The sequence below is a fragment of the Dermacentor albipictus genome, chromosome 1 (genome assembly GCF_038994185.2).
Source record: "Dermacentor albipictus isolate Rhodes 1998 colony chromosome 1, USDA_Dalb.pri_finalv2, whole genome shotgun sequence".
In the NCBI taxonomy this organism is placed as follows: domain Eukaryota; kingdom Metazoa; phylum Arthropoda; class Arachnida; order Ixodida; family Ixodidae; genus Dermacentor; species Dermacentor albipictus.
The window spans coordinates 201106425-201167372 of NC_091821.1; the positions used below are offsets into that span (position 1 = coordinate 201106425).

The following is a 60948-nucleotide window of genomic DNA, read 5'->3' on the forward strand; positions in this document are numbered from 1 at the left end:
TAAGTAGGGCGTTTGTGTCCAAAAGGAGACCACTGATTGTGTTAATAATTTGTAAACGTTATGGGAAAATGCCGAAATTTGGGCTACCAGACATAAAAACTTTCGATTTCTCCCCGGTTTTCTTCTTTAAAACTAACACCCGATTTTTACCTCTCGACTTTCAAAAATATAGAAAGCCCGACAACGAAGGACTCTAGGTATACCATGTCCCTGTTTTTAATAACAGTGTAGCATGTAGACTGCGGTAACAGGTGTAACATGACGATGTGTGAGGACAGGTTTGAATGAACACGATGTCCAGTGGATAAGCACGATGCTCACGCTGTGCATATCTGGCGGTTCGCCGGAGTCCTTTACCTGTGGGTGTCGTGGATCTGTCCGGACTTATACGGGCATGTACCAACGCCTTTAGCAGTGACCTTTTATCCACCTGTCGCATGCTTCTGCACTCGTTCGAAGTCCTGTCTTTCTCGCAGTGGGCAGAAAGACGGCGCTCCCTCACTTCTCAAGCGCACCCAGAAAGTTGGGGTCGCTCCACTGAGACCACTCATACGAGGCCGCCTCATCAATGAATTCGAATGAATAGCTTTCTATTGCGCCAACGTGAATAAAATTTTGCCAGCAGAACCTTGAACAGCTATGGACCTCGAAACTACATATGAAAATGCAATTTCTTTAAGAAAATCGCGATTTCTTGGCGCGTGTCTCCTCTTCAGAGGATCTGTAGCATCTCACTGGAACACTTTGCGGACTTCCGTCTCCTGTATGTCATTTCAAGCACGGTGTCATGTGGTGTAGCGTAATTTTCCGCCGTGTCCCGGTGACCAAAACGTTTTCGACGTACGTCTAACCTCTGTGGAAACATATTGCTGCAAGGGGCGGGGAGGGGGGGAACTCGTGTATCATGGGACTTGTTCATGGCCAATTTGTACATGGCCGATTATTTCTGTCTCCCATATTTATCTGCGCCCTGTCTTATAATGACGCACCGCATGTGTTATCTATTATCATAAGTATTAGGCCCGACTTTCAGGTGAAACCAGAGACAATGAGACGTAAGATCACATAAATCGGCGATGTCATGATTCTTACCGCGGAAGCTTGGGTCCTTAACCAGCGTGACCTATCTTTCCATATCCTTTTTTTGTATATTGTTTATTTCACTCTGAGTGATGCAACTAGGAGTGCAATTACAGTGGTTGATAATGTTTGTGATAGATGTACTTCCTCCCCGTTGTTATATCTTCATTTGAACGAAGACGATGTGCACAGTGGTAGCACTGTAATCTTTCCCCACTGTAGGGTATTAAACCAGAAACTTATCTTCCGGTTAACTTCCTTACTTCGTTTCTGTCTCTGTCTGTGCAAGTCAGTCTCTGCTTGATTTTGATTGGACCGTACACTTCATATTTTAACGTTCAGCTCTTGACGCTGGCGGAAACAATTCAAACGACTACTAATCAATGGAGAACTTTATTCGAATCATGATGAAGTGCTGCGAGTTAAGATATTCCTCATGACACTGCATCAGGCAAACAAAAAGAGGAAAACAAGGAGGAAATAAAGAAGGAAAGAGAACTCTGGTTGTGTAAATGTCTGTTGATATCATGGGCGCACACTGCAACCTGAGAGATTAAGATACACTGGCAAGAAGCAATCCCAATGCACGCCCCTGTGTTCACAAATGCACTGCTCTGGAATTGCCGTGATCCCGTTTCCGCAGCCGCCCGCGTGAGGCACTGGGGTCATCGACCGTGACATCAGATGTAGCCTTCCCCATCTCCCTCCGTTTCTGTCACCGCGCCGCCCAAATGGCACACATAGATGTGTGCCTTCAATGCATGGGCCCGTCGAACGCGCCCTAGAAGTGCGCGTAGAATGTAACTACCGAGCGCGGTCCCTCCGCGGGCCGCACCATATGCGCGCGCGCGCCCGTCTCTCCATTCACTAAAAACCAGTTTCCTCCACGCGTTCCCGTTTCAGCCTTTGTCCTTCGCCCTCGGACACCGCCTCTCTCATGACGTCACGCGTGACGTTGCGCGCCGCTCGCCTTCGCCTCCGCAAGTGCCGGCGAGCGGCGTCCACGGCGGGCGAGAAAGGAGCTGCGCCCGCCGCCAGACGCACACCGCCGGCTCCCGAGACAGAGCAGCGTCCAAGCCGCGCGCCGAGAAAAAAGCAGCCGTCTAGCCGAAGGACGAGGGAGTTGCGCGGACACCGCCACTGACCGAGGGTCGCCTGCAGAGAAGGGGAGACAGCGGTGAGTGACTCCTCGGGAAAGCCGGGCGAAAGAGAGAGCGCTCCCAACCAACCGCCTGAACAGGTGGCTGCTTGGGCAGCGCTCCGAGTTCTAGCCCGTTCACGGGACGCTGGAGCGAAATCACGGCGAGAATGCCGCGGGTGGCAGGGAGGTGGGAGGGGGGTTACCAAGCGCTTCCCTCGATCCTCTTTGGGGGCCCACATGACGGGTCTTTTGGCTGCAGCGTAAACAAGTCTCCAGCGCGCGTCCGGTCACTCAAAGCGCGCGCGCGTGAATGTTTGAAAACTTTGCTCGGAACCGGTGGCTGCGTGTTTATCATTGGAAGGTAAATCCCTCTCTCCTAACAAAGCAGCACTATTGAAATGAAAAGGTTTGCCGCCACCGCACACTTATTCACACCGATGTTGAGGATATGACTGTCACTGCGTATATTCATTCTATCGGGAGCAAAGTGGAAGAACTGACAGAAACAGATTGACAAGTGAGCTAGGTTGAGCTAAATGTTTCTTCGAGTAGGGGCGTACGTCGCCGGGCTATATGGGCCATATATACAATGGCGGCATTCCCCAATTACCGCCCTCTTTCTCACTCTCCTTGCGGTGTATGTACTAAGAGTTCACGTTCCAGTGGCGAATACCTAACAAATCTCGAAGGGCATCAAGGAATGGTTGGTATCGAAGGAACGCGGTAGAGGGAAAGCACTGTAGCTGAGCGGCGTCGAGAAGGCGCCAAACTGAAAGGACACTTGTTGCTGAGAAACACTGTTTTGTACTCGCGCCGTTATCGGTCGCAAATCGCTTACAAGGCGCTCAGTGTTGCCTCAACCACGCGCGGCACGTGCGCGCGACCGCTCGCACGCGGAATGGCTGCGGTCACGCAAACGGTCCGAGAACGCAGGCGGTGCGCGGCCTGTTGGATGCGGGCCGCGTACGGCGATCTCGGCGTCTTACGAGCAGCAATGCCGGAGAACATGCGCGCAAAATTACTCGCCAACGACCGGGGAGGAGCGCCGCAGCGCGAGCACGCTCGTGAAGTCAACGGACGGCGACGTTGCACGCGAGGGGGGCCTGATCGAAGGGTGCCGCCGGCGCATGCATGCGTTCTTCCATCAGCTAAGCCCCCCTCCCCCCTCTTTCCAGCCCTCTTTACCCTCCTATGCCAAGGTGCGCTCTTAAAAATGCCGTAGCGACCAACGCAGGGGTGTCAGTGCCGCTTCCCTTCGCATCGAGAAACGGTCACGCTTTTGACGTGTTTGCACTGCGCTCCTTTATCGCGCGGGGACCTGGACTGCGCGGCACGACTCCTGCCTGCACGTGTGGGACTGCCTTGCTTCGACAGAGACCGTGCGACCGGTTAAGTGGCAGAGCGCTAACTTCCCGAGTACACAAATCCTAGATGTGTTGTTAGTTCGAACTGGTTCTGCGGCGTCGTGTAGCAGCAGTAGAGACACTTGGCGAAGACGTGCTTTCATGCTATAGGCGTGTTTCTCGAGTCGCCCTCTTCGATTCTTGGTTAACCACAGCACGTCGTCACTTTCGCTGCGAAGATTCGTGTTCCCAGAGTTGGAAAGACTAAAAGTTCACGGAATATGCCATCCTTATACTGCAGTTTTTTTGCGCATTATGGTGCAATGCTAGCAATAGCAACGTGAAAAAGACGCGCTGTTCGCGAATTATTACCTTATTTTTGACTTTTAGATTTATTGGCGAGTGATGTTGCCTTTCGTTCGAACATATTGTCAGCTCGCTGGGCGTGTTTTCGCTGGAACGATGCGCGTATCATGCGTGCTCTTCAACGAGGATCGCACACAACTTTTTAAACAAAATCAGCCGCGAGCGTCCGCGGTAACAACATAAACAAATATCTAAAACAAAAAGAAACACGCTTTTGTACTCAACCACTGAACTACGCGTAAAGCATGTTTGCACTTTCCTTGCGGACGGAGCTGGTGTTTTTCTTGAGTGCCTTGCACACGTTTTGTTGGCCTGTCATGTCGCCGACGTCGTCAGTGTTCGCTTTCAACAGCCTGGGTGTATTTACTACAGGGTGTTTAGCATTGCCTACTGCGTGTTTGTAGTGCGCCGACAGCGGCAGTACGCAGGAGCGGATACAAGGGCGATGTCCAGATACACGTATTCTAGCCGCCCTCTTGAATTTCTACTGCCTGTAGTCCTTGATGAAGTGCAATGTAAGGTACTTTAATTGAACCGTTAGTGTTGTGTATGTTGTTTGTGAGTTTTGTTCTGGTTAGTGGTCAGACACTGGAACTTTTAACACAGCATACATCTAGATGTTATGCGCTACTATATTATCTTAGGTACTGACGAGAGCCATGCGCTCAAATATGTCTGACATTTTGCCTTTAAACTGCTTGGCGGAGATCTCTACCGAAAAAAAAAATGGAGACGCGTCCATCCTTTGGAGATGATTGGCGACTTTAATGGAATTAGCAATCTGTCGTATGATGGATGCGTAAATGGTGATGATAGCTTTTATATGATGATGCGGCACATAACCAGTGACACATACCTATAGTGGCCTAAGCTGGTCCGATGGTCGGTTTTTAAAACCGGTTCGCTCAGCACAGTAGCCCGATGCTCTCTCCATCTGACCATGGACTCCTCAATGACCCAATTTGGCGTGAAATAAGTTAGGCACAGACATACATACATGCTTTTAAATAAAGGCATACCGCAAACTGGGTGAAGTTGCCAAATGATGTCGATCGCATCAAAACAGAAAAAAAAAAAGGATGGGCTGCTGCTGAGTCTGTTCCCTTCTGTAAATGTGGCGCATGTACCATGAATACATCGAAATCTGAAACGAAGTGCGTTTGCATAACGTTAAACAGCGTGAAATCATGCTCATCATCACCACCAGCACATTAACTTAGAAGCTGACCCATCTAGAGGAAACATGGCTTCACTCCTGGCCGTACGGCTGTTTCTCGCTCAGTTATACCACAGTTTACTTCCGCGCACATTCCTCTGGCGTTGTGACAACCTATGGACCGCATTCCCCCTTTTCATCACCGAGGGACATTTGCACGAAATATAGAAGCTCTTCAAGTTCTACTACTTCACCGGTTATGCACTGAGTAGTTTCAGTTATGCGCAGAAATGCTGGCGAATAAAAACGGCAAATGCTGTTTTGAGCCTCGCTCTGTGGTCAAGGCGCAGTTGCGGCAGCTGTTGCAACGACAGATCATTATTGCCTCGCGAGCGAATTCAAGGTTGTCAGCCGGCGTCTGGACGTTTATATATATACCCGCCTTCGTGCGGCGTCTCAGCGTAGGCGCACATAATTACAGAGGAATATTCGCGCAGTCCCTGCTCAAAGGAGCGTAACGGCGTGTCGCAACTAAGCCATATGCGTGAACCAAGTATCTAGTGAACGCGTATTTTAGATTCACATAGCAATCGAGACAAATCTGGAAGATGGTGAAACGCGTTGTTGCGAGTTTCGGAGACCGAAAAACGAAAAAAAAAAAATCATGCAGATCCAAAGCACATCTTGGAATCTATGTGAAGCAGCTTTTTCGTGAAGCGGTTAGTGCAATGCTATTAACTTTGCCTATTTCATTCCCCTGCCTTTGGCATAACGGAAACAGGCTGGCGCACGCGCTCTCGCGCACCCGTGCTACGCAGTGTGGTACACACGCGGCGATCGTCTCAAAGAGCTAGTTGGTTTTGGCACGTTGGATTGTGGCCTAACGGTTAGAGTATGGGGATGCTGTGCTAGGGGACCGGGATTCGATCCCACCGTCGGGTACGTAATTCGATTCCCCTATAAGCGTGAACTATTAGGCCAAGAGAGCAGCAACACCCGGGAGGGCTCGCAAAGAAGGCTTCGCTCTAAAATAATTCAAGCAGGAAGGGCAATTACAGGTCATTGATAGATTTCATCAGGACTGCACATGTTTTTGTTTGTGGCCATTAAGGCGGCTGCCGAGTATATTGATGGCGGTGACATCCTGGGCCTACATAACACGATTGTCTTCGTTTTATTCAATTATGTTCGTGTTAGTCACCGCATCGACTTGGCCAATCCTAACGATAGCGTAAGCAGGTGCGCCACTGTAACTGGCGACGACGCGTGGAAGAGAATTGATTTGTTAAAGCAATGCGTACAATGGAGTCGTAGCTCGGCCCCACTTGGACGCAAGTAGCTGTAGCAGCGAAAACAAAGGATGTTACGCGACTTTTGAAAACGAGGCGCAGTGAATGTACAAAATAGAAAAAGGGGCGAATTCACAAAGCTTTTCGTTCGTAAGTGCCATTGGCCGGCGGCCTTCGCTAATAACATGCCCAGCATCGGAATTGGCTGAAATTTTCTCTTACGAATAATTGAGCGTTAGAGTATTTTGTGAATACAGGCCCAGAAGAGCAAGCGGCATTAGGGCACGAGAACGTACACTTATAGGCTAGCACAGCAGAAAGTTGTAGCAGTTTATTTTTATTCAGCGAAAAACGAACAAGTGCACGCGAGAAATCAGCGCTGCACAGCTCTATGTTAAACAACGCACAGTAAAAGAACCCTGTGCGTCATGGGGTTTTTCTTGGGCTTCGCTTGAGTGCTTAACCAAGTTGTCCGCGAAATAACGTTCCAATTGCGAGTCATCGCTTGACGGTGCACGTTTTCTCGCGTACTTATAGTAGCTTTCCACTGTTTCGATCCGTAATAAAATGTTTCTTTTCCTTCGCCGTCTTTTGTTGCTGAAATCCCATTTAATGAGAATCGGAATAACGCTGATGGAGCAGAATAAAATATAACACACAGAGACGTTCTTGCGCATTGCGCTGTGTTAAATGCTTTCTTTCGGTGTTTTATTTCAGCTTAGGCGATGCATCCCTCATAAATGTTTGCGCATTTTCTTCGGGTTTTCAAGCTCTTTACTCTCAACGCGACGTGGATTTGCGCTGCTTGGATTGTATAAATTTGGGAGTGCTTTAGAGTAACGTTGAAGAACACTGTTTTTTTTTCTCAACACTTTCATTCTGCGCGAACACATCATTGTCCTAAAGACAGCTTTGAAAGTGCGCGTGACCTGCAATGTTTTCTTTAAAAAAAATGTTGCTTCACAGGCCGATTGATGACGACTTCGAGAACTACGTTTCGCAAATGTAATTGATGGGGAAAGCTTGCTATATATTAGAACATCTATGTCCTGGCAATTATTTAATTGTAAGAACGCCCCACCTCCATCTAGCCTGTCCTCAATATTTTGTCGAACTACGAGAAAGGCTTCAATTTGTTTATTTTCCATGATGATCACATTGATGTATAATGATTGAATCAAAATTACAATCCATAAATTATCGAGTCCCGGCCGCGGTAGCTGCATTCAGATGGCGAAGGTATGCAAGAACGCCCATGTACTGAAAGTCTCTGCATGTTAAAGAATCCCTTGTGGTCAAATTCTAGGTTCATGATCAGTCTGCATGGTTTAGCATGCGTGTCACGTGGAAATCATAAAAAGAGAGAGAGAGAGAAAAAAAGGCACGAAAGCAACTATCTAACCAATCCTTCCCACAGATGGAACCCTAACAACAGTGCGGAGAAAGGCGTTCACAACGGTCGCGCCAGTATTGCCTCTCACGGTTCTCCTTTGCGTAATGGTCTTACAAAACGTGCACGTCTGGCCACAGCTTTCATCAGAGGGCTTCGCGACACTCGTCGCTGTCGCGCGATAATGCCCGCGCTGCAGGCGACAGGGGCGCGCCCCGTGACGGGGAGCGTCCCCAGCGGCGTCCGCGCAGCGGGTGGCTTACGTCCGAGGATTGCGGGCACAGCGAGAGATTGCCCGCGCGCGCGTAACGCATGTAAGCGTAACCGCGATGGATGCAAGGGCGTGCGGCGTGACGAGCGCAGGTTTCCTTAATCAAGGATGCACGCGGCGGCTATCCGATACATGAATCGCGCGCGAGCCGCCTCCGCTGCCACTGCGCGGCTGTGCGAAGGTGCGCTGCCGCCCTCTGCTTTGCAGTGCAGCCTCTGCGGGCGGGCAGAGAAATGGACGCACTCTAATGGGTATTTCAAGGCCCCCGCAGGGAGCGTGTCTTTGGGGCAAGAGTATACGTCTGGGTGGAAGGCATGCCAGCCGTTGCACCATGAATACCCATAGCACCGGGGAATTTCTGCGATCCTGCGCGTGCAGGTTCACTGGCGCTGGAGAGGTGGTGGTCTTCAGGTTTAGCGACCTTATGTTTGTGGGCGCACAGCAGGCTAGGCAGGATGATTAACTGACGTTCCTTGCTCCCTCGGAATGTGACAGGACCAATATTGACATGTATGTTAACCGTTATGCGTTATCCCTCGAGCAGTGCTGATTTCAGACACTCCTTCGCGCCCACGCGTGGATAACTTTCTGGCTGCGCCTTGACAGCTATACTTAGTGTACTCCCGACGAACGTGAATGATGAATACGTGGGCCTCACTCAACCTGCCATTGTTAATATTCCCTCTTGATAGAGAGATATGACAAATGCAGGGAAGTTAACAAGAACAGAAAATCTGGTTTGTTACCCTACACTGGAACTCGGGGAAATGGGAAGTAGAAATATAAGAAGGAAATAAGAAAGAGACATCGAAGGTATGTACACGATCGCAGGCGTCCGCAGCACACGTTCGCAGCACAGGGTCACAGTAAACACCAGTCAGTGCTAAACCTTTAATAATCGTAGCGATGTCTCTGTCGCCTTCTGTTGCGACGGATGCCGAGGTCTAAATTCTGATATGGTTCGTTCCCAAAGTGGTCTGCCATGAGCGAGCTAGCGCAGCAGTGAGCGGTCGCCTGTGTACTCTCTGTCGAGGGCGGTCACAAAGAATTCAAGGGTCTTCTCGCGACCACAGTCATCACTTGGCAGACACAGCGTTGTCGGCAATTTCAATACGCAAGGCAGAAGACCTCGTAAAGGCTACTCCTAATCATAGCCAGCAAAGCAAGAATGCCTCGCGTAGGCAGATTCTAGATGGGGCTTGAAGGCGGAGCGAAGAGTCGAGATGTTTCAGTATATGCTGCGCTGGAAACTATGACGTATATTGACTCTGCTGCTACCTAGAACGCCGCAGTGGCCTGGAAGCCACCAAAGTGACATAGTGTCTGTCCTCCGGCTGAGTTGTAAAGAAAGAAAGAAAGAAAGAAAGGAAAAGAAGAAAACTTTCTCCACTCTCTAACACCACTTCATGTGATCTCGTGTCACATGCAGCGCTAATAGTAAGGACTGTAGCGCTGCCTTCGAGCCACAGAATACGGACCATTTTAGATGTTGTTCTAGGCTGATGAAATGAAGCGCGGCGAGAAGAGGTGCAAGTACCGCAGCCGCCGACGTCGTCGGGTGGGACATCTTGAAACTGACATTGGCGGCTTTCACTGGGAAGACGATGGCTCCGGTCGAGCCTTCGTCGAGTATTCAACTTCGCTGCTCACAGTCTGTATGCCTCGCAGTACTATGTTCGTTGCTTTTGCAAGAAGCGCACGATACTTCACCTACCTCTTGAACGATAATTGCGATAATTGCAAGACAGAACCGGGAACACAACGCATAACAGCGCTGTTCGAAGTTTTCCAACAGGACGCCGTGCGAAACCCAAGAGTTGGCATGGACCTTGCGCGCGTAGAGAACTGCGGAGACTATGCACATTGCCTACACGCATTCATCAACTTTCGTTTTATTTCTTTATTAAGTCGCAAATATGTTATGTGTAGTGTAAAATTGAACTGTTTGAGAGATAACATTGGGCCGCTTAGATTTCGCTAATTCAGTCTAAAAAATACGCGCGTGATAAATTCCACCCTGTGCAGCCTCGTCCATTGAGTCTCAACGTTACCATATCGTACATCGTCAATCAGGAAAAAAGAGTGTAGCCAGGAAAAATGACGAATAAGGGAAATTACTGCGCTTGCCGCAAAAATGCAGCGATTGATGGATGGGGCTCATTCGTCGAAAGCAACACCCAGACTATGAGGGACGTTGCAATGGCTAGCTCCGAAGCTCGGCACACAAGTGTGTTGGAATTCCACTCCCGTTAGAACGCGGCCGCCGGAGCCGGGAACGCGCGATCTCGTGTTCACTAGCAAAACGTAATCGGGTACAAGTAGGCTTCGGACGCCGTGCTGGTCACGACTATTCACTATAGGTCGGTAAAATTAACCAAACTCACTCGGACTCGTTCGCAAAATAGACTATAGGGCTCCTCTCAGACTCAGAAGAAATGAGACCCAGCCAGGCTTCACTCCGACCCATCGTTATTGTCTCATACTTTAAAGCTTTCCTTGCTTATATTCTGCCGGGTTTGCCGCAGACGGCATGCTGCTGGAACGAAATTACGGCGGATGTATTTGTGGATAGGTGTATGAAGGTTATATGTGCTCAGAATGCAAGTACCAGCTAGCGGGCTTGTATAAACCCTGTTTGCTGACCGACAAAGTAGCGCCAGTAAGCGCACCTCTGTGCTGCGTAATAAAAATGTAAATTCGTACATAAAACTTGAACGTGTAATGCTGGCTCATAGGTACCTCTAAAGCACACCGACATGTTAATGGAATAGGGCATTATGTTCGACGCATTCTTTGAATTACTTGATTTTCTTTGATTTAACCATTCGGTATATGCCACTGGGTGTGTGCCCATCTTGGCCAATCCGCCAGAATGGGTATGTTCCACTGCAACACAAGCGGTACGGAATCTTTCAACGTAGCTAGATATGTATCATACTTCTCTGTGCATACACCTGTCGTCGACATTCTTCCTTCGACACGCAACATACGTCGCCTTCGTACTCGTGGCATCACTGCGTAGACATCTGACATTGTACATCCTCCTGAGCAGTGCAGAGCATAAAGATAAAAATTGCGCGAGATTAAAGTTGTGACCTTTTTGGTGGATAAAGATAAACAAAAGATAACGTTAAGAGAGGGGGTCAGCCGCAGGGCCCTATTTTATTTCTTTAATTCAGTTAATAAGTACAAGTAATTTCCCCTATGTTGTCCTTGGTACCTTTGTTTGTTGGCTTTTCATGAGCGCATTATCGTTGATATTCATCGTGAGATCGTGAATTGGCACAATTAGAAAAAAATGAGCACTATTATGCTACCAGACATGGCGAATATTGGAACGTTGTTGCACCCCGCTTGACCACTGGCATGGAAGGCCCATGTTATTCTTTGCCATCACTGTTAAACTATTATCAATCTACTAATATTGACTTATTTATTTGTTCCACTGCTAAACTTAGATCTATGTTTGCAGAAGAAAACTGATTCACTTATCCTGGAATTTATTTATTTATTTCATTGTTTTCGAATCATTGTGTTTTACTTTTGTTCTGCACTGATCAAGTGTTTACATTTGTTTATTGACTGTTTTTCATTGCTGATGCCCAAACGCCGCTAATTACGTGGTGCTGCGGACTCGTCAAGCCGCCTACTGGCAGCTTTTTTTCCTTTGTCCTCCATCTGTAATATACATGGTGGAAAATAAAGATTTTATTTTATTTGATTTGATTTGAGATGGTTTCTGCCTGATTTTTAAGACGAAAGTTTATTTGCCTCTTCCGTCGACTTTCCCACTGCTGCTGCTGCTGCTGTGGTTGCTGCTGTCAGGCACACCAAATCGGGACGGGGGAGGGAGGGGATGGGGAGGGCACAGCGTGTGCATATATGACAGGAGCGAGTCAGAGAGTAAAGGCGACGCTAGAAACTCATTTCCACCCCACCGCGTCGAATGCGCAAAATGCCCTCTGGAGCTCCCTGGCCGTCGCCACATTAGCCTCTAGACAGCTGTGATTATCCGTGACTCCCCTCAAAAGCATTGCAGCAAATGCAGCGCTTCCCTTTCTACTAAGGTACGAGTCCAGAGGGGACGTAGATAAAACTGTAGGGAAGAGGGAGGAGAAGAGGCAGTTCCCATACTAGGGAGGTGACTTGGGAAGGCAAGCAAACCCTACTACTATACGACGGTGGTTGAGAGGAAACTGGATAAGCTTAAGTTCAAGGTACGGTACAGTACGTTGCTGCTATTTCAGAAAAATAAACACCATGCAAATATGTCAAGCGGAGAAACTACGCAGGGCGTGCAGAAGCAGAGGGTCCAGGCGACACGGGAGCGGTCTATCGTCAAATCAACACTTCTGTGTCCGCCTCATTAGGTTCGCGGCTATGGGAATGCTAGAGGCCGTGGACTGAAAAATTCAGTGGATGGAAAACGCACATGCACTTAGATTTTGGGGCACGTTAAAGAACATCACGGTGTCAAAATTAACACAGAGTACGCCACTGCGGTGTGCTTCATAATCCAATTAAAGTTTAATACTTCAGCCACAATGTGATGTGCCATGTGAGGAAATGACAATGCTCAGCCCTCTCAGAGGTTATGAAGTATGGCGCACAACAACGCCTCCAGCAAACATCTCTCCCTGTGTGTTCTGTGTACTACGCAGACAAACAGCAGTGGTGCCCGCAAGGTATTGTTAACATCAACTCACTACTCTCGTATTAGACTAAACGTCGAAGAAATTAAGCTTTAGTCGTCAACATCATCGCTAATTACCGTCAATCAAAGCATCCAGCACGGAATGCTTCGCTTACATCGATTCTCACAGTGCGTGGGATCTGCATTTTTTTTTTCTAACCACTACTGGAAAAGTGCGCAATAGCGCTTTTGGATGTATAGCCCCGAGGATGGCTGGGCAGGAGCTGCATGGTGTTCAGGGTCGAAGCCTGCCTATTTTAGCTTCGCTTGCTCGGCTTAGCTGGAAACATAAGGAAAAAGTTGGTTTCTCAAGAGCCGGCTAGTCTAAAGCACCGTGTCTAAATCAACACTACACAAAAGTCTTTTTTTTTTCTTCTAAGCAATATATAGAGGGCCGTCGCGCAAGCATACCAACGTTATATAAAAAAATGAAGAAAAAGAAAGCAAAACAAGCTAGAAAGCCGTCGCGCACGCGCACACACCAGGTGAAGCTTCTCATTAAAGCAGATGATATCGGTAATTCAAAGCTTGTTTATGCGTAGCAGTCAACCGATCCAAAACACATGAGCTTAGAAGATGCAACTTGGAAGAAGCAACTTTTGAGTCTTTTGGTGTAACCGGCCCATCTAGGTCGGTTTCTCTCTCTGTCGTAAGAAAGCGACACTGGGTTCTGCAAGCGCCCGATAAATAGACATTGTGCGAAAGGCGTCAGCACCGACCTCGCAAAGGGCGCGAACAGCATACGTGCGCTACATGCGACGGCAGTAACGGGAATTCCGGTGAAGGAAGTCCGCGTCCCGTGTAGTTCCTTCTTCGCACGGAGCGAGTGACACGCGCTGCATGCCAACGCAGCCCAGACGTTATCGCCAGGTGACGTCTTGTGCATCGCGCTTGTCCTCGCTTGTAGTACCTAGTCTCACTTGGCAATATTTAGAACATAGGGAATTCTCGCAATACAAGGGCAAGGAACGTCGTCAAAAATAAACAAATAAGAATAACAAGCGCAGCCTTAATTCCTCATTCGACAGCTTGCGCAATCATAATTTGCAGCAATAAAAAGAAAGCCCTCTTAGGGAGGACGCCTGCAATGGGCAAGGTCACCGCTATTCCAAAGTTTTTTCTTTGTCTGTGCGTCTTTTTTTTCTTTGTTTCCCGCTTCGTAATCGATGATTCGTGAAAGTAGTACCACGGCCGCTGCCAGTACGTACTCTCCTAGTAATGCTAAACATGAAATGGCGCGTGGTGCCGCGGAAACAAATTTCGTGCTGAAAGCGGCGCTTGTCGGAACGGCACATCACTTCGGAAATCATTCGTTATCTGTATTTCTCATTCGGTATCTGTACTGTCTCTCCAACAGTACCGAAACCGCAAAGAGAGGAGGGAAACGTGAATAAAAGAAGCAGGGAAAGCCCGCGCGAACCCAAACATGTTAACAAGCTGAGAGACGAGGGAAGGCCGGTCGTTTTCGACTTGTCTCGAATTTTCGTCACGTCCGTGAAGCACGGCCGCACGCGGGGACGCTAGTCTTTTGTGGCCCAGAGAAGCCGCGAAACAACAATGAGGGCCCGCTGCTTTCTTTCATTGTCGCGGAGCCAGTTACGCGTTCCAGGAAGCGCTCCCACGGAGTTGGCCACGGGCTGGACACACACCGTAGCTAAATGGCCGCCACGATAACAAAGCCGTGCCACCGTCGAGGGCCTCGGCGGAGAGCGTCTTTTGTCTGTCTGCAACGCGCGGGCAGAGGAGGGTTCTCCCCAAACCTACCCGGCGCTGCGAGCAGCGGCCACCCTGTCTTCATAAAGCCGCGCAGCGATGTTGAGGCTGCCAAACGTGTGCAGAAAGCGCTCACGAGCGCATGATGCCAAGTTTCGATAACGTTTCTCTCTTGTACAGCGTATCTGTGAGAGTTCAAAGCACACGCAATCACCAGGGCACTCCAGTTCCACCAACGCCACGTCTCTTACACCGTCGTCCGCTTACGGTTTCGCCTGAAGACTACCGTGGAGGGACACTTTTCATTGCAGTACGTTCTCGTCCGTGAATGACTGACGCCGACGTTAGGTTCCACAACGGTGCACGCTTTTAATGGCACGGAGTAGGGGCACAGGGCGGGGAATTCCAGGGGCCGTCCTTGAAGGCACCAAGGACGGTGGCCCATGCAGCCGCGAGCGGCCACTGACTCCCTCGGTTGCGATGACCTGTGAACGGAAACTCTTCGGCGAAGCACACTGGTCTCCCGACGCGGCAGTGCGCATGGCTGGGAGCAGCCGCCATCGGCGTTTTACGATTACACCCCGCACTTTACGATTTTCCACCCATCACGCGCACGCAACCTTGGTATGCGCTCGTAAGACGCTGGCGTCGCTTCCACACCCCTTTGCTTATTCAAAGCAAGAAAACATAGTCAGCATAGTGTGCTGCCGCATGCCACGAACGCGTACCTTCTCGAAGTACAGAAGGTACAGAGTCGAGGGCTGGCTGCGCACGCATGCAGGTTGGGTCCTGCTCACTTCCGCGGCTAATAAGCTCCGTTGCCGAAGAGCAGACTTTTATTGTAACTGCACGCTGTAAACGTGACATAGATGCATTCTTGCATCTTTAGACGGGCGTTAATGCCGTCTCCACGTAGGTCGTTAATGCAGGCTTCCGTTCCTTGTTTTTGCTGTAAGAACATTCCTTAAAGTCCCGCGTAAGCTAAGATGAATACATTTCTTGACGAGTGGAAGAAGACCGCCCCCCCCCCTCTTTTTTTTCTCTTTAGTATATACCTGTGAGTGTCGACGTAGCGTTATTCTCTACATTTTATTGTTCTTTTGGAATGGCATGTTCATAGTTATTGATGGTGCTATCGAAATGTGTTTCCTGTGAGTTACACGGGAAGTAAAACGCCATCTTTATAAAACTAAATTCTAAGAAAACTGTCTTATTGGGCATATAATCCTACTGCCTATCTTGAGCGTACATCTGCGCACCAAAATTGGAATTGCCGCGCACGCTTTGAGGCGTTCCAGTCGTTACGCCAACTTTGTGTCGTGTATACATGTGTTACTACGTAAAGGCAAGACTCAAAAGGATAATTCGCGTAATGTTTTTTTTTTTTTTGGTCTGCATTAAGAAGAACTAAACGGAATCAATGAAAAAACATTTGCCTTACTTTACAGCGCCTTACTCAAAGTCGGGACACTTAAAGTGAAACACTCGATCTTTTCAGACTCATAAAAATTTTGTTTGAACACTGCATTTTTGTTAATTTCCCGGTAACAGGTCGACTATATTATGAAGGTCAAAGTTTTTATTTTCTTTTCTTTTTGAAAATTTCGCGTGCAAACTGCAGCGCCGGTACATCAGTGCGGCGTCACAGATGTCAAAGCATTTTCTCGTATTTGAGCCGCTGTAACTCAATAAAAGCTTTTGAAACTGGCCAGGTTCAGTCTCTGGCTCTTTTGATGTATAATGGAGCTCATTTTTACTGATAAAAAATTAAGAAGGCCCGAGTAGACGCCGTCTGCAGCGTCACGCCGCGTTGGTACGGGGAAGGCGGCGTTTCCACCCCTCTTTCGAGCTTGCCTCTTTTCTAGCTTATTAAGCCTCCTCTCACCTTAGGAGTGGTTTGTTTGATATACTCTAGAAAGGTAATTTACTAATTCAGCTTAATATATTGTTCTCTTTAGCGTCCTTCTAAGCAGAAATACATTAGCACGCTGAGCTCCACGCCAGCAACGCAACACTACGCACGCTCTGAAATTTATCCGTGCAATTAATGAAGAGTGCAATTAACAAAATTTTGTAATTTTCCACAACGCCCCTAATTTCCCCACACACATTTGCCCACGTATTACCCTCTACATCCACTACGTCCTTTCCAAACTGAACACAGAATTCATGGGCGGACAAGGCTCAGCAGGCGCTACTGCGTTTTTTATACTGTCAACGGGCCTGTCTGACCACCTTTGACCAGATGATTTTTTCCTTGCGTGCACACACTTTCAGGGAACCTTTCTCTCGCGCTCATCGTTCTGTTCCCTCCGCCGCCTGTGTACGGTAGCCAACCGGACACTTCCCTAGTTAACCTCCCTACTTGGGCGCTCTTATATTGTCTCTCTCATTGCGCTAGCTGTATGCTTCCTTTCCAGCTATAACAGAAGATTCTGGAAGTACAAGCCGTTATGTCTAAGCATGCGAAAGCTATTTCTTCTGCATATATGACCTCAACAAGAGCATCCCTTCCGTCAGTGTAACTACGGGCCCACAGAAAGTGTATCCTGTCTCGTTGCAGCGAGTACAGAGCGGAGAATCGGTACTCCCCGTCCTAAATAGCCATGCTGGCGTATATATAGGGAGGTCCTGTATTTTATCCTATGCAGTAGTGATTTTTCCTCTGGACGAAACCGCTTGATTAAGCAGGGCGCATATGGTGGAATCCAAAGCGAACGAAAGTGAGCACGGATGTTCGATTTCGTGGCTTGATTAGTATTTGGGGCATTGAATTTAGGACGCTGACTAGCTCTAATTGTTTTCACGATGATTCTTCGTCGACGTTTGGAGCACACGTTTTCCACCGCGTCTATAGCCCACTAATAGCTTCTTTGTAGAGAGAGATAGAGAGAAAGGCAAAGGAAAGACAGGGAGGTTAACCAGAGATTATCTCCGGTTGGCTAACCTGTACTGGGGTAGGGGTAGGGGGATGCGATAGGTGAGAGAGAGGAGGATTTAAAACCTATATTATAATAATAATAATAATAATAATAATAATAATAATAATAATAATAATAATAATAATAATAATAGTATAACATATGGATACAATATAACAGAACGTGCTGGCACGTACGGGACATGCGAACTGCCAACGCTACAGAACTTCAAAAGTCCGCACGCGCATACGACACCCCAAACAAGTCGATGACATCTGCATGTCGCCTTATTTCCTTGCCTATCGGATTGTCTGCTCTGCTCCAACCAAAGATGAACCATCACCAACTTCCGTCCAAGGCCGAAATAATGCAACGAATATTCCAACGCTATTCATTCTCGAGCTTCCTTAACACCGAGATCGGTCGGTCGTGAACTGTGGATGATAAGAAAGAAGTAGAATCGAGTGAAAGGAATTCATACATTATACCAGCCCAAATTCCAATATATTTTTATCTTTGGAAACGAAGACCGTTCTGGTTATTCAACGTATATATACATAGTCTATATATAGGAATAACGTCAGATATGGTACGATTGATGCGCATTTGAAGTACGTCATTTCACGACCAAGTAGTATACTTTCAGAACACGCGGTAATGTACCTTTTCAGAATTAACCACGTCTCTCTTTTCGTATCAGCGTTTTGTGGCTTCCTGGGGCATTTTTTTTTCTTCTTTCGTGAGGTGGCCGATGTTATCGCCTTGTTTACGGCCTTAGCGACGAGAGAAACGAAGCAGAAGTATGCCAGAACGAAACCAAAGTTTGTCACGGAAACTGGCAAGGAAGGATAACTGTCCAACCCCTGTAGCCGCATTCGCAGAAAGAAAGTTGAGCTGCCGTGTAGACGTGCGTGGCCTCCACGTTCGTCTCGCTGCCGCACAAACACTGGCGAAGGGCCCCCGGCGACACATTGGCAATTCCGGTGCGGTTCCCGTGGCGAACCTTAGACGGAACGCTGATCGATTTCCCCGCAGCACCGGTGCCAACTTGTTGCTGACATGGGAGCCTGTCTGTGGTGCGGATCCGGTAAATCCGCTCCAATCCCGGTCGCACTCGGTGCCTCGCTCGACCCGTCGCCCTGGCACTGCTTTCTCTTCCCTGCCACGACCCGCTTGTTTATCCCGAAAGCATGAGCTTGGCCTACAACGGCCTCTCGGCGACGCCTAATCAGCACGTCACGCTGTGACACGCTGTTTCCCAGCGGCAACAGCGTCCCATGTGTCGTGGCTTAGCGAGGCACCGCGTAATTAAGGCCCCGATGTCAAAAAAGGAATAATAATAATAATTCTCTGCAGCACCGTTGTACCGGTATACGAACTCGAGAGGGGACGCGCGCGTGCGCGCAGCAACGGCACACACACACACACTATACACCACGCGTACTTGGCTATATTGCATGCGCTGCGTCGCCAAAATCCGGTCGACTGATTTTATCGCATGTATGTGACGTGCGTGGGAGGACAGGCGACACAGAGACTGTCCGAACGTCATTAAATGTTCGCTATAGCATTCCCGTGTTCGTGCGAGCGTGCGCGCTTTTCTCAGTGCGTTTGATGTTTTTCACTGTTGCGCGCTGTAGTAAAATTGCGTAGGCGTTTTATCATTGGTCGGTTTCGCGCCGGCACGCAGACATTGTTCGAGTGGGTTGCATGAGGTGTGGAAACGAAAAAAAAATGAAAAAGAAACGACGAGAAACGACACATACACGGTCGCTTCTTTAAGCTTTATTTTTATTGGTCTCACGTAGAAGGCGCAATTCAGCCACCGCAAATAGATTATCACTTATAGGGCACGGCGCATATAGTGACACGAACCAATATATGGTTCGCGTCTCTATGCGAACCAGGTATATGCGTGTCGCAGTGCACCGGTGATCCTGATCCCTCTAATTGGCAGCATCTGCTTATCCTGAGCACCAAATCACTTATTCGCATATTTCGCGCTTGTATGAGAAATTTCAAGTATTCGTTCCCGGATTAATGAAACTTTTGGTTCGTGCTGTATCTTATTAGCCGGCAAATTCGCTGACATCACGTCAGCTAACACGATTAAACTGCAACCCATCCCTGCACACGGACTCTCTTTTGCGTATACCAACGACTTTGTGAATTTTGTCTAAGTTTCTCTTTTTTTTTTAAATGACGGGTTAAGGGGCTTACGAAATAAAATACATGACTTATCAGTACTGCCCATGGCGAATGTTGTGAGTTTACGGCGATAACGAGAAATGGCTTCGCATTGTCTTTTCTTTCTTTGAGGCCCGGGTTCATAGTATAAAGTTTAGTTTAGTTTCTGTGTAGCGCGCTCCGGAACCTGAACGATAAAATTAAAGCATCAGTCACTGAACAAAGGAATTGGGTGCCACGTAAAAGTAGTTATCACCAGCCAACGAAAGTTTGCTGCAACAAAAACGCTGACGCACTGACTTCCTAGCTGGACTCGCTGGGATGTTTATTCTAGAGATAGAGGGAGGAAAAAAAAGAAGGAAACATAAATTGTTTCTGCTATACGACAGGATTTATTTAACAATCTCGCGAGAGCTGTGTGCCCGTATAACGTTTAGCCGCAGTAAAATTTTCAAAATAAACGCATATCCCTTGTTTTTGTCTAGTTTAGAAGTGTACAGGGTGTTTCAGCGAACACTTTCAGAAATCTTTAAGAGTTGCCTGTGGCAGATGTCACAATTCTAGTTCATGAGCTGGTCTACTCGAAGCGGCGGACAATACTTGCACGAAAAAATCGAGATACAAAAACGGCTGATTAATAAAGATTCACTAATTAAGTTTTTAACTAATTACATTATGGCCCGTATTGAAATACACAAATTATAGCCATGGAGTTCACAAGGCGGATCCACTTGGAACGAATTCTCAGGACGACACCAGTTTCGAGATATAAATTCCCGAACTTTGCGGAGAAACGCATTGGCGTTCCGGTTAATTCGTTAACAAAATGTCGTTTCATGCATTGAAGCCCACAAGTAACTGGCATGCCACTGCATTTCTCCGCAAAATTCGGGAATTTATATCTCGAAACCGGTGTCGTCCTGAGAATTCGCTCCAAGTAGATCCGCCTTGCGAAGACCACTGCTAGAATTTGTAAATTGCCATATGGGTCATAAGATAATTAGCCAAAACGTTAATTAGTGAATTCTTGTTAATTAGTCGACCTTGCATTACAATTTTTTGTGCAAGTAGTGTCCGCCGATTCAAGTAGACCGGCTGCTAAACTAGAATTAAGCTATCTATCACAGGCAATCTTTAAAAAAAAATTGAAAGTGTTCGCTGAGAAACCCTGCATATCAAACCGTGTTGGTTTTGTCATAGCCACGACAACCACGTGCGTGTGCGAAATAATTTTGCACGCAGACGGGTTACCTTGGCCTCGACATCACAGGGTTCTCATAGTTTGACAAGTACTTCGTGCCAAGTTTACAATCATTTTATTGCAGTCTTGTCATTGCGGTCCTCTTCGTTGTATTTCCCAAAAACATACCAATAAAAGAAGCGCATTCCTAAGGTGTGCAATTCTCATAAAATTTTGTTCTTTCGCCATCGCGAGAACTATCGAGGCCTTCGCGGATCAACTTATTTGTGCCAGCTTTCGGTCTCTCAGATTAGGTGTCCAAACAAAAGTGGCGATGCTAAAATGCGATTTATTGAGCGCTGGCGCTCAGCTGTCCAAGATTACCAGCACACAGGTGATCTTCGGCGCCTACCGAAAGAAGGACAGCTGCGATGTCACGTGACCTAAGAATTTCCGCGAATGAAAAGACGGCCATAACTGGGCTCGTTCATGCATGCAACATCACGCCTTCTTTGTCATATGTATGCACATGAAATATTAAAATCAGTCGCAGGAAATATATATATATATATATATATTATCCAGTTTCTACGAGCCGTGGGAATCGATCTTATGCGAAGCATTTTGCCGGTGGCTATCCAGTATCGTTTGGGGTTCCGAAAAGCGCTACCAGTTGTCATTCACGTCGTGTTATTCATGTCATGTCATACACATCATGAAAACATGTCGTTCATGTCAAGTCATATATTGATGCCATTGTCATGATATTCATGTCATGCACATCCTGATATATTTCCAGTTAATGAGACGACCGCGACGGCATCACGACCACGAGCATGCACCTAGTGGCCCAAATGTCATCCATGTCATATGACGCATGCATGTCACGAGATGCATATATCCTGATATACCTACCCATTTAAAGAAACGACCACGACAGCATCACGGCCACGAGCATATACCTAGTGGTTAGAGTGCACTAGAATAATGATTCGCATTAAAGACCAATCAACAGGTGGAGTTACAAATAGCTAGGCGATTGCCGTTGTACGCCGACAAAGTTGACGGCAAAGAAAGTTAGAAAAAAACTGAAACACTTATTCACGTGAAACAGTTATTTTGACAGTATGAATATACGCACGGGGAAACTCGCACGCGTGATAAGACTTTTATTTCGCTAATGTACCGTTCTTGCGTGCGTCACGACTTAAAGAAATCGCTAGTTTTCTTTCAACGTCATCGTATTTATGCTATGCTTTTAACGTGCTTTCAATATTATCAAGGCTTTACGCATACGCATGCAAATAATATTTTCGTGGAAATTTAGCAGCATCCGTGCAAGAAGGCCGCTGACTGGCATTGCATTCAAACTGTCCACTTTTCCCGCACCCAAATTGCGGCGCGGACGGCACACGCGCGACAGAAGTAGGAAACCTGAACGCGGCACCTGCTGCGATAAATAATGTCGGCACGTGGCGAGTGCGACGCAAGGAAAGGACCAGGTAGCATGATGCTAACAAGATGAGGAAATAATTAAAATTAAAATGAACGGAAAGCGAATGGACAGTTTGCCCCGACTGGTTCTATGCGTAAACGTGTTGCTCCTGCTATGGCTGAGCGGCAGCAAGTGGAATCGCGAGGTTTGTCTGGTTCATGCACCGCAGTGCGCTTGGCGTTGCGTACCGCTTCGCTGTGTCCGACACTTGAGTGCTGAAAACTCTTGGCAAACAAACCGTACAAGAGCAAACACGAATCTAACTCCTGCATGATCAGCAACCCGGACGGGGCGAATTTTCAAGGTGCTCACGAAATTCTTGCAAGGCGAAAGCTGAGTGAGAGTGAGATTAACTTCATTTAAAAACGGCTTAGTCCAAGTCGTCGGCGCTGGTATCGCACAGGGAGACTCGCTCAGTACGACTATGGCACTGCTCGTTCGCCGAGAACTCTCCCGTGCACCGCAACTCGAAGAGCTGTGAGAGAACGCCTTTCTGTGCTCCGGGTAGGAGGGGGAATGCACGCATAATGGCTGCTCGTTGATGTATGTATGTATGTATGTATGTATGTATGTATGTATGTATGTATGTATGTATGTATGTATGTATGTATGTATGTATGTATGTATGTATGTATGTATGTATGTATGTATGTATGTATGTATGTATGTATGTATGTATGTATGTATGTATGTATGTATGTATGTATGTATGTATGTATGTATGCATGTATGTATGTATGTATGTATGTATGTATGTATGTATGTATGTATGTATGTACGTACGTACGTACGTACGTACGTACGTACGTATGTATGTATGTATGTATGTATGTATGTAGCCACAGTGAATGACAAATAAACTACTTCAAACATTTGACAAAAATACCCAAATAAGTTGCCTAAATATAGCCAGTCAATCTAAGGGCAATCGGATGCACACATATCCCCCTCTCACCGCGCATGAGTATGACCCATGTGTTTCCTTTCGGTCCACGCTCTCCCCGCTGAATTGTGACAGTCGTCGATCATCTTACTCGCTATGCTCCGACCGTTTCCCAGCACTTTTGAAGTCACTTGATTTCTCTTTCTTCGTCTGCTCTCCCGTCGTTTCGCGCTGTTTGGAAACCCCAAGCATGTTGTACCAACTCGCCCAAGCTTCCACTTTAGCAGCATCTATTTTTTTAGGCACCCCGCGTCCTGAGCGATTGCGGCCAGATCTTTCTTTCAAACATACTTTCTTGAATTCTCTTCGTGATCCCTTTGAACGCTGTTCACAAGGTAACTTCCAGCGGCTTGACTGATTGCGCTTTCGCCGTACAATGGTGAATATAATTATCCCGATGACACAGAATGGAAAGTATAATTCTTCCGTTTATCACCTGTGCTTACAACACCGCCCTCCAATGCGCCACCGATATATCCTCCGCTCTTTCGAGTTTACGGAAGCTCCCATCTTGTAGACTCGATGCCATCAATTTTCTTCTCGGTCTCGGTATACCACGCACATCCTCCCTTTGCGAACAGTTCGTATTCTGACTTGCGGATTGCCGCCAACTCAAGTTGCAAGCTCCGCTATGACTGTATACACACACCATTGTTTCATACAGCACCGGCGACGAGGTCCTACTTTGGATGCCTATCTACCCTCCTTGCCTTGTTTGTGTGAGAAGCTTCTCAGTCGTTTCCTCATATATCTCATATACAATTTTCGAGCGAGCTCCTCCTGTGAACTATCCCGCTTTTCCTCTCTGTTCTTCCAGAAATGTTAGCACTACCGCGGGACAGATATTGTACACATCTCCCGTTCGAAACCGATCACACGGTGTTTGTCGTACGGCTCACGCGCGACCAGATTTATTTCTTCTTCCTCATCTCATCATCAGTAAGTATAATGTTTTTGTTTGAAACGTTTATTAGGCAGAAAGGAAACCAGATGTCTCTTGCCAATGCATCAGGCCTTTTTGGGAAGAGGGAAGAGAAGACGGTTATGGTGGTTTATGGGCGGGGAATAACTGGCAAAAAGTAAGAGGGTAATAGTTAAAATGTGAAAGAGCATCACATACTGCTTTCACTAGTTGGGGTGGATGCGGCACAATTAGGAGGTCCTTAAACGACTGAGTTCTTAAGTTAGGAGGGTGTCCACGATAATCGGTCGTTTCCTTTGAAACTGGGACAGGCCCAAATGATGTGTTCAGCACTATTCGACAATCACCAGTTGGAACACCTGCCCTGATCTGGTAGATCACGAAAGAAAGTGCGTCGTTTGGCAGGGGAAAGATTAGTAAGAGTCATGAACTGCCTCAGACTTGCTGGGAGCGGATAGAATAACATTTGGGAAGTATGATTAACCAGACAAGCTGAGTGATCTTTGCGTAGCCTCTTACTAGCTGTCCGGCGTTCATACGGGTCGTATATAACGTGTGTGTTTTCATGGCCAGGTTTCGCGCTCAGAGCAGGCAAGTGCATGCAATGCAGTTCGTGCACATTCTGAGAAAAATTGGCGCAGCCCGTGCGTTCCAAGTCTGCAAGAAAAGGCGGGGCCCTCGTCTGACGAAACGGATACTTAATGGGAGGAAAGGCAAAAGTCGGGGCGAAACAACGAAAAACAAGTGTACCGTGCGGAGAAACCAGCCGCATATGAGAACGCGCTGGATGATGGCGCGGAGCAGAGATCGGTGGAGGGGCGGCGGCCATCCATCATCACGGAACCATCGGCGCGGAGGCGTGCGGGCGGCGTGAATTACGCTGGCACTGACTGACGTGGTCTACGCGTGATTCGGCGCTGCGTGACGAACGCACGTGAATAGGAGGCGCCCTTGCGAACTATGGACCGGTCACGGGTCCTGCGCTCGGCAGAAGAAGCCATGTGCGGCGCAAAGCACCTTGAAACATACGCGTGCACCTCGTTTAGTGCGGCTCCACGGGCCCGCGCGCGCCTGGCCCAAGTGCGCCGCTGTACTTGCTCAGTTTAATGTCCTCTACGGGCACCATGATTGAACGCACAGGCTTAGCCGCAGACAATGGCAACTCGCACATATATTTTGATGTTGCTTTTGTAGCAACCAGCGTTTGCGTTCGCACACGTGACTGTGACTTGCCAAGATTCTGCGGGGTGTTCATATTTGAGTTTTGCGGAATGTTTAGGAATCGCCTGTGGCAGATAGCATAATTGTTGTCATTGAGCTGGATTATTCGAAGAGGCGGACATTACTGTCAGGAGAAATCGAAACGCATATTAAACTAATTAACGAAATTTTGCTTATTAACTCGTTAATTAATTACTTTTAGGCGGGTATCGGAATTTACGTGTTGTAGCCGGTGAGATTGCAAGACCCTTTCACTTGAAATTAATTTCGAGGATGACACAAGTTTCAAGATGTTATTTCCCAAAGTGTGGCATGAAATACATGGGCGTTCCATTTACCTTTTTTTTTTGTGCTTCGATGCATAAAAGTGCGATCTCCTAAAAAAATATAAGTGGCACAATAGTACATTTTTACGGCGAGTTTCACGCTGCATGTCTCCAAACTGGTGTCATTCTGGAAATTCATTCCAGTTAATTACGCCTTGCAAGCTCTCTGGCTACAATTTGTATCTTGCAATATGTGCCGCAAGGTAATTAATTAAGAAGTTAATTAGTGGAATATGTATTTTCATTTCTCGTGCAAGCAATGTCCGCCTCTCGAGCTTAAGGTCTAAAATTCTGTTACCAGCATCAGTCCATTATTTTTTAAAAAATTTCCGTAAAGCTTAAGAATGATCACCCTGTATGTAGCGCTCTCTCGTTCGGCGCTAGAGGAGGTGACCACATGAAAAAAAAAGAAAAAAAAAGAAACGCAAAAAAAAGAAAACGTGGAATTATTTTACTTCAAAATCGCAGTATAGGCGACCGCGGAAGGTCAGACACGCTTGACCGAATCATGAAAAGCTTCTTCCTTAAAGATATACGACAGTGCACGGTGCTCCTGCCGACGAGGGAAGCTAGGCATATTATTTTGTCTATTATATTCAGTTTTCATTAACAATAAAGTGCAATTGTGTGGTAATAGCCAAGAGCATGCATTGAAATCCAGGCCATTATTCGTCCCCCCCCCCCCCTTTTTTTTGTTCTCGCCATATTTTATTTGAAGTTGCTAAGAAAGCATGGGACAGAGATACTTAGTGCAAGCTTAGCATATAGCCATTAACGTCTGGCATGTTTCTGGGACGTCAAAAAATTCGCTTGAAAAACGACCAGTTAGGAATACATTGTAATCTGGCCCCATCGGAATCTCCGGGTCGCTAAACCGGAAGCAAAGCAATAGAACCGTTCAATATACGACAGTTCACTGTTGAAGTTTCTTCTTGTTACGTTGCCGCTACTTAGGCGGAATTAATGCTCCGCGTGCACACACTTCTGCTAGTAATCGCACCACGTGCGGGCCTTCCTTCTATCAGCACACGCTACGGCAAGCTGGCTTCAGGAACCCGCAGGGAGGTCCGCAGCGCACGCGGACACAATGTAGCGCAGCAAAGCCGACTTGAGCTTTTAAACAAATTCAGGTGAGCGCGCCGGCTCGTTTGCAGCCGAAGGCGAATTGAAGAACTGCAGCGGCCGACTACATTTGCAGCAGCCGGATCCGCGCCGCCTGCAGCGGTGCACCGATAGAGCGTAATAACATCCGGAGGCGGCGAGCAGTAGGCTAGCCGGGGCCGCGATGCCGCAGTGAGGAGAGGCCTGCACTGCTGCTGATTACCCCAGGGATCGGTTTCAATTAGCCACGTTCGAGAGCCGTATCGAGAGCTCCGCTGTGCCCAGTATGCATTAATTACGGGCTGATTAGTCCGGTGTCATTTGGGTTCCGTCCGCCGTCCGAGCCAACGCTGCTGCGTTGCCATATTTGCCCTGTTCTTTCGCTGCGTCGATTCTGCTAAGGTGCGCGAGCGGGGGGGCGCCGGGCCATCTTTAACCTTCTTCCGTTCTCCCTCATCTCCCTGCCGGTCCTTTGTTCCTTCTTTCTTTGTCTCTCCCTACAATCGCCGGGCTCGGAGAAAAGATAAAGTGCGAGACGGGACACAGACAGATGAGTAGTGCCAATTTTATAAATTGGATATTGAATAACGGCCTCTATTTCGGCCCACACGAGGCAAGATGAGAGCAGTTGCCCAGGCGTGTTGTTGGGAAGGAAGAAAAAAGAAATACGAGTAAGGGAAGGAAGCGTCCTAACTGGGAATTGAGTTTGCGCACGTTAGCATAAAGATTAGAAATGCGCTCGCACAGGCGTGCTTCCTTCTATCGTTTTTCTTCGGGCATGCGTTGCGTAATCAATCTCCTCGCTTAAATATGACCGCCTTCGCCAGTGGTGGTATTTCATCCGCCGCAGTATATATATATATATATATATATATACCGGTAAAAAAAAGAAATATGCCATAATAGAACGTCTTTGGTTTCCGCCCTTCTTGCACGAGCAGCTATGTGCGCCCAAAAATGATAATAAGGCGCAGCGCAGCAAGGTGGCGAGCATCCTAAGGGATGATGGAAAGCGGGAACGAATTGACATGAATGAATGAAAGCAATTCTTATACGACGTGATCAGAGCGCGCGCGGATAAACGCATGCGCACACAGAATTTGCACAGCTGTGCTTCATCTGCCTTTCTTGAATGTATATACCGATTGTTTCTGCTATGTCTGTACTTTTTTATTGTTGAAAAGATAAAGAGGATTTGAGACAAAAAAGTAATTTTTGCTGACCAAGCTTTATAACTGCAGCGGATATCAGAATGTGCGCAATAATTGCCAATTTGATTTGTATTACCACCGTTTCACTAATTTGCTTTTTAATAATACATTTAAGGGGATGTTTGCAGGATTAACGTTAGCTACGGTACCCAGAGCACAACTCTTTGTTATAGGATCAAGTTTGCTCATTAGCTTTCCTTATTTGCTGCCATGAGGGTCGTGCTTTCAGTGCAGAATTGAAGTCAGTTAGTACTCAAGGCATAACGCTTTCCGAAAAAACATTGTGGAGTGCCAGTTTCAGGAAGAGAATACTCAAAAGCTGCAGCGAAATGCATTGCTGTTCGTGCTATACTGTTTCCACACTGTGGAGAAAATGCAACACGGGAAATCGTTTACAGGAACAACGATGCTTCCCACTGCACATTTTGCGTCCGTATTTCACGAAACTGGTACTGCACCAGGTTTCTAGCAAAATGTGGCGTTCTGAGTACTAACTGAACTTCAATTATGCAACTATAGAACATGCCCAAGGCAATAATTAAAAAGCTAATTAGCAATATATTGGTAAATAATAATCGTATTGGCGATTATAACGCAAATGTTAATGCCCGCCGCAGCTATGAAGCTTGGTAAGCTAAAAATTATCATTTCGTGTGGAATCCCAATTTTTAATGATCTGAAACACTATAGTATCATAAAAAAGCTGGTACATAATTTATACCATTGGATTGACGACATGACGAGGATCGTTACTGAAGGGCTAGTATGGTGGCGGCAACGCGGCGGATGTAGCTGATAAAGCCTTACAGCAATTGCTTGAAAAGACAGAGTCGCCCCTCCGATCATCTGTTCCTTTTAGTTCAGAATGGAGAGCGAGTACTGCAGTATACCTAAAGTAGGCAAGCGGATACAATATGTATGTGAATGTGAAGTAATGAACCGGAAAACAGCGCTGCAGTAGTTAAGACACACACACACACAAAACGTGAAAGCGAGCACAGACGATGAAGCGATCCATCGTACGCGCTTTAGTGTTCACATTTTGCGCGTGTCTTAACTTCTGCAGGGCCGTTTTCTAATCGTGTCATTCCCAGCTATAGGCCCAACGCAAGCCTTAATCAATGAATAGCGCCTCAATGCAGTGGGTCGTCGTGCTCCGTGCAGCAATCGAGAGACTTGCTCAGCAGGCGTACAAATCCCCCTTCTTCATGGGTCCCGCTGCGCGCGCACGCATGGTGTGTAGAGTAAACGAGAATTCATGCAGCAAATCGCCGCGCTTGCCACACCACATGCTCGGTCGGGAATCTCGTTTCCTCGCCGACCCCATATTCGCCCTGAGTCATGTTCGTGCGTCCACTGACTTCATCAAATGAGGGGGGGGGGGGGGGGGAGGCTCTGCTGCGGTAATTTTTCTTTCATTCGGGGGCACGTGCCGCGGGCCGTGCCTCCCGTCATGAACCCGTTCCCGCAAGGAGGGCTACGCCGATGGGCGCTGGCTGCAGTGTCTATACGGGCGCTCTGGCAGCTGCGTCGAGCCCAGCGGCTGCACTTTCCTGAACCTCTAACACGAAAAGTAGTACGAAAAGGACCGCAAGTACATAGGCGCAGGAATCATTGGCGCGGCCATTTTCTGCAACTGCAGGAGGCACTGCATCTCCGGAACGGTCGTCGTAACCCTGTTATTAGGCAGCTTGGCGATGTAGGAGGAGAATGAGGAGGAAAAAAAAAATGTCGGGTTGCGGGCGAGGAAAGGAGTCGACGCTCAAGTTGAACGACAGTTCGGGCGCGCGTGCGGCTTTTTGGTCCGAAGAGCACGCGACTGTGTACATCTGCCTTGAGTACAACCTTCAGATGTATGCCTCGCTGCTAACATATTTAATTGGATTTATGGAGATAATGAAGGACACGAGCGTGACACTTTCCGTCATGACAGTCACGTGAGAATGGTGAGAGTGGAAGGTGGTGAGGGAGAGGTAAAGGGCGTGGAGCTTTTGCAGCCGCAAAACGCGCCCGTGCTGCTCGCGCGCCGAGCGTTCCTCTCTCGCGAGTTGACCAGGAAACGCGGCTGACGTCTCCGTAAACGGTCTTAATTTCAGCCTATTACCAACGTCATCCACGAGAAATGTTCGCGTAGAGTGGGACCGCCCAGTGCAAGCGCCGCTAACGGCTTGTATCCGCTTCGAGAAACACGCTCCGTGCCCACGCTATATAAAGCGTTCGTCCAAAGTTTATTTGGGCCCTCGGCTGACGCAGACGAAAGTCGCAGCGTCTGATTGCAAAGGTGTCGTCACAGCTTCTTGCATATCCGTACGCACATTGTGCGAGTATAAACGCAAAGGGTGCCCTCTAAAATGCGGCCCGAAAAAGAAGTTAAATATTAAGCCGCATGGTTTTTCGCCGTCCGACGTCGAGACCATCCTATCATGTTTTTACGACTTCTTTCTCTTGTTTGACGTATCTGTGCGCGGTTAGTATAGGCCGCATCTGCGATTGCATATGGTTACCATTTGTGACTTGGCAAAGAAGAAATCGCGCGTATACCCGCATCGAGGGGCTATAAACGATGCCAGGAAAAAGTTGTTTGCCACCGGAGGTTTTCCCTTGATTTGCGACTGAAGCTGCAATATATATTAATATATATCCGGAAGTTGACCAAAAGTGCTCGAATAGTCGAAATGTGCGCGCCTCTATAAGTGAGCTAAACAAGAAAGAAAATCAACTATTTTCGGGGGCTTCTGAGGTTATGGTCCTCGACACAGCCCCAGCAGGGATATATAGTGAAAGTTCACGGCGGAAATAGTCTTAGAGCAACAGGCGTGATACATTTTAGCAGCCGCAGGGCGCGCAAGTATTCGCGCGCCAACATGAAGTTCCTATATAATGGTCCGAAACAGGCATCGGTGTCGACGTGAGCTGCGTCACAAATTGGCGGCGAAGAGACGTACTCACCATAATTCCAGCAGGTGACTCTACGATTGCCGTTTTCATTGGTCACATTATTTAAAATGTCCACATAGCGGAACGTATAGGCAGGCTCCTAACGCATTATGAAAGGTCCGACGCTCGTACGACGTGTTAATAATATTACGGCCACTTTGTAACATTAACTTTGCCCACGCAGGCAAAGGCAGCCTCAGGGGCGTGCAACGTGACGGCTGATATCAGGAAACAGATATTAAGGAAGAAAAGAAACGAGCGAAAGTATAAAAGTGCAGAAAGAACGTTGCTTATATAAGAATGCGAGTTTGGTGCTAGATTTATAAATAATTCGTAGACTTATAGCTATTTCGAACAAGGCAGGGTCCTGTATGTAGCCTGCGGCGCGCCGTGCAGCGATCGCGCCATCAGTATTCACTCAAGCTGTTCTTCTTCTTTAGTTGAAATAGTTAGAATTGCATCAACTTATGGTCTACTTCGCTTCTGTTATTGGAAAATCCTACGCAGTTAATACATTTCCGTGAAAAATATTGAAAAGAGGGTATACGGTGGGTGAGCAAGCAATATATATATATATATATATATATATATATATATATATATATATATATATATATATATATATATATATATATATATATATATATATATATATATATACAGGCACGTACCCAGGCGGAGGGAGGCCCCCCCCCCCCCCCCCCCCCGAAATGAAGCGTCATAACAAATACCGCCCACACCACACTCCTCACACACATTCCTAAAGCGCTGACAAATCAATCTATTTGGCAGGCAACATTTTGCTGCCTTTTACAGCGAGAGCTGTATATGACTAACCTTACATTGCTTTTTCGTCATCCGTCAACAGCAAAAATCATGTAGACCGATCCTGGTGATAGTGCAAGAAGGGTCTAAGCTCAATGGCACATACCCCTGTCGGCTCGGGAACCTGTAACCCGCGGCGGAGGTGAAGCACTTTGCTTTTCGTTAGGGAGCTATGACTGTCGTCAGCTCTCGCGGCCATTCCATCTTCACAGAGTGGAGTGGTTGTCAATTTTTTCACTCTTTTTGGATGGCGGTAGTTATCGGCATCTCCTGGGGTGTGAAGGCCAGCTTTCTCATCGATTCAGTGCCCGCGCGAATAAATCCAGATGAGTTCAGTCGTCACCATTAAAGTTATTCCATCCATCTATCCATCTATTCAACGATCACGCACATCGCTGCTGCTTTGTCAGTTCAACGTTCTTTGTTTAGACTGGTACAGGGACTAGGAAAGGGATTCGGTTCGTAGTCAGCTGGTCTGTATGCTCGTGGAACGAGTTGCGGCCGGAGAAAACGTCAGTTGCGTTAAACTTTTCCTTTTGCTTCATTATTTCCTCGAGTGACGGCTCGCCGCGACGCTGGCAGGTCCTCGGAAGCATATACCCGCGATATGGGTTAGATAATAGATAAGGTGGAAAATAAAGTAATGCGAAACAGCGTCCATCATCAGACCCTGCAAATACCGTTAAACCCAGAAGCAATACGACTGTCACCCGTTACCTCGTCTCGTTTTACCCTGGTTGTACAGCACTTTTCGTGCAATATTGGCAACTGGAAAGAAGTGTCTCAAAGAGCTGAGAAATTAAGCGATCTACTAAAGGAGAGACCAAGGCAACAGCCAAACAGGAAGGAAAACCAAAAATTAACAACTTTAACCGTTGTTTGTGAAAATATTTATGAATCAACATCTCTTTATTTAAAAAGGACGTAGAGAAAACGCCACCGGAAGTGGAGAATCGTTCCGTTTGTTTCGAATCACGCTTCTACTGTTATTAGTGGAGCCGCCTGACGTAGCCACTTCTCTGCTGTGCTAATGTGAGTGTTTTTCTAACCTTCCGCGGTGTGCAGTACGTCTAGAGCCACAGCGTCCTGTGCTCTACACGGTTGTACGGGACTGGTGACCACGCATCGTTACGCAACTTCCCAAATAGCAACACGGGTTGGTTGTGGCACTTAAATTGGTAGATCAGTAAACGACGGATCCAAAAGAACTGTGATTATTCCGCAAACATATATATTTCTGTATAAATCTTCCAGGGCTAATTAAAAAAACGCCACTAGAAATACTTATTTTTTACTTTCGCTTGCTTACTTATTCTTGGCCGCGTTCTTCATGCGCTTCTGTCATGCGCGAGTCCATTTGATGCGGTCCCTTGTTTGCCAAGTAAAGGAGAGGTGTATCTCACAGGCGTTTATGTCGGCCATCACTATCACTTAAACTATAATAGAAGTATTGATGTTTTTTCGCCATGATTACTATAAGGTTGTTTCCATAAAAGTACACACTCAGTACAGTACATGACACTTGCCTGTTAAAAATTATAAACAAAATATATGTCCTAGTATTAGACTACAGGTTGCGTTCCTGGTTAATCAATTTTGTATCCTCGGCCACTTCCTCCCACTTTTCCCGTTTTAACCCTTTCTCGTTTCTCCAGGGACGCGTACAATGCACCTCATGTGTGATGCAAGCGTATCCTGGGGGTATAACCTTCGGGCTTCACTGCTTTGCTTGCTTCGGAATGCATCCACTATGCTGTTTTACTCTCTATCCTCCAAATAACCTCTTTTGTTGAGCAATGGCGTCCCGGAAGGCAACCGCATATTGCACTGGTTGCTCTTGCTGGGGCAGTGGCTCGAGCCGTGCTTATGTGCTGCAGCCTCAGCTTCAGACGGACGATATCTGCCAATAACATCGCCCGGCTTCGCGGTCGGGTTTGGAACACACTTCCCTACGCCCGCTGATGACCGCATCCGGGGACTGGAGGGACGTCGGTGCAAAGCCGCGTGGTCGGTCGAGCAGTACGGCCGGTCCAAGCTGCGAAAATTTACGGAGCGGCAACGGACCACCACCGTCGGCGGCCGGGGCTCCGCGGCGCGGGGCCTCGGCGCGGCCTCGAAGGCGCTCGCGTCCCGGAGTTCTGGGAAAGCCGACGCGCGGCGGCCGGATTCCTGACGGCGTCAGAGTGGCGCTGGCCTCCCGCTGAAGCCGAGGGGCCGCATTCCCCGGCCGCCTCATCTCGACCTCTGCTCCTTCCAGTCGTGGCCAGCCTCTCGCATTGTGCGCGCTCGTTTTTTCGGCAGCTCTCGCGTGGCGCGGCCGTCGCCGCTGGCCCCGCCGTAAATCAGAGGATGCCACCGGGGGCGAGGTAACGGCTCCGCCACAAGATGGGCCCGCGCGAGGGCCGCATCCGGATGCCTGAGCTTTTGTTCTGCCGCGCCACCACCTTTGTTCCGGTTCGGCAGAAACGACACGCGGCTCCAACGACGTGCCTCACTCGCCGACGGAAGACGGCGCGCGAGAACGGCGGCCTGTCGCGGCAGCCACCGCGGGGAAGGATGCCCGCTACTCGTAAAATGAGTTCGCGGTCTCCGACAGCCAGTCTGTTGCAAGCGGCCTGCTAAGCGATGACAGCGCCCTGTTACAAGCGCCCGTTCGCGCGGTCTGCAGCGATACTCTTCTTCTCGGTACTCGCAGGGGCCGATGGCGGCGTGCTTCCCGCGGCCATAGAGTTTTTTTCCTTCCTTCATGTCCGCGGCTAAAACAGCTGCGTGCCGAGGCCGTACGGACTTTATAGAAAGCCGCAACGGCAGCGCATACCGCTTCCACAACCATCGCGGCGGTTGGCAATTGCTTCAGCTGTCTGTGCACGCTGCGTGCGCGCCCTCGTTCTTGGAACTTAAGGTAAAACTTCGGGCAAAATGATAGCAGTTTACGCTCGCAAAAACCGTTCGACGTGGAACCGCGGTGCCTGCGCTATCATCGCTTACGACTTGACAGCCGGTGCTGCCTGCGAGCGGTCCCATCAATACGGATTGAAGTCATGAGATAAAACAATTGCCTTAAGCGGTATACAGGTTCCCCAGCAGCCGTCAGGTGCTATATTGAGAAAGCGACGCATAGTACGACGCTGTTCGCTCAAACTTGTGTGTGCCCACATCCACCGCCAGTACACGCACAAACTTCCCCAAGAACCCGGAAAGTTTTATTGGCGCTCTTATCTTAGTGCATTTATTTCATTTATTTATTTATTCTTGCACAGGCAGATCGCAAAGAAAATTTCGAATGGTGCTAGAACTTCATGACACCAGCCGTCTCATTTCTCGTAGACGCACCATGGTGCCTACGTAACATGACAATGAAATCAAAACTAATCCAATACAAGTCGCATTTAGGAATAAAATATAACGCAGCACAAAAGAAGCACTTTTCGAAAGCACCACCTACGCGCGTCTATTTTCGAGAACAGTGACAAATCTGGCTAGTAGGTGTTCGTTTATTACTGGTCACATTGCTAGATTAACATTCTACTAATATTTTTCTTTTCCATGCCAAACAGAGCGAGTGGGAGAAAGAACAATGATAATGTTCCAGAACGAAAGCGCTCTCAGCAGGACCCGAGTGCACAAAAAAAAAAAAGACGAGAACGTTTCTAGGTGCATGAATTTTGCACCTTGTGGAAAAAACTACTGCGCGATGAATTTCAAGGGTGTCGTGCAAGAGCAGAGGGAAAGAGAAGTGATAAATGACGAACAAGTGCATCACATCATTGTGATAGGACTAAATTCTTGGCCTTTTTTGGCAAGAAGAGAAACAAGAAACCTCAAACCGGTTTCTTCAGCAGACACGCACACTGTATTTTTCGGCAAGCCGTACAACTTGTCATCTTTTCTTGACGCATAAGGCGAGAGAGAAGCGATAAAGGCGAGAAGTATAGCTTCGACTTTTGCAAATGTCGCGCAAGCACGGCATAGTCTTTGTTGCGAACGGACGTTTCCCACTCCTGGTCAGGGCGGACCTCTCGGACGTAACGCTGACGCGGCCCGACTCCTACGCATTCAAACATCACGGGCAGCCTCCGAATTCAGGAGTGTCGCGATGCGAATGGCTTTCCGTTCTGTTGTCCGGTTTACCTGCGGAATGCTGACGTGAGATGGGAGTACAGCCCGTACAACTCGCATGGGCGAGGCGCATGACACGGTACACACGCGCTTGCGGTTCTTCCAAACTTGAAATTATGAATGGCACATACTATCGGATTCAGCGGTCAGCTTCACTGACCACTCTCGTTGATCTAGCCTAAGGACATTCAATTATGTGCAAGTTTACAAGTGTGATTTTGGGAAGTTACCGCAAGCGAAACACGAGACTTGAAGAAAGGGGCGACACTTGTCGTCCTTCGTGTCGTCCCTTTCTTCTAGTCTCGTGTTTTGCTCGCGGTAACTAACCAAAATCGTGAATCACCAAGTGGCCCAAACCCCCACTCTCCTATGCTACAAGTGTTTTAACAATTTTATTAGCGTCTTGTTCCTTCGTACTGCGTTGAAGTTTCGCAATATATTGTATTACAAATGAAGAATGCAGTGGACATCTTTTGGTCATTAATTTTAGATGTCCATGTTATCCTACTTTCATCTTGATCCACTTTATGTGCTGCGAGGACCCCATAGTGGAAGAGCTTTTGAGACTGTTATACAGTGCGTTGCTTCGGATAATGCTTTACGCTTGGCCCTCTCGTCAGTGCTGCCGGAGTCCAACCCGACCCGGGCAAGATTCGCGCTGTCCAGAACTTTCCTGTTCCGTCTTCCACCGCGAACGTAAAAAGCTTTGTTGGACTTTGCTCATATTCCTTCGTTACATCAAGAATTTCGCCGACACCGCTCGACCACTCACCGGCTTATACTTAAGAAGGACGTTGCCTTCACATGGGGCCTTGCTCAAACTAAAGCCTTCTCTGCCCTCTACGCTTGCTAACGGCTCCCCAGTGGTGGCTCATTATGATCCATCTGCCACCACTGAACTTCACACGGATCCCAGTGGCCATGGAATTAGGGCCTTACTCGTTCAGTGGCAGCGTAACGCAGAGCGCGTAATTGCCTACGCCAGTCACCTCCCGTCACCCGCTGAGAGGAATTTTTCATTTACTGAACGGGAGTGCCTGGCGTTAGTTTGGGCATTAGCCAAATTCCGCCTCTACTTGTATGGCCACACATTTTCCGTGGTTACCGATCACCATGCCTTGTGCTGACTCTGGTCACTTAAAGACCCCTCTGGTCAATTGGGTCGATGGTCGCTACGGCTCCAAGAATATTCATTTGTTGTTTTATTCAAATCAGACCGCTTGCACAAGGACGTCGACGGCCTCTCCCGTCACCCTTGTCGACCGCCCTGAACATGACACTGACGCTTGCGTCCTGACCATTTCTGATCTGCGTGGCATTCACATTGAACAGCGGCGTGGTGACTGCTTACGTGTTCTCATCGATCGTCTCAATTCTGGACATTCGGACCTCACCCTGCGCATGATCGTACTCTGCGACGACACTCTCTACCGTCGCAACGTACACCCTGAAGGACCAGAATTTTTACTAGTTGTACCACGCCATCTCCGGGCATCAATCAGTTCTTGAGTAGTTGCGTGACGCACTTACTGCAGGCCACCATAGCGTTTATCGTACTTACATATATACGCCTGCTTACGGCGCCGCTTCTACTGGCCAGGTCTTGGCCTATACCGTTCCGTGCGCAGCTATGTTTCAGCTTGTGCTATGGTGCGCTATGCCAGCAACCCCCCCCCCCCCCCCCAAAAAAAAAAGCTACTGTGCTGCCCCCTGGACGCCTTCACCCCATCGATGTGCCCTCGGAACCATCCTATTGCGTGGGTCTCGATCTTCTCGGATCTTTTCCGACATCGAAATCTGGCAATAAGTGGGTTGTTATCCCGACTGACTCCGCGACCCAGTACGCGATCACGCGAGCTTTGCCTACAAGCATGTCCAACTGAAGTGGCGGATTTCCTTTTACATGACATCAACATCCATCACGGCGCACCCCGGCAGCTCCTCACTGATCGCGGCCGCACCTTCTTGTCCCGAGTTGTTGAAGACCTACTTCGTTCCTGTTCTGCCGAGCACAAACTTTCCACCGCCTACCACACGCAAACGGACTCGGGAGCGGATCAATCGCACGATGACAAAAATGCTGACTATGTGCATTTCTGACGACGACCGCGATTGGGACAACACGTTACCCTTCGTGGCACTTCGCCTACAACTCGTCCCGTCACAAGACCGCTGGCTTTTCGCCCTTTTACCTTCTGTTCAGCCGCCACCCTTCTTTGCCCTTTGACACACTGCATCCTTCCTCGACGAACAGTCCCGCTGAATGCGCTCAAGACGTCTTCGCCCGGGCTCACACGGCGCGCCAGATTGCCGGCTGCCCGCTCACTGAGTCTCAGGTCGCGCAGAAGACCTGGTACGACAGCCGACATCGGGACATTCGATTTCCTCCTGGCTCTGTTGCCCTCCTATGGACACTGTGTCGCCGCATTGGCTTGTCTGAAAAGCTGCTACCACGCTACACCGGGCCCTACACGATATTGCGTCAGCTTGGCGATGTTAACTGCGAGAACACTCCGTTGGATTGCTTTGTGTCACATAACAAAGAACACCAGCGTTGTTATGAATCGGTGTTGCGGAAAATAAATGGAAAATTATGTGTCAGACTGGCGATTAGAAAAGCAACTGCCTCACTAGATGGAAATATTTATAAGCTAGCGCTCTTGCCTTCGAGAAAATTGCTACTTTCTACTCACTATGGCTGCACTTTTAGCCAACGTACATATACATATATGTATTTTTTCGAGAGAATATAGAAGTTCTGCACATCTGGTTTAGTTTTCCCGCTCATCTACGATGCGACGCGACGCGACGCGACAGGTGATCGAAACGAAAGGCAAGAGAAACGGATGGTGAGACTCGTGTTAACAGAACAGAACGACAGAGAGGCTCGCACAAACACGAGCACGTGCAACTCTGTGTGTACGCTATACATTCGAGTTTCTGTGTGCCTTTTGTCTTTTTGCTCTTGCAGGGCAAATACGAGTTTCGGCAAACTCAGACTATACGAAACCAACATGTTGTTAGAGCTCTATGGAGTACAAGCACGACAAAGTATTAAGCTAATAATGATAATAATAATAAACTAGGCGTAGGAAGGCATGTAATGCTTTTCAGACTCCGCTCTGTGCTTAGAATCTGAATTGTAGTCTGGACTACAGCTTATAACCAAAGGGCTGTTTGAGGAGCGGCGTAAGGCGCGCATGGTTAAACGGTATGGAAACAGTACTGCAACAGGAGATACGGGCTGGGCGCTGTTATATGTATGGGAAGTGCTTTTGCGAATTTCGTTTCGGAGAACGACTGAGGAATACGAGCAAAAATATATGCGGGGCTAAGTATTACACAGGACACAAAATAAACAAGAAAATTAAGAAGAAAAAAACGAAACCCAGACATGTAAACGGTACAAGCCTAATATGGAGCGGAAGCAGTTCGTTGGATAAGCATAGTTGAAAGGAAGCTAGTTGGATGACTACACCTCTTTTACCTCTTTTTTATTAAAAAAAAGAAAAATCTCATTGAAATCGGAAGGGAAACGTGATATCTTAATAGAAATTGCGGAAGTTGTAAGCTAGATTTAGGCATAAACCTCTCCGAAAAAGGCGAATCATGCGTAGCTTGTAGAAACGCTAAAAACTTATTGGTAGTTTTGTTAGAATGAAACGGTATCTACCCAGAGGAATACGCATTAGCCGACGAGGGGCCCCAGGAAATGCGAACGGGCATGCTGTACAGGCAAAGACAAGTGTGCTGTCCGAGACATAGGAGGAAGATCTTGCTCGCGGCCGACTCCGATTTCCTAATTCAAATACATGTAAAACACACAAATCTTTTTATGAGACAACCACGGGACCGATTTGAATGAAATTTGTTGCACTTGATAGAGAAAGGTGTAATTCTAGTAACTGTAGGAAAGGGAGTTTTGAACTAAGACCTGGAATCACGAAAAATCCCGGAAATATGTAAGCCTAAAAAAAAAAAGAGGAGGAGGAAATTTACAAATCCGTAACTGTGCACCAAAAAGAGGCATTGAAGTTCCGAAACTGCGTCAGTTGGAGCATCTAAGGCTGAATAATTTCATATATAAGTTTACAGGCTATACGTAAGCATGTTACGTTGTTTACGAGATTTTTTGCAAGAGTACTATACCGACAGATTATTAGTTTATTTCATAGCTGTGTAATGTACAATTTTGTCCGCTTTAGATGTATTATTAGGTACGGTTTACAGAACAGTAATATCGTTTTTTAATGCTGAGTTATATAGTGATAGATTTGATACTTGCGTTTTTTCTCAACTATGCATTATTCAACCCTTTTGCTTAAAAAAAATACTTTATTTAGACATACTTCCAGTCCTGATACGGATTATTGCAGGATGGGTAAAAATACAGACGAAATACAAATACATGATGCAGAATAAATCAAACAAGCAGGCTATATAGTTCTGAAAATGAAGATGTAGGCAATACAGAGTTTGGTTCATGTTTATAGAAACACTTTAAATGAAATAGACTAACAAGATGTATACAGGATATAGATGTAGTGACCAAGCAGACTACTGTTTTTTTTAGATACGGTGTAAATATATACAATTTGATTAACTATATACAAGAAAACATGCCGTAAGTGCAGTTACAAAACTAACAAGACAAGTGGCAATTAAGACTAACTAGCAAATGACAATTTAAATAAAAATCGCTTGCTACAGTCACGAGATTTTAACTTTTTGTTTTAATTTCAGCAATTTTAATCAAATTCGGTGCTATGGTTGCCCAAAAAACAATTTCTTCTTTCCCATGTACTTATAGAGAGGAACTACTGAGCTAAAGCTCCCTCTTAAGTTAACTTTAAGCTCGACGATTTGTCATCGCAAACCACTGATTTTAAAAACAGGAACTGGAAGCGGTAGAAAGACGAAAACAACACGCTTGGCAACATCTGACAATTACTAACTTATACATATCTAATACCTGTCCCTGTGGTACCACCTCATATTTCTACCATGGCATCGCCACGAACACGTGGCAATAGTAGATGCAACATTGTCAGGCACATGCAGTAGCGCTACGCAGACTGCACTTGTGTCGCTATTTATCGGTAAAAGCATCAAAAACTTGCTTTTTCTTTCTTCCATCCTCTCCCCCCCCTCCCCCCCTTTTTTTTTGCAGATGACAGCGCAGGTCTTCCTTTCCGCGCTTGTGGCAGGCGCGAATGTTTTTTGTCTTTTTCTTTTTAACCATTTCACCACGCTGCACTCCTATCTGGTTCTTCGTTGTTATCTTTAATAACCTTGCCCGGTTATTGACCGCGTTATGCAAACGTTTAACATTTTATCTCGCATAGATTCTCTAAGTATACGAACTACACCAACACACATCCATTACAATGCATGTGGCGCTGCTATCTATTTACGGTTGTGGACTATAAAGGCTTACCATATTTGCAGTACTGTGCCGGGTTGGTACCTTGAACAAGTGACTGAAACGCCAGCTTTCCGTGTTGGTAACTTGCGCTCATGTTACGCGGGATCGTGCTCGCCGAGCACGCAATGCGTTTACTTATTCGCAGCACTTGTATACTCGGCTTACGCGGTGCCGACTCGCGCCGGAATGTCGGATAATGACGCGTAGTGGCCTCTGTCCAGGTGCCCGACGAAGGCAGCATACAAGTCAGGCGATCCGGCCGCAGCCCCTGCCCGGGAATGGGCTTCCCTGCAGTGACCGTCCTGCTCATCACAGTGCTGGTGGTCGTCGCCGAACCCCGACGAGAGATCAAATACAAGTAAGAGAGCGCGCGTCATCGTCAAGGGCGCGTACACGGTGTGGACGCGAGGCCAGACACACGGAGCTAAAAACTTTTAATGACACGCATGCACGTTGTTGACAGCTTTGAGCTCTGTATACTTTTTTTTCTTCACACTGATGCCTCAGATATAACGTGGGCGAAAGCAGAGATCTAAACTCAAAACTGTTCGCAACAGCGCGCTGTGCAACAGTTTTATTCGTTATGCGTGCAGAAATTATTGTACAGTTCATTTACTGGCAAGGCGGAAATTACGTTAAAGGTAACAGAAAGAAAAAAGGCAGGAAATGAAAAAAGAGCGGGGCAGCCTTTGTCCAAATACTTTACGGCGATCCGATATATGACTTCATCAGCCTTGTCCATATACTACTGAAGAAATATGTGACGTGAAGAAATATGTTGAAGAAATATATTGTCAGTGCATCTTCTGCGCTCATTAGCTGTATGTTAATCGCTCATAGTGGGGACGTAGCTCTTCTGAATCATCCGCATCACTACATATGCCTTTACCCTTAATTAGGCCCTGGTACATGCTTATGTCAGCGCACAGAGTATGTCACCATCGCAAAGAGAGAGGCAGAAGGTAACACACCCTCGACAAGCAATGCCATGGCTAGTAGTCTCCGCCAGCTTCACTTGTTTCCACGAACGAATACGTACAGCTTTTGATAACGCATAATAATGCACCACGCCGTGTACATGGTTTGACGTCGACAATAGAACATTGCGCGCCGTGTATAGCGCGGAAATTCGCCTGTTTTTCCAGAAAAGAAGAAATTGATGTACTTCGCGAAAATGTTTCCTGGACATGATCAAAACGGTGGCGATCATCGGTGCAAAAATAAAGGCTATACAGAAGGCTGCCATGCAGGATCGCTTCGTCTCGCCAGCACGTTCGTAAACGCGGATATCTTGCTTGCATGAACAGGCGGCGTGTGTGTGGATGAGGACAATACGAGGCTGCCTCAGAAATGAAGCGTGCAAGCGTGCAGGGTGAGCTGTCGCAATAATAGCTGTGCCAGCTATAAATGTCACCAAGGCTATAGAAGAACAACCAAGGTCATTGAGCGATTATGAAAACCGGCTGCGTGTTGGTACACATATTGCCTGTCCTTCGTCTATTTTCTTATCTCCTACTTTGTTACCTATTAATGATGTATAGTCGTTGGCTTATGTCATGGAACACCCATATCAAGCGTTTTCTAACGGACTAACCTTGAGTAGTCCTTTTCTCGGGACTTATAGAAAGTAAGTTCGATTCGCTGTGCGCATATCTACGTTCAAACTAGCGGGGAAAACACGCAAGGCGTGTCGCCGGTGGCAGAACGCGTGCTGTGAACGCTTGAGCGTCAGTTGTTTATCCTGCCGCGCAGCCAGCAGATCTCCCAGCTTTTTTTCAAAGCCTCAAACTTCGCCTGCTAACAGCAGCGGTGCCGCACACAGCCTATATAGCGAGCTCAGAAAACAAGTTTTCAGTTGCACACGCTGCGATTCTGCGCCGTCGAACTGATCGTTCTGGCCCGTGCATCGTGGGGCACATGCGTGTAGCTTCTGACCTAACTATAGGCACCAACCTGCTGAGACGTGGGAACGCATATGCCCCTCGCAACGTGCACGGTCGCTCATATATTCGGCCTGGACTCATCTGGATCAAGGCCCGCGCCTGTTATTCTTATAAGATGCCATGCCTACAAGACATAGAGTTTCCTGCAATAATTACAGAGAACTCTGGCACTGCAATCATTCAGCCACCACGGGAATGGTGGTTAGAACGTGAATCTGTCTGATCTTCGCGCTTGTAGCTTCAGACGATCTTGTGGCTGCGCTCACTCATCTGCCTTTACTGACCTAAATTTACAAGCAATTTATATTTCTTTTATAAATACAGAAGGCAATAACACTCTGTGAGCACGCATAATCACTGCTAATTGCAGCGGTTCCGCCTGCCGAGGTGGCCGAATCGAAACGCGCCAAGCGTCTCAACGCGCAGGCTTGCCCCCGAGATTCTATGCCACAGACCCGACGCATGCGTCCGTGGCGTAATAGTTTCAATATCGGCCTTCTGTGCTAGAGGTGCTGTCTTCGAATCCGACCTTCGTACAAATTTTAATAACGTCTATTAAATTATTTATAACGCAGTGCTGTTCTGCGCAGCGCAGGGTAACACTGCGTCGCAGTGTTGAAAATGATCAGTTTTGGAAGACACTTAGCTGCTTTAAAGCCAGAAGAACGAAGTTTAGGCAAATATATGTATTGACCATCGTCCCCATGCTAACTGAACAGTCCTGCTTGCTTCTCCCGTAGACACTAGCGCCGGAGTTTTCTCCCTATTAAGTATTTATGTGAAGCTGTATGCTATAGGGCGCCTTCGATACAAGCCATGTGATTCGCCTGGCATCCCGTGAACCCACGAGCCAAATGAAACGACTTTCATTTTGTGACGTGGGCAAGCGCACCGCAAAATTATCGCATCCCTCGACTCAGTTTGGAGTCAGTGGGAAGATCGCGCAAATAGATTTCACATGAATGTCGCTGCAGGAAAAGGCTGACATCTGTGCGACCATATCTGACGTATCGACTCATCTTGACGGCGACGACAAGCCGCACGCGCTATCACTGCTACTATGCACTTAGCTGACGTGTATCGAGGGCCGTTATTCTGTATTGTTCCATCTCATTTACCGCTCTTCTATTCTTATCGCGTGGCACGCCAAGTGGACGATCTCGGCGATTACGGCGACGCAGTGGCCTACGAGTCGTGTCGGAGCCAATGACGTTAGAAAATACGGCCCCAGCTGACATTTTCTTTATTTAGGGGCTTTGTTCCCGAACAGTAACTTATTAAAACGGATATCTGTACACATGCTGTATCACACAAAGTTTATGTACGGACACGCTCAACATACTGGTAATATGTAATACCCCAGGTAATACCCCAGGTCAGGTATATACGTGAGCGGGGGCGGTGCCCCTTCGAGTATACCTCCGTTGCGAAAGACCCTCACGAGTGTGAAATAACGACCTCGCGTTGTAAACTTTTCCTCCTGACCAGTAAAACTACAGCAATATCGAGCGCGCGCATTAAAGAAACCCAGTGGTCAAAACTAATCCGGAGTCCCCCTACGGCGTGCCTTACAATCATATCGTGCTTTTAGCACGCAAAACCCTTGAATTTAATGTAAGAATTGCGCGCGCAGAGGTCCCTGAGCGAGTTCACTTGTTCGAGAGTTCAAAAACGAGGGGGCGGGGGGGGGGGGGGAAGGCGGCTAAGTGCTAAATCACAGTGACACGGTGCTTGAGTGGCTCGGCGTTGACTGCACAAATACAGCCTAAAAGGATGCTGAGTCATTTAGATTCTTGCACCAAACGTAGTGTATTCGCAGTTATCGTGAATCTCGCTAAGCGGGTGGTCGAGCGGACATTGCACACTGTCTCTTCTGCTGAAAGTATTGAGATGTATACTCAGTCATTATCTTAGGAGGATGCCTTACCTCAAGGCGCCCTAACTAAATACACGGCAAAGGAGAAGTCATGTCACTCGGCATCCAGTGCACCGATGTGGATTAGGTTTGTAGCATAGGAAAGAAAAGGTAGACTGCGAACCAATTACCGAAACGGAAAGATTTTTGAAAAGTAAAAGTTATAAAAAGAACACATTTTTTGGTTTAGGCCACTAATTCTTTTCTTGTTTGAGAAAGTGTTTAAAATACAAAATTTAATAAAACTGAAACAGTAAGTTTACGAGTCTAACTCAGAAGAGGAAAAAAAAGAAAGAATCAGTATCACGATTCTGCAAACTGCTCTTATTGAAAAATGTTAAAGGAGAAACTTTTATCTGCTGTACCCCAGTCTGAGATATACTATATAGTATTCTGACTCGTGAGCAGAATTTTTGCAAAGACCTCGTAAACATTGTAACAATTTCCCGTAAAGTGTCAACTCGTAGATTCAATTTGCCTCGGATGCTCTAAAGATGGGGTTTACGAACTGCATCAGGTTTCCGTGCAGAGTTTCGGATTTGTAAACATCGTGGTTTAATTTTTTTAAGCTTACCGATCTTGGCAATTTGCATGCAAAAAAATATTGGTCTTAAATCGAAATTCTGCTTCCCATATAGTCGATAGAATTCAGAATTATGTATCAAAATAGAACAAACTTAATTCCAATCGGTTCGGTGGTTCTGTAATGAGAGCATTTCTGCGTTTTGCGTGTATTTGCATATAGGGAATAATTGAGTACCTCGGGGCCATTTCTTTATTCCCCTATTTAGGTGTTGGCATAACTTCAGAGGAAGCTTTAAAAGCTTGCTCTGAAATTATGCTAACCCATAAATCAACGCTAAGTTTCACGTTAGACTAGTCAGCAGTTCTTTAGGTGCGATCGTAAATGAACTAAAGATAATTTTACGCACAGAAAACTGCTAAGGGAGAAAACTTCTCGGTGTAAAAAATAAAAATAATTTCCATGTATTTATAACTGCACCACGCAGTGTGCAGACAAAGCTATAGTGTGAGGTAAGCGATGCTCTAACAGTCGGTATTCGTCGAAAAAAGAAGGCCCGGAAATGTGAGAACCTATTTGCCAGGTTTTTCCGTGCTCACATTAGATCGGTGTTTTATCGCAGACGTTAACCGTGAAAACCGCGTAATGTCTAGTCTACGCAAACCGCTTACATGTTTTCAACTTGAAGAATTGTTTTAAGCTGTTTAGACGGTAGTCTTGTAGACGACGAATATTTCTAGTAGAGCGAACAACTTCCTTCTTTTTTTTTTTTTCCTGCAATGCGACGAGTCCCGGTTGTGTTATAGTCTGCATACATTTCGTCTACGAAAACTTCGCAAATGTTTTCGTATGCATTTGAACTGCTTTCACGATGGGATCTCTGCTTGAGGGATATGGCGCAAATGTTGCTCTACAGTACACTCGAAGACAACCAGAGAGCACTATAAGCCGATGTCGACGGCCTTTTTGATGTCGACGAGCAGAACAGTGCATCTTTCACGGCCACCTCTCGCACGCATCCTTTAACTTTTGCGCCAGCTCACTAAGAATTCGGCCGCTGTTCTTTAACAGCACAGACATATAAGAAGAGTTAAACGAAAGGACGAAAAGGGGCATTTCTGATGAAATGAGAAAAGTGCTGACACTTCTCGCGCGCGTAAGTTGTGCGGAGTCGCGCTTTTTCTCTGCAAAGCTAAGCACAATTAAAGAAATGTGCGTGTTTTCTTACTTCTACGCGTTTCTAATATGCGTTCATAAGAAGATTCTGCGCATATGCAGGCAGCGAATTATAAATGCTACGTGTATAGAGAACGAAAAAGGAAAATTATAGCCTGGTAAAGCCGCAGCTTGCGCCGTGCTCGCTGGAAGATTGTTTCGTGTTTTCAATAGCTTGCAGCGAAATTATTCGACATTCGAATGGCTTATGCCAGAACGACGACGACGCCAGAAGTACATAGTGATTATTGCTCGTTTGCCAATGTGTTAACATCACAAAAATATATTTATTTCACACAAAAGGTAGACTAATGAATATACGTATATATTTGTTCGTTTTATTAAATCGCGTCATTAGGATGTTTTAGCATCTCTTACCAATTTGCTTCACCATTGCCACAGAACGCGTGCACAAAAAGCGCCTGAGCAGTGATACATAGCAAAGGTGCTGCCGGCGATGGTAAGATATTTGCTAAAAGGTTGACTCATTTTTTATTTCATATTTTATTTTACATTTTATTTTACATTTTATATACGTGTGGTCGGGACATAGTTACGAATTTGGTATAAGCGGAGCGAATAAAGAGTAATGTAAGAAGCACTACATATAGGTAGTGTTGCTGCAGACGGACCTTTGTAAAATGCGCTAGAGCCTGTGAACTTGGAAGATACATGGAATGTACGTATGTTAGCACAGCTTCAAGCAAGCCCGGCACAAGACATACAGTGAGTGCTAAGCGAAAGAACGGGGTATAACAGAGCGCAGTAGGTTGCACGCGTCATCCATATCCATGCCAGTTCAGCACCCTATAGTGCGCTCACATCACTCAACATTAACTCTCCAGCCCTGAATCATGGAGGATGTTGAGGAGGAGCCCTCCACTCCCATTAGCCAAGTTTCATGGCCGAACTGATGCTCACTGAGTAAAATAAATGTAGTGATTAACCTAGCATAACCCTGCTTAAAACAGTGCAGCAAGTGGTATGTTTGTGATTTCTACTAACTAAATTGTTCGACTGTTTATAACTGTTTTCAAGATAGCGCGCCTGCCTTCTAATTCGCTGCACAAAGATAAAAAAAAATGGAAAGCAGAAAAGTAAACAATAACAATCTACAGATAACGATGTTATTTCATACTACTTCAAAGAACAAATGTACCAGATATGAAAATGTCGACGCCGACGTTCTTACTCACGCTGTTAAATAAGCAATGCAATTGAATTGTCGGACTCGGATGTTATAGACACTAAACTTTATGAACTCTAAACACATATTTCTGCCGAAATCGCCTCACAGGAAAGTAAAAACAGACGAATTGAAGCAAAACCGGACATTCAAGAGAACCATGAATGCACTTGTGAAAACATTAGTCTCGAACTTTACGCCGCCGACTCAATGTTTTTATATTGTACCTGTTTATAACTGTCTTGTAACTTTAATGATAAAAACACCTATCGAAGAGTATACTAACAAATCCGCTGCGCATTTTTTCAAGTTTGTCTTCAAGAACAGTACAAACGCTATTTCATACTACAGAATATTCAAGTTTACTAATAACCACAGCTCGGCAAACTCACCCATGAGCCGACTCACTGAGACCCACTAAAGCGTGGACCGACCCCTGAGTCTGAATAAGCACGGCTGAGTAGAATATTGTGAGCGAGCCTGAGTAAGTTCCTTTTATTTTGCCGGCCAATGTGTCGTAAACATAGTCGGAAAGTGGATCAAATCAAGAGGAAAACGTTCTGGTCACATTTGCAAAGAACTCGTTAAACTTGTCGGAAAGCTCAGTGCCCCTGATAACCTGTCCATCTTTTAGTATTGATGTTTATGTTATCCTTATAAGCAAAAAAATTGCGGTTATTTAATTCATACCATTGGACAGTTACATTACTAATGGGCGAATTAGGAAAATAAAAAAAAAACATTATTAAGATATTCGAGCTGTGCATTCCGCAATTCTCGGTGGAATTGGTTCCGTGGTTCCTTTCTTTCGTTTGTTTGTTTTTTGTAAGTGCGCCATTTTTCGGGCACCCGGGATTTTACAATCCAGGCGTACAGTTTCTTTTGTGTTTATTTTTTGGTAGGTCTTAGATAATCTGCATTACTATTACTCGCAGCGCGCACTTCAAACCAGGACAAAGAGAGACGAAACGCTAGCGCGTCTCTCTTCTTCGTCCTTGTTTTTAGTGCACGCTGTATAAGTGATAGTAATGCCGAGGTACCGAATCGCCCGGCTAGCTGCCGTACTATAATCTGTGGCTTTCTAGCTCCTTGCTTGCAATAGCGTAAAACAAGAAAGCATCGATTGTACATTGGCTTTAATATCTGTATCAGTCCACCGTTTGCATCGTCTGTATGTCTTCGAAAAAAAAAAAGAAAGAACAGCAGCCGCTCGAGAAAATTGGCGTTCGGAAGCGTTCACGGCTGTTTTGGCGAATGAGTCGATAGCGTGCGGAACTTTCCTGTGCTCCAGGATAAGAACAAGGACCTTGAACGAAAACAAAAACGGGAAGGTGTTCACTGACGCCATTTAAGGTTCTACCTGAATTTATGTTCCGCCCTTCGGCGTTAGTATGGATAACATGGATAACTGTTCAAGTAGAACATGTGACACGGGTCGGTACTTCGATGAGCTTAAACAAAGCGAAAGCATAGAGTAAGGAAATTCTGGGAAGTGGAACTCACTGCATGTTGATATTCCACGTCACCTGACAAGGATAATGCTTTTTCACTCGAGAGTGACATGGTTAAAGAGAAGTTCAAGCTCACCTGCAGAAAAGCCGGCTATACTTCCGCCCGGAGAACGGTACACCGTGCACAGTGAACACTTTCCATCCACACTCAACTCTTAGCATTTCACAGACCGTGGTAGATAGCGTGAACTCTTTGTTTTCAGTGGCAACACTCCCGTTCAGAACTTGTATTGATACCCTGCCTCCTCTGCGATTTGGCTTATTATGAGTGAAGTGGACATCATCGTTGAGCACGAAATAGTTGGAATTATCTTGGTACCATGTTTCGCTGAACATTATCACATCGAAATAATATTTTAAAGACAAGCATATGCATGTCATCAATCATGGGGTTAGGAACAGAGCGACAATTCATCTGATGTTTTTCATCGGAAGTTGTTTTAGGTCTACAGCTAGGAGCAACCAGTTGATAGTAAACCATAATGCAAGCTGTCAGTTTACGTTATTAAATCTGCCCTCTTGCCCGTGGAAACTTTGACAACAGGACTGCCTTCAGATTTCTGCGCAAACACGTGACCATCCACACACATTTCCGTTGAGCTTCGCGTTTGTTATCTAATAGCTTATGCCAGCAAGCGCTTGCGATCCGAGCACGTGCACGCGAATATACACGGTCGTCTGTGCTTCAAAGCCAAGTCTTTTGCAATACAATTTCTTTGTTCTGATATTTTCCAGAACACAATCTCGCTTCCGACAATAAGCAAACTGTACTATGACGTTTTTATTAGATAGATTGCCTGGGAAATGTACTCTGTAGCACACGCTAATGTCAGAAGGTGCGATACCTGCACCGATGCTATTTCCAACTTTTTTAGTGATTTCTGTCAAATATTCGCGATTACTGGTGTTCTTTTAATTTCAAGGCTCATGTTACGCGAGTACTGTTCACATTCCACGAGGCGTGCGTTATTCATTTTGTTCTGAACATACAAAAGGTTGCAGCGTTTTTTAAAGGCCCGCGTTCTCTACTTTTAGGAGTAATTTCCATGCTCTACTTTCTCGACATCATTCTACATTTTTTACATATCTGTCACTATAATAAATTGGAGACTCGAAGATAAACTTTCTCACAATAATTAGTTAAAGGGACTGGCGCTGCGATCGTTCATCCACCATGGGAATGATGTTTAGTACATTGATTATAGTCTGATCTTCGTGCTTGTGACTTCAGATGTTCTTTTGGCTTTCTTTATTACGCTTTATCTGCCTTCATTGACCAAAATTTCAAAGCGATGTATACGTTTCTAAATACATAAAGCAATAGTACTCTGCAAACACGCATAATCGCTACTAATTGCAGCGGTTCCGCTTGTCAAGGTGGCCAAATCGAAACGCGCCAAACGTCTCAATGCACTGGCGGCCCACGAGAAATTCTTAAGGGTGTTCTTCGCCTCTTATCAATGCCTGCGTCCGTGGCGTAGTAGTTTCAATACTGCGCGTCTGTGCTATAGATGTCCTGTGTTTGAACTTTTAATAATGTTTATTCAATTATTTATAAGGCGGTGCCTTCTTGAAAGTTGAAAATGACCAGCTTGCAAAGTCACAAAGCCGTCTAAAGCCAAAAGGACGAAGTTTAGGCAAATCAATGTACCAACCGCCATTCCCGTGCTGGCTGAACTGCCCTGCTTGTAGCTGCTGTCACCAGTGCCGCAGTTCCCGCTAGTAATTATTGCATGAAACTCCATGGGTTTGACTTTGCCCCTGAGCTCGTTGCGGATGTCCCGGTTCAAGCAATCCTTAGACAATATTAGCTCCATTTCAATTTTCTTATTCAGCTCTTCTAAAGCAGAAGCCAGCTCTTTGCTTAGCCTTGACATTACGAATAAGGCACTTTTCAGTGGTGACACAAGTACACTAGCCCAGTAATGGCAGCAGAGGCGTGGCAGATTTCAAATACGGCAATATAACAGACATACAAAGAAGGTCACCAACTTGCATCGAAGAAGTGCGGTGAGCTGAGCCCTGTAATCCACCGTCCTGCTTACGCCACAGCTTCTATGAAAAACTCACCCCCCCCCCCCCCCCCCTCCGGTCATGCATCCTTAAACCGCGCTGGCGCTATGGCGAAAAAGCAGCAGCACACTCCGTAAAACGGACTTTTATCTTAAACAAACCGCTAAAAACTATACACCTTAGCGCGACATGAATTCGCTTCTAAGCTCACTGCGATAGGAGACCTGTGTAGCTGCTTAACTATGCAACGGTCGGCTTCCGCGCAGTCACCGAACTTTAGCCATGCACTTCGCAAGTTGTACCTGCCAGATTGAAGTAATCTTCTAGTCGTTGTTGCCCTCAGATAGGTTAACCGCTAGATCTACTTCTATTGCTTGCAGCAGATATCCGTTACTTGTGATTCTTATGCGTTTGAAGCCCAGATTAATTTTGTATAAGTCTTTGTCTGCATGTCCTGTTTACATTTTTGTTTACCTCTCCGCAGAGTGAAGAAGCAAGACTTCTTGCATAGGTATCACGAAGAGAACAAGAATCGTACTGAAGAAACTGGTGAGCCTCTATTCATTTCCGTCACTGTGTGCTCTTTACTAATTGTATTTGTATGTTGTTGTTTTTTAATATCACGGTCGGTGACCAACCTGTTTGCTTTCCCTATTTCAGTATACGACATTTGTCACAAGGTGGCGCTACGCCGCTGCGGTCAGAACTTCATGCGGGCCTTCAATCTGGTTGAATATCTGTCTGGCGCTGACTACTACAACACTCAGTGTACTCTGAGAAAGGTGAGCGCTGCAGAAAGAAACAGAAAGAAAAAATTGCTTTCTCGAGCTGCTTTTGCACATGGAAGTACACGTACGTGATTCGTCCACTCAAAATAATGGCGCGAGGATGTGCGTTCATCGATAAAGAGCAAAAATTGGATTTTTTTTCTGGGTGAGCACAGCCGCAGCCTTCTGTGTAATACAACAATACCTTCTTTATGACTCTGGGCGCTATAACACAATTCTGCGCCATGTGTGATTTGCACCATAACGCACCTGGCTCGCCGAGACAATAGTAGGAGCGTTTTATCAGGCGAGTCGGCGCTCTTGTCCGCGGTCTGTAGTGTGGAGTGTCGGTATACCGGCACTTACAGGCACTTTCTCTTGCGTCACCTTTGTTCCTCTCTGGACACAGCCACATTAAATGGCGGGAATCAGCTGCAGACGCTGGGGCGTCTGCAGCTGATTCCCAGCTGATTCTGATTCTCAGCTGATTCTGCAGCTGATCTGCAGAGCGTATATGCCTCATTAGAGGAGATATATCTGGCTACATAAATTGAGCAGAGATCGAGGGGAACGGAAGTAGGTGGGCTGTCAGATGGGGAAGGAGCGAGCTCGTCTAGACAATGGTGGTGACCGTGACCCTGCGCCCAGTGTACTTTGGTGGTGAATTGTGACATGCTAAGAGTACGAATATCTTCGCAGATACATATTGTTTTGATAACTTTTTTTCAGCTGCTTCACAACGCTGCGCAAGTCGGTATATAGATGTGAACGACGGCAATTGGTCAATCGGTCAAGAGTTTCACATCTATGATCACATCGATTATGGCCTCTAGTTTAAGTAATCAGGAAGCTATTGTTTCTACCACGTAGTGGCTTGAATACATGGCTGTGTGGGGCTGATGAACTCGACTCGCCTTCTATTCCTGTGAACAACTGCATCTGTGTATAGCCCACAGTTACCTTGAGGGACACAGATCTCTTTCTGGGGCCGGTTGCTTGCTGCTGTGAATCTTTGCTATTTTATTGGTGGTGACGCAATTAACAGCACCATGGCGGGAGGTCATCCAATGTCATCTTTATCAATGGATCTCAACAGATACGAGTACGGATAGCTGCGAATCATGGAATGTGCCGTCGTTTAAGCTGTTTTGCATGCTCGCGCCGAATAACAAGTGGCGTGCTCGGAGTGTCGGGATTGGGGTGAGGCGCGGCTGTGCCCTTGTTACCCTCACGGCTTCTTAGTTGACGACTCCTCGGAAGATGTTTTCTAAGCACCGGTCAAAATTCCCAAGAGCCAACGTGCAGGTCAACATCAGTGCTGCCAAATATGGTGTCGCACTGTTTAAGAACTTTGGAAACAACGATGTTGTCCGGTGTGAGATGTTCGGAAACGTAAATGAGTGATAGCGTCGGCTAAAACTGGCGGGCGATGTTGTCTTATAGGTATACTGTTTCTGTCGCACATCTTGTGGCGCGCTACGTGCTTCTGTAACACCTTTTCGTGCGTGCTTTGTTCAGGGGGCACTTTTCATGGCGCGCGCCTTAATGTGCCAGTTACGTTCTTTTTTAAAATTTCATCCACCCTGTTACTTCTGGCACGTACGTGCATGTTGTGAAGTTCTGAGCGCTGATGACGACGGTCGCCTGAAGAATCATGCCGCATGCACTTGACATCTACACATACAGCGTATCTTAGAATGACAAGCTGTACGACGACTGCATTTGTGGTGCAAGTATGCTTACATATTTGTATGAAAAAAGAAAGCTATAATAACAATTACAGAGGAACACCGCTTCATTCGGGACATGCATGGAACAGTCTCTTAGTGCGTTATCCAGATATTTTTCGGTATGACATTGTGTGTTGCCCTACTTTTGGCCAACCAGCTGTCGCCGTTTTGTTGAGAACACATTCCCCTGCACGTTTCTCGCGCGCAGTGGCGTAGCCGGAAATTTTTTTCGGGTAGCGCAGTCAGGCGGGTGTTGTTGCACATCGTTTTATGGCAGGTATCGTGGTACACAGAAATATTTGGAGAAGAGGGTGGGGGGGGTGGGGGGGCAGGTGTCCGGTGAGCACCCCCCCCCCCCCTCGGCAGCGCTCTTGCTCGCGGGGTTACGGAGAGTGTTGTTTAACTTGTCACCCAGTGTGAATCGCCCCTTAGTAAACAGGCAATTTCATTAAGGGGCGACTAAATAAAGCATGCAATGTAAAACTCGCGTTACCTTCCAACCAAGCAAGACATGTTAGGAGTATTTCGTGCGGTTCATTTGGAGGGAAAGGTTGTAACCTAATTCCACTTACAGCAGGTACGATCTACGTATAATTGACCGAAGCGCCTTTGGTATTATCTAGAAGCGTCACCAAATCAGTTGTAATATGCAACGACACCTTTAAATTGAAGGCACGTGTAATAAGTAGTTTTAGATTCGACAACTTCTGCCCGTGATCATTACTAGCGTCGCCGCCAAATTGTTTCCGCGCTTCGCTGTCGCAAATTTTCCAAATAAACAGCTTGCTTTTTCATCGTCGCTTCCCTCGCCCGCTTGCGTACCGTCACCACCACGTGACTGTATCACTTGTGAACGTATGATTGATGTGTTGTGTGGCACACTTAATGTTCATGTCCGCGCTCTTCTTTTTTCGACTGCAGGCCTTTTTCGCATGCCTAGACAAGCTGCGTCAGAAACCGTGTCGGAAGCGCCGTGCCTCTGGTCTCGACGACAAACGTTTCCGGAAAAAGCTGGCGGACGCCCTCTGGGAGACCAGAGTTTGTGTCCTCGGCATCAAAGACATCGAAGAGCTCCCGCCAAAGAAGAAAGGTCTCAAGTGACGTGCAAGGCTAGCCTAATACCCTCTGCGGCGCCTTCTCCGTATACAGGGCTGACGTCCACCAGTAGCCCGCATGTGGATGTAGTTGTCATACTCGACCATCGGGACGTCATCGATCCCCTCCTTGGTGTTGTTTACCATCGTAATGGTTTCGATGCATGTCTGGAAGTAAGTTTGGACACAGGGTTATTACGCCAGGATATTTTAAATATTCGAATCTTTGTTGTTGGTAGTTCAGCGCTCACTGTAGGAATGAAAAATATTCTAACAGCGAACGTTGGCGAACTGTATGCCGTAACACTGGCGCACGGCGAAACTACTACTTACTGCATGTATGTGGAGTCCACTCGAGTGCGCGTCTCTGTACCGCTGTGTTTTGCACTTCTGGGTAACGCTAATAAGTTATTTCTGTAGGTTTCTTTCCAATTTTTATTGCTATTTCAGTGCACCTGGCCGCCTTCTGTATTAGTATACGACCGTCTGCACACGAAACCATGTTATTTTACATCGACAATTTGAGGTTAACTTGTTCAACAAGCTGGACGAAAGGGCCCTTTTCTGCAAGCAAATTTTGCGCTGGAAAGAAAGAGAGCGAGAGAGAAAAAATGCGCTTTGGTGTATTTCTGTGGCTTTGTAGGGCTAAGTAGCAATGGTCCAGCTGATGTGCTGTGTGCCATTGTCGTGTTTTAATCTTTCTGTGTCCTGGACCCACGAACCTTAGAACATTCGCTCTATGGTAACTTCTCAGGTTACATATTCTAAACCTATCACTATGCGTGAATTAGGAATGCGTTGCAAATATTTTGAAGTCTATCAAGTTTGTGCATAAACAAACTGTTCTAATACAATCGTATAACTGCGCTGCAAGACCATGAACATCACAAGAACGGAAAGAAATATGTTGTCTGAATTTAGGGACGTAATTTTATTACCGATGTAGTTTTTAACTGCTACAAATTATTGGATTAAGAAAAATCTCGTGACTGCATATACAGAGCTATGTACAAGATTAGGTATATTGGTCTATAGCTAACATGCTTGAAGTTTGAGCATTGTAATAGTACTGGCCGTTCTGTCACACGTACTGCGTGACAGAAAAAGATTAAGTCATGCTTCAAAGCGTAATATGCCACGCATATAAGGGCAAGGCCGAATTCATAAAGCCTTTCGTTTGTCATAGTTGTTTATCGTTGAACGGTGGCCTACACTATTATGCTCTCTAGCACGATTGGCCTACGCCTGTTCTTACGAACCCGCTTTCAACCGCGTCGTTAATGCGGACACTGAACGCTATAACTGTGAACAACGTTGTTTGAGCATGCATTTATTAACACTAACGAGGTAGACACTCAGGGATATTCAGAAATGCACTTTCCACGATATTTCTTACTATACTCCTATATTGTGTGTGCCATATCTGTCTTGCAGGTTGTGCTCAGTACGTGACATGTTTTGCGTGATACTTGTGTGCGTTGTGTTTCTTCGTGCGATCAGGCGGGGCCTTAGATCTAACAAACGGCCAGTCATGAAATCGGCAACCGATAAAGGCAAGAAAAATTGTGTTTCTATCGCGGACTAAGGTGCGCGCCTGTTAGTCATCACTTGCTATGCGCAGGCAATGATGTAAAAGCGGCTCTACATCAAAGGCTGTACTGGAGATCTTGCTTCGATGTAAGCTTCAATACGTTAAGTAAATTCGAAAAAAAAAACTGGCTTAGTGGCTGTGGTTACCGGTTTTGTTCACTTTATCAGGCGATACTACGCGCCGGCACTTCAGCAAGCGTCACGTCTGCTATACCGATGACAGAACAACTCATTGATGAAATAGCTTCAATTGCTATACGCCACCGACGTGTGCTATATCAAGCCACTTGCCAACAGCTGCACCGAAATGAAGCTTCAGTGATATATCGGTTGAAAAGTTCCAAGTGCTTGCATTTTCGAGTTGTTTATTTGGTCTCAAGCTCCACACATAGAGGCACGCACACAGATACACACACGCCGAAAAAATCGGAAGTTTCTTTGTTTCTGCTTACAGCTCCGTGAGGTTTTTAATATTTTCTGGCCACTGCTTAAGTTTTCTAACCAAAAGGCTTTCTCTCCAGCGGAACTATGTCGCTGGCTTTGTATGCACTGTAAGCACTGAGGTTATCTATAGCTTGAACAAGCGTGTTTACTTCAGGAAAATAGCAGATACTAAAAAGCAAGTAGCGTCCTGAGAGAAAGTCGTCAGCAGTTGTGTGCAATGAAAGTATGATTGTAAGCGTATTTTGAACTAGTTTCTTGTGACATTTGGTTGCATTACGTGTTGTGTATTGATAGGAAAATTCTGGGTAGCACGCAAACTCGTAAAGAGTCACCCGCATAAGCTGCGGCAAGTCGAGAAAAACAAACAAGAAAAAGAAAACTTACGTTATCGAAGACAAAAAAACCAAGGCCAACGAAATGTTTCCGAAATTTGTTTCAAGACTTTTCCCAAAGAACCTTTACGTTGCGTCTTTCAAGAAGCTGCAGTGACAACATATTGAGTTTGTATCCAGCGAAAACGACTATAACTTCACAGTGTCGTGCAGCATACCTGAAGTTAAACGAAATTAGCTGAATAAAGATTGCGTCGCGGTCATAACCTGTACGTCTCCGTTTGCACACTATTATTCAAATTTTGGTTACTTGAATTAACCAGTTTCGACCGAAGCTTCACCAGCTGTCGCCAATGGCTTTGTGGCTTCGCGCTGTATCTACAGTAACGTGGCAACGGTAATATGGACATGTCACGACTATGCCTCACGCGTCCCTGGCGTATGATTTTTTTACCGTGACAATAACCTTAGGATTATACATACCCTTTCGACCCATTTGTTTTCTCATTCTGCTATTTTGCAAGTCAGCATATAATGCACTGCCCATGGAAATGAGTAATGAATGAGATACTAAGCTATAGCTCAGTGGATTTGCGCCGAAGTTGCATTGCTTCCACGCTCGTAGAGACCACAGGCTTCCTTCTAACGTTCATTACATGATCACATGTTCGATGGAAGCCCATCCGGCAAGGAAAGTATACGACATATTAAATCAAGCAGTCATCAAAAAATGAAAGATAGATGGAAAATGGCGTTTCGGGACTCACGCGGGTCCCTCAAAGGCCAACTGCAACACAATTTTGGACCGTGTAAATCAGTCTAGTTTGAGATAGTGTAGATATAGAGCAGCCTCAGCGCAAAACCTTACGTTTGAAGTACGAGTGGATGCGTCACGAAGGGCTCCCAAAAGTTGAAGTTTCTTAATACCGAAACTCTGGTAATGGCACAAGACTCAGAACGCGCGACTTAATGCTACCTGATGGTGGTGTTAGAGCGACACCTTGACATGGCCTCCGGGATTAAGCGCCGGTCACGGTAAAGCTCTCAGCTGCCCGCTGCGCGCTGGGAAATCTCGGAGGCGGTGCACTTGTACTTCCGTCATAGCCGCTAACACAAAGGCTACACGCTTCGTCTGCTTAGGTGCTATTTAAAGGATGATAATGAGATAAATTAGACAGTTACCAGCCCTGCAGCATTGCCTAGATTGCTTCAGTGGTATATGCCCTACGTACTTTTTCATTACTAATTTAGCAAAGTGAAACTTCGTTGCAGTTCGCCTTTAAGAATGGAGGAACCGTATGGACACCGAAACATCGTATTTATGCCTTTTCTTTTTTTGCTAGCGATTGTTTTAATTTGCCATAAGCTCTATTACAGTTTAATCAGAGTTATTAAGTAAATTTAATAAAGGACTGTGGTTTAACTTTACTTGAACAAACTTCAAAAGACTTGAAGCAGCTGCTCGCTCAAGTGAAAGTTCATTCAAGTGAAAGGAAACGAACACATGAAGCTGCTGAAATGGGAAGGTATGTCCGATAAAATTGGATTTCATTGTATCGTACGGTGCACTTGTTTAAAGGTATGGCCTAGCTTTGTGTATCTTTTCTATATCTCATTCGTACTCATGTGGTTGCATAAAGTCGATGCGAATAAGGCTATACAGTAGCAATTCGTTAAGTCATATGTTTACTTCGTATAGCATTTGCAACAATATTTTAGCCAATTAGCCAGATAAGAATCCTTCAATAGAAAACTCTTATAACCCGTTTACGAGGCTGCTTAGCGGTCATGTACTTTTTGATCCGTACAAGTAATACAGCTCTTCACTTATGAAAAAAAAAAGCAGTTTATTTCCTTTTGACGTGACTTCATTGAAAGAACATTATGTAAGCGGCGTACTCTATGCATTTTATTATTTCAACCCCCGTATTAAAAAAGACGCAGCTCTTAAATGTTGCTGTGATATATCAAAATGTACGTTCGGGCTTTCGCATGACAAATGCTGTTAATGTTGTTTATATGTGAAAGTCAAGCGTGGTGGTGTTTTGGGGCAGTGTCACGTTTACATTGTTCTCTGTGTTTCCCTTCTGACTCATTTTGGCCTCCTGCAGTGTTATGCTATTAAGGATGGTTTTGAATGGTACCTGACTGTTTTAATTCTTGAGCTTGATCTTATTTATGAGAGCGCTTCTTCTTATGTGTCTATCTTTGCGTATATGTCGCGCGAAGTGTACATAGTTCCTTCTTCGTAGAGTATAAAACACGACATGTTATTGTGTAGGTACAACGTTAAAATCATGTGCCAAGTTAACGTAGCATTTAACCGCTTATAACTTTCGTAACATTCCAACAACCGAGGGGCCCATTGACAGGTGTGGCAGCAAGGTATGATGCTTTTCTATATGTGTATGTATTTTCTGTTTGTCTGTTTCAGTAGTGTGTAGATGTGTATAAACCGTTGACAAATAATAAAATGTCCCCGATGACAAGTTTTGTCTTCTCAAACTTCGCAGAAGTGAAACGTACCACTTGAAAGCAAAAGCACGTACGTACATAATTGTACAGCCATCCACAAACGTTTTCATAGCACGGAAGTTCTCAAAAAGTTTAATTTCGTCACCACTTCTCCACACAGCCGGAAATGTATATGTTAAAAATGCGGTAGTCGTACGGAAAAGCACGCAACGCTTCGCTTCGGAGATGCACTGGCTGAGCAAAGTTCCCCCTTTCTTTACAGAAGTCTATGCTCCGAAGAAATTTGCGGTTGGCTTTACATAGGCACAGTGGACGCAACCATAAAGTAGACAGCCCTGCACTCGCTTATTTAGTGTAAAGCAGCAAGGTCCACACTTCGCCCTCCATGTTCGCCAAAGCACAACGAGAGAGCTCGAAGATATGCTCTGGTACCTCATCGTTTTGTTACCACTGTCGTCTGAGAAAGCACGATTGTCGTTTGCGGCGTCCTCAGTGTCATTGTTTTTTTCGTACATTTTTTAACAGGAGGTGTCCCTGACAGCCTTGCCATGGGACCTCCTTCTGTACTTACAACATCTGTGCATATATAAGCTGTATGTATGGGCGTTGCATCTCACTCTGAGAGTAGTTTTGCTCAAGATATGGAGACTCGAGTGCGAGGCTTTTTTCAAAGCTCGAGGAGTGTGCTGAATTGTACTGGTTGGTTCATGGCGAAGGCGGTAAAAACAGCGCGAAGGGCAGGACGAAAGCGTAGACGACGTACACAGCACTGTGTACGTTGCTTTATGTATGTCCGGGGATTATGGTATAAGATACGCAGCGAAAATGAACCCAACTGTCAGACGTGTGATGCTCCAGAGATGATGGCCCGATTACTGCACAAAACGTCGTACACGCCATGCACATTGTCTGGTTTCGACGACAGACCTCCTTCGGAGCAAAAGATTCTTGGACC

At 46.4% G+C, this 60948-nt stretch overlaps 1 protein-coding gene across 3 annotated transcripts; it reads left to right on the forward strand.

Annotated features, from left to right (window-relative positions):
* The first annotated feature begins 2103 nt into the window (after window positions 1–2103).
* LOC135903152 (uncharacterized) lies at window positions 2104–60007 on the forward strand. Of its 3 annotated transcripts, none has more exons than XM_065433561.1 (5): window positions 2104–2257; window positions 41477–41613; window positions 52046–52110; window positions 52222–52343; window positions 54980–60007. In XM_065433561.1, the coding sequence occupies exons 2-5, from the start codon at window positions 41534–41536 to the stop codon at window positions 55157–55159; spliced, it is 447 nt and encodes a 148-aa protein (XP_065289633.1). In that variant the 5' UTR covers window positions 2104–2257; window positions 41477–41533; the 3' UTR covers window positions 55160–60007. The 3 variants fall into 3 exon arrangements, with proteins under 3 accessions (XP_065289633.1, XP_065289631.1, XP_065289632.1); XM_065433559.1 differs by lacking the exon at window positions 2104–2257 and adding an exon at window positions 41197–41334; XM_065433560.1 differs by lacking the exon at window positions 2104–2257 and adding an exon at window positions 41219–41330.
* Window positions 60008–60948: the final 941 nt, after the last annotated feature.

Bases quoted from the DNA above. Each gene is read 5' to 3' on its own strand.
- LOC135903152 (XM_065433561.1), top strand. From the start codon at position 41,534: ATGGGCTTCCCTGCAGTGACCGTCCTGCTCATCACAGTGCTGGTGGTC. The intron at 41,614-52,045 runs GTAAGAGAGCGC...ACCTCTCCGCAG, and splicing joins CGACGAGAGATCAAATACAA to AGTGAAGAAGCAAGACTTCT. The intron at 52,111-52,221 runs GTGAGCCTCTAT...TCCCTATTTCAG, and splicing joins GAATCGTACTGAAGAAACTG to TATACGACATTTGTCACAAG.